The 70,991-nt window shown below is 44.8% G+C and overlaps 3 protein-coding genes and 1 long non-coding RNA gene across 6 annotated transcripts in view; 3 read left to right on the top strand and 1 right to left on the bottom strand.

The window, feature by feature from the left end:
- Window positions 1–506, top strand: part of LOC308475843 (glutamine amidotransferase-like class 1 domain-containing protein 3, mitochondrial) — a 16,765-nt gene extending 16,259 nt beyond the window's left edge. The window contains exon 4 of the mRNA XM_081003305.1: window positions 219–506. Coding sequence (XP_080859431.1) covers window positions 219–411 — 193 coding nt within the window. The 3' untranslated portion in view covers window positions 412–506. The remainder of the gene's footprint in view (window positions 1–218) is intronic.
- A 5,445-nt stretch (window positions 507–5,951) lies between these two features.
- Window positions 5,952–14,395, top strand: LOC308475539 (uncharacterized protein). 3 transcript variants are annotated; one of them, XR_013985292.1, is made up of 7 exons: window positions 5,952–12,743; window positions 12,878–12,994; window positions 13,123–13,202; window positions 13,356–13,449; window positions 13,553–13,829; window positions 13,961–14,012; window positions 14,233–14,395. XR_013985292.1 is itself a non-coding variant. In XM_081002583.1 (7 exons), the coding sequence occupies exons 2-5, from the start codon at window positions 12,560–12,562 to the stop codon at window positions 13,697–13,699; spliced, it is 756 nt and encodes a 251-aa protein (XP_080858709.1). In that variant the 5' UTR covers window positions 5,952–6,501; window positions 8,313–12,559; the 3' UTR covers window positions 13,700–13,829; window positions 13,961–14,012; window positions 14,233–14,395. The 3 variants fall into 3 exon arrangements, 2 of the variants coding, with proteins under 2 accessions (XP_080858709.1, XP_080858708.1); XM_081002583.1 differs by having other exon boundaries at window positions 5,952–6,501; window positions 8,313–12,994; XM_081002582.1 differs by having other exon boundaries at window positions 5,952–12,994.
- Window positions 14,396–18,723: 4,328 nt separating this feature from the next.
- On the bottom strand, window positions 18,724–20,808 carry LOC308475540. The gene is made up of 2 exons (XR_013985293.1): window positions 19,734–20,808; window positions 18,724–18,883 (listed from the first exon to the last, which is right to left on the bottom strand). It is a non-coding gene; the product is annotated as an uncharacterized lncRNA (long non-coding RNA).
- A 13,312-nt stretch (window positions 20,809–34,120) lies between these two features.
- Window positions 34,121–38,819, top strand: KCTD12 (potassium channel tetramerization domain containing 12). Its single transcript, XM_081003718.1, has one exon. It carries the CDS (start codon window positions 34,239–34,241, stop codon window positions 35,253–35,255), a length of 1,017 nt encoding a protein of 338 aa, XP_080859844.1. The 5' UTR covers window positions 34,121–34,238; the 3' UTR covers window positions 35,256–38,819.
- Window positions 38,820–70,991: the final 32,172 nt, after the last annotated feature.

The raw sequence follows: 70,991 nt of genomic DNA on the forward strand, positions 1-70,991 counted from the left end.
ACGATATAGACTTCAAACTGGTTTGGGGCTGCAGTCCACTTGGGTGAGATCCATGCAGAAGGGTCTCTGATGAAGACCACAGGGTCTGGTCTGGTTCATACGGGGAGGGCCGGTCCTTGATGTATTGTGGTCCTGAGCCTTCCAGGGCATTAAAGGTCAAAGCCAGCACTTCAGCAGTGAGGGAAAGGCAGTTCTTGTTTAACTTCCTTCCCTTGCAGGTTTCCTGATGCTGAAACAGCTGCGGCCATCGAAGAACTTGGCTGCAAGCACATCTGCAAAGACGTGAGCGAGGCCCACGTGGATTCCGCAAACAAAATAGTCACCACTTGCGCGTTCATGTGCAAAGCCCCTTTGCATCAAATTTTTGATGGGGTTGGAACCATGGTTAACGAAGTCTTGAAACTGGCATGAAGTGGGAAAGCCAGGCTTGGTGGCAGCTGGTAAATGCGTTAACAAATGATGCTTTGGTTAAACATGGTAGAATCAATAAAAATAATTAAGCCACCCGAGATCAAGAGTCTTTATTCAGGGAAGAACTTTGTTTTGCTCAGGGCATGCAAACAATACCTATTTTAGTGACACTTATCAATTGCACCAGCTTTTATAGGGTGAAATCCAAGCTTGCTCTTCTGTCTTGAGTTCCAGCTGAGGGTTCCTGCCAGGGGAAGGCATTTTTTGCTAACTTCTCCCTCCAGCTCCTATTCTGCCTCCTCTACTGTTGCACAGGTCACCTAAACCCTCCGGAACAGCCATTTACCTGCCCCCTACTTTCCACTCCACCTTGCCTGGCACAAGTGGATGCAGCAGTTGCCCCCCTGCTGCCCAACCAGGGTTGGGATTGTCCTGCCAGTGCTATTGTAAAATAGATGTTGGACCACAAGCCAGAAGAAGTGATTGGTAAGCCCCGTCAATTTAATTTAAATTTAAATAGGTATTTAAATAGGAATGCCAGAGTCTTTTAAGTAGTTAGGTGCATTGACAAGTGCAAGAATGCCCGCAGTTGGGCTCAGGCCAAATGTTGGTCCCTAAAGCAATTGTCTCGTGACTGCTCTCTCAGATGGGTTTCCCCCCCAGATTCTGCAAAGCAAAGAGAAAGAGAAACTGAGGCTTCGCATGACACAAAGATCTAACTTTCTACTGACAGCTGCACGTTGGGTGACAGCGTATTTTTGGAAATTCCAAGCTGAGCTGGCCCTTGAGGTTTGGTTCAAGAATATCTGGAACGTGGCTATTTCAGAGCAACTAACTGGGCTTAGAAGGGTCGCGAAAGGTGTTATAAAGAGAGGTATCCCTTCTTTTCATATGTAAGGGACATAGACAGCAAATTTCCCACACTAATTCCACAAACGTATCTGTGGAGATCCTATACGGACCATTAAAGCCCTAAGACTATAAAATGGTGCTATAATCTTAATACTATGTTTATTATTTTTGTGTGTGGAGACTATTAGGTAAAGGTAAAGGACCATTAGGTCCAGTCGTGACTGGCTCTGGGGTTGCGGTGCTCATCTCACTTTATCGGCCAAGGGAGCCGGCATACAGCTTCCGGGTCATGTGGCCAGCATGACTAAGCCACTTTTGGCAAACCAGAGCAGCACACGGAAACGCCGTTTACCTTCCCGCCGGAGCGGTACCTATTTATCTACTTGCACTTTGACGTGCTTTCGAACTGCTAGGTTGGCAGGAGCAGGGACCGAGCGATGGGAGCTCACCCCATCGCGGGGATTCGAACCGCCAACCTTCTGATCGGCAAGTCCTAGGCTCTGGTTTAACCCACAGCGCCACCCGCGTCCCTTGTGGAGACTATTAAATTTGATTTAATAAAAAGTTTAAAAAGAAATTTGAGGGGAAAGCTGCATGCGCTTAATAACAGGGGAGCGTTAAGGATGCCAAAGAAGGCCTGCGCAACTAGCTAACTTGCATCATGCTGGCTCCATCCCATTCAAAGTAGAGCTGCTTGCTTGCGTCTGTTACATCTGCAAGGCAATCATTCTAAAGTTATGCAGACCACCTACGCATGGCTGTTTGATCAGAAGTGTACTGTGAGTTCTAGTGAATTCAGTAAGGCTTCCTCTCAGGTATCGGCAGTGCTTCCCTCCCACCCCAGAAAATTAGGTGCCGGTATTCACCATAAAATCGGGAAGCGGGAGGTGCTGTGGTCTAAACCACAGAGCCTAGGGCTTGCTGATCAGAAGGTCGGCAGTTCGAATCCCCGCGACAGGGTGAGCTCCCGTTGCTCGGTCCCTGCTCCTGCCAACCTAGCAGTTCGAAAGCACGTCAAAGTGCAAGTAGATAAATGTTGGGTTTGGAACTTAACTGGTTAAGTTGTTCCCATGATGCCTCAACATTGGGGACCGTAATTGGGGACCGTAAATGTGTTGGGTTTGGAACTTAACTGGTTAAGTTGTTCCCATGATGCCTCAACATTCTGACGTCAGCTTTCGAAGCTGGGAGGAGTTACGTTCTGTTCCCCTCTGGTCTTCGAGGGAGGAAAGTCGCAGGTTTGTCATGGCTGCGGTGAGCCCAGGGATTTCCTGGGGAATGTCGGAATAAAGAACTGAAATGGACAAACCTGGACTCTGTGTGTGTTTGTCTGAAGCTAAGTGAAGCTACGTGACAGTTTTGACGCTGTGTTAACTCTGCTGAGGCGTGACTGAGAGCTCAGAGCGGAGGCGTGCCGGGCGGCCATAAAGAGCTAATTGAGGATCGCAAATCAATTAGCGGGGGTCACGTCAAACCAATAAATCAATTCCACAGGTTATGGACCCTTAATCACCGATCGTAAAACTGTCACAGGAACGCTTTGAAGTGCCGGAATGCGTTTGAAGTTGCGGCAGGAGGTGGCAGAGATTTTTGCCTGTTGCTAGGAGGCAAAGGAGTAGCTGCGGAGCTAAGAGAGCAGCTGGAAAATCGTTTCTCCACGGAGAAGGGAGAGCCGGAGAAGCTGAAACTGATTGTAAGTAAGCTTGGGCCCCTTGGGAGAACGGAAGACAATGGCAGGCAGCCAGGTCTTGGAGGACATTGCGTTTGGAAGGCTCACTCTAAGAAGTTGAGCAAGGGCTATCTGGGAATGTGCTGCTGCGTTTGCTGTGAAGCTTCAGCAGGAGGCCAGAGCCCTGGAGAAGTAATGAAAAGCCTAGAGATGGCTGGAGCCCCTGTTCCTGTTTTAGCCTCAAGGAGTGCTAGTGAGCAGATCGGGGGGGCGAAGGATTCCAAAGGCAAGTGTAAAGGCTTGTCCACTGTGCGTGCTGGAGTGGAATGTCAACAAAGCAGGTTCCCAGAAAGCCGCAGTGGGAGCCAGGCCAGAGGGGGCGGAGCTGGCAAGGAGTGCTTTTCCGGAAGAAGGAGGCCAGCTGGGAGGAGCCCCGGGCAGTGTTTTTCCACTGGAGTTCGTGGTTGCTACGTGTGTAATGCAACGGGACACTTGCGTCGTTGCTGCCCATGGAGAGCGGAGACAGCTGGGCAGGAAGGTCCCAAGGTCAACCAGCTGAGTTCTCATGGGAACCAGTCTCGGAGAGGAGGCCAGCGTGGGAACGCAAGGGAAAGACGTGGTTCAGACGCTGGGGAGGGTTGTTTTCTTATCACTGCTTCTATGGCAACTGTGAAGAACAACTCCAGCCAGGACACGGTGACACGCTGGGTTTTGAATACTGCTGTTGGTCAGCACCTGCTAAGCGAGCCTGCTGGCGAAATGCGGAACTGCAGGGCTGTTTCAACTGAAACAACTGTGATGTTAGCAGACGGAATGAGAAAGTCGGTTTCTGCTGTGGCTAACATGTTTTTTTCTCCTTTACAGGAGGAGCTAGAGGTCTACGTTGTGCCGGGTCTGAATTGTTGTTTGTTATCTGTATCAGCTCTAATGAAGCAGGGATACAAAATTTGCTTTGAAAATGACACCTGTTCCATTTTCAGAGGGGGGAAACAAGTGGCCAACGTGAAAAGGGGGCAGAACAATCTCTTTGTTCTGGAGTCACCTCTGGAGGGTGGTGGGAATGCTGGAAAAGCACAGGCGCAGTGTGCTAAGGTTCCCAGTCATGTGCAAAAGCTGCACAGGTGCACAAAAGGGTACAAACTCCGGAAATGTGGGAGGTCCCTAGGGTGCAGGGCATGCAAAGGTGCAAAGGTACATGGTTTTCCCGGGTTTGGGAAGGTAGCCAAAGAGCCCTTTGAGCTCTTTGAGGCAGGTGGTCCAAAGGTTCAGGAAATGATCTCCTGTGGATATGATCCTGCAACCAATGGGTGGAAGTTTGCATACCCAGAGGGTGATCAAACCAAGCTGCTGGTCAGTAAGCAGGCTGAGTTCTGTGAACAGGATGGGTGTTCAAGGCTCAGGGATGGTCCTGATTTTCTCTCAGAATGTCTGTCTGATTCTGAGGAGGAAGGGGAGCCAGAGGCTGATCCCGGTGATAGGGACCAGGTCCAGGATCAGGGTTCAGAACCCGGTGATGGGGACCAGGTCCAAGATCAGGGTTCAGGGCAGGTTTGGGCATCTCCAAAGGTTGTGAAAGGAGTGTCCAGGTGTGAGGCTTCATCTCCGGTTAGCGTAATGGAGAAAGCTCACAAACAGGGTGTCAAGTCAGAGGGGGAAGGATCTGACGGAGAAGACACAACTGCTGGCCCAAATGGGTCAGTAGGGTATCAGGTCACAAGTGCGTGGAAAAGTGTCGCACAGTGTGATTCTGGGAGTGTTGAAGGGGTTCAACAGGTGCCTGGGAAAGATGCCGGGAAGTGGCATAAGGCAAAGGGGAAGGTGTTGAACTCAAAAAAGGTCTTGTCAGAATTTTCGGCAAGAGGGGGTGTTGGGTTTGGAACTTAACTGGTTAAGTTGTTCCCATGATGCCTCAACATTCTGACGTCAGCTTTCGAAGCTGGGAGGAGCTGGGAGGAGTTACGTTCTGTTCCCCTCTGGTCTTCGAGGGAGGAAAGTCGCAGGTTTGTCATGGCTGCGGTGAGCCCAGGGATTTCCTGGGGAATGTCGGAATAAAGAACTGAAATGGACAAACCTGGACTCTGTGTGTGTTTGTCTGAAGCTAAGTGAAGCTACGTGACAGTTTTGACGCTGTGTTAACTCTGCTGAGGCGTGACTGAGAGCTCAGAGCGGAGGCGTGCCGGGCGGCCATAAAGAGCTAATTGAGGATCGCAAATCAATTAGCGGGGGTCACGTCAAACCAATAAATCAATTCCACAATAAATAGGGCTAGGATAGAGTGACGTGGAGGAGACAAATGCTAGCCACTATGTAGCAAAAGCCACACAAAATTTTAGCAAAAGCCCGAAACCTCAAACTTAACCCCCATCACAACACAGTGAAATTGTATTACAGCTGTGGGCAGGATTCCTGCATCACAGCGGTTGGACTAGATGGCCATGGGGGGTTTCCTTCTGAAAAAGAAAAACAGGAGTCCCCTAAGTCAATGATCAAGGGACGCAGGTGGCGCTGTAGGTTAAATCACAGAGCCTAGGACTTGCTGATCAGAAGGTCGGCGGTTCGAATCCCCGCGACGGGGTGAGCTCCCGTTGCTCGGTCCCTGCTCCTGCCAACCTAGCAGTTCGAAAGCACGTCAGAGTGCAAGTAGATAAATAGGTACCGCTCCTGTGGGAAGGTAAACAGCGTTTCCGTGTGCTGTTCTGGTTTCGCCACAAGCAGCTTAGTCATGCTGGCCACATGACCCGGAAGCTGTACGCTGGCTCCCTCGGCCACTAAAGCGAGATGAGCGCCGCAACCCCAGAGTTGTCCATGACTGGATCTAATGGTCAGGGGTCCCTTTACCTTTATTCACCATGAAGTTGTTAAAAAGCGTGGCACGTACTGTAACAACAAAAAAAGAGGTGAGGGTACTGGGTACCCCTGAGTACCCGTGGGGGGAAAAGCACTGGGGGAGGAATAGGGTTGCTGCTCAATTCCATGCATTCTCTCACAGGAGTAATGACACTCATTACGTAAGTATTTAGTTTCAGCGTCGTTTGTTCCCATAGTGTTTTACCAAATGCAGATGTGGAGACTGTAATCTCACCTGGAAGGGAAAGGGCTGCTTTCCTTTCCCTTCTCGTGGTTTTACTGATAATTTGTCCCTGGCTGACTGATTCATTCCACACTATTTGTTATTGTTGTTTAGTCGTTTAGTCGTGTCCAACTCTTCGTGACCCCATGGACCAGAACACGCCGGGCACTCCTGTCGTCCGCTGTCTTCTGCAGTTTGGTCAAACTCAAGCTGGTAGCTTCAAGAACACTATCCAACCATCTCGTCCTCTGTCTTCCCCTTCTCCTTGTGCCCTCAATCTTTCCCAGCATCAGGGTCTTTTCCAGGGCGTCTTCTCTTCTCATGAGGTGGCCAAAGTATTGGAGCCTCAGCTTCAGGATCTGTCCTTCCAGTGAGCACTCGGGGCTGATTTCCTTCAGAATGGATAGGTTTGATCTTCTTGCAGTCCATTAAGAGTCTCCTCCAGCACCATAATTCAAAAGCTTCATAATTCAACACATATCTCAAACTGGCAGCTATGGTAAGGGTTTTGGTAATACTTATATTTAAGGATAAGAGTCCATACAAGACAGAATACCGCAGAAAACCCACCGGCAGATTACAACCCAATTACTGCCGTTTGAGCAATACTGATAAAAGGGCAGCAAACTGCCAAAATGGAATTGGCGTCAGTTAATAAAAAAACATGCAAATTATTTTGATTCAGTCAAGACATTAATTGGCCAAAGCACAGATGATTACACAGCTGCAAATTCTTTAATACTTTGACAAGCCTGCTTTAAAGTTCCTGAGGCTCTCAATTGTTTTGCAGCCAGGGCTATGGTTCTGCCAAAGCAATTCGTTCCTAAATCCCATTCATTTTAGTTGGCGAGTGAAAAGTGCATGCCTAAACGTCCCATTCCTCATGGTATTAGCCCTCAAATACTTCTTACAAAACGGCAGGATTTCCTGAAATTCACACTTGCCGTTGTGCACACGGTATGGAATCAGCTTAGCAGGTCAGCCTTTTCCCCTTGCTTTGCTTTCGGAGAGTATTACATGATGCCATTTTTATGTTTCCATAAAGGAATCCTGAAAGTAGCAATTTTGAAAAGGTACATCTGAAAAGTGCTGGCCAATTTTGTATTGTTCAGCAAGGCAGAGCTCAAATGTGTGACCTAGCTGTAGAACATTTCTCCTCGTTTATGTTGCTGCTGCTATAGTCAATTTAAATTTAAAACGCTAGCTTGAAATCAGAACACAAAGGCAACCGTGGAGAAGAGGGTGGCGAAAACAGGTGAGATGATGTTCCAAAGGAGCTGCCTGCCTTCTTTACACACCAGGGGTGGGAAATCTGTGGCTTTCAAGCTTTTGCTGGAGCATAACTCCCACTAACCCTAAATTTGAGCCATTCAGATGGGCTGGTGTGAATTGTAGTACCAAAACATGCTTGGGGAAGGCTGACCTAGACAGCCACAGGTAATCCATCCCTGCTGTACATCATTATGGTGTACGGAAGAAAGATATTATTATTTGCTCGTAATTAAAATACTCCTGTTAAGCACTCACTCAACCCTCTCACTGGAGATAGTTAGCTTTGGCTAGATTATGATCAAGCATATTTTTTTTTAAAAAAAAACCCCTATCCTGGACCACTGTTCCTAATGTCTGGGAGTCGTGGATGGCAGCTGTTTTCCAACAACATCTGGAGTTGCCTACCCCTGCCATAACACTAGGTTTCCCCGTGTGAGGTGCGGGGAGGAATTTTAATTGGAAAATGGGATTACTTTCCCTCATCTGGTTCCCTTTCTTCCATCTCCATCCCAGCTTCTGTTTAAGCTAATGAGACATCCTGACTGCACACCTCCTATGTCAAAGATTCACATTAGGGATGTCCGATTTGCTGCTTCTACCACATCAAGGTGGCAAATCTGTTTTTTCGAATTTCTGGCACTGCCGTCTATTACCACCAGAGGGCACTCTAATGCTAGACAGCAAACTTAGCTCCCTCCCGTTTGAGGTCACAACGCTATAAAATGTAGATATATTATATACTGCAACATTATACATTATACATATTGTACATATCTGTTTGTCTGTCTGCCTAGGTTACATGTGGCCAGAGGAAGGGACTTTGGGCTTCTTTTCCTTGAACTTCCCCTGACAAATTGCTTCTGAGGTGGGGGGAGCTTTCAAAAGCGCTTTGTGTTGTGGCCCAAGGCTCAGCTATTAAGAAAGAAAGACAGAAAGAAAGAGAGAGAGAGAGAGAGAGAGAGAGAAAGCCATCCCTTTTGATGCTAGACTTTGTCTGCCTCACCTGCCTTTTTCCTTCTATTTGCTGTGTTTTAACAGAAATCTATAACATTCCCCATCCAGAGAATGGACTACGCCGCTCAGAAGAGCCCTGCTGAATCCCACCTGGAACAGAATCCTGTTCTCACAGTGGCCAGCTGGATGCCTATAGGAAACTCTCAAACATATACCTTCCAATACACATTTACCCACCAGCAGGATCTTGCACCTTTGCTAGCGCTATGTCAGTGGCGTAGCGTGGGTTGTCAGCACCCGGGGCAAGGCAAGTAATTTGCGCCCCCTAACCCGTGGATTTTAGTAGGGGCAGAGAGCTGCGAGTGTGAGCCCCCCTCCAGATGTTGCGCCCGGTGCGGCCGGCCCCCCCTGCACCCCCCACGCTACGCCACTGCGCTATGTACAAACATTTGAAATGCACAATATTGTTGCATCTTGCCCTATCTCCACCCCACTTGTGCGGCAACTGAAATGTCTAGTGGTGCTTCCAGCTGAGGGCTTAATACTGCAAACTGGCCATTCAGAAATTGCAAATGGGACATTGGCAGCAGGTGGTGGTGGTTGTTGTTTTTAACTTACCTGATTTTCTGGGAAAACTGTGACTCTGAATATAAAAGGAATGAAACACAGCCTAGCATTTTGATGCTGATGTCATGAGGGTGAATGCGAGAGCAGTGCCAATCCCACAATAAACACCTGTCTGGAAGCAACCGATAATACACCAGAACGCGACGAAATAGGGAAACATACCTTTTAACTCTTCAAAACTGCAGCAGCAGCAGCACATATCACCTTACCATACAGATGAGACTGTGACTGTTAGGATTCCTGCTCCTTGTTTGCAGTCCTGGGATTGTTGTCTATCACATGACGCTGTATGTTTTTATTCCACAGAGTGGGAAGCGACGGAGACAGGACTGACCAGGAAGGAGAGAACATGCCAGTCGGGCATGTATCTCTACCACGGTCCTACATGAGAGTAGGGCAATCCTAACAGTAACATGATAACATAAGACGATCCCTGCTGGATCAGGCCACCTAGTCCGGCATTCTGGGGCTTGTCCACACCTGAGCAATATGTGGCTTTGCACCTGCCTGACTCATTAATAGAGGGACGTCCACATTACGCTCTCCCCATCCCAGTGTTGTCCCAGATCTTTTCCTCACTAAAGGCAAAGATTTTCAAGCTTTGAAAAGTCAGAAATGGCCACCATGTGTAGTGCTCCCCCCCCCCGGGGGTATTCAATACCCACACCTTCCCCCCCTTCCCCATGTTAAAAGTGTGGCACTTATTGTAACAACTTCATGGTGATTACCAGCACCGTTTTTTTCCTTAAAAAACAAACAAACAAGCGACAACAACAACAACAATAATAATGAATTTTTATTTATACCCAGCCCTCCCCGGCCAGAGCCGGGCTCAGGGCGGTTAACACCAGTAAAATTACAATAGTAATAAAAAAACCCAATTTAAAATACAGGTTAAAATATAATTTAAAATGCAGCCTCATTTTAATAGTAGCCCATAGATCAAGACCATAAGGGGAGGGAAACATAAAGGTCAGACTGAGTCAAAACCAAAGGCCAGGCGGAACAGCTCTGTCTTGCAGGCCCTGCGGAAAGACGTCAAGTCCCGCAGGGCCCTAGTCTCTTCTGACAGAGCGTTCCACCAAGTCGGGGCCAGTACTGAAAAGGCCCTGGCCCTAGTTGAGACCAATCTCCCAAACACTGGGAGACCCACATGTGTTTCTTTTTTCATGCATTGCCTTTGGTAAAAATTACTTAGCATAAATTTACTCTAGAATTGGGCACCTCTGCCTCAGCTTTCTATATATGTTGGGGACTAACGCTGAACAGCCACACACACACACACACACACACACACAAATACTGAGGCGCCCTTGAGATTTGTGCACCTTCATTTTGCATGCAGAGACCACGAGCGCAGCTGGCAGGAGCCTCAGGAGCCTGGCCAGCAAACCCTGCTCCCCGCTTCCCCACATGCCGCCCGCGCACCCGCCTGCCCTCCAACAGGACACCCCGGCTATGCTCTGGTTACAACAACCCTGTAAAGTAGGCCGGTGCTATGCGCTCCCCAAACTGCAGCTGAACCCCTCGCAGATTACCACTGCTTAAAAGCCTCCAAGGAAGGAGAGTCCACCACTGTCCCAGAGAATCTTACCATCAGAAAGTTCTTCCTAATGTTTGGTCCGAATCTCCTCTCCTGCCCTCCCCTCTGGAGCAGCAGAAAACAAGCTTGCTCCCTCTTACAGCCCTCAGATGTTGGAAGATGGCTCTCCTCTCTCCTCTCAGTCTCCTCTTCTCCAGGCTAAACATACCCAGCTGCCTCAACCGTTCCTCATGAGGCTTGGTTTCCAACTGCCTCAACCATTCCTCATCAGGCTTGGTTTCCAGACCCTTCATCATCCTGGTCGCCCTCCTCTGCTCACCTTCCAGCTGCTCAATATCCTTCTTCAACTAGCCTGCACTGACTGGCAGTAGCTCTCCAGGGTTTCAGATGGAGGGGACATTCCCAGCCCCCCCCCCCCGGAGATGCTGCCCAGGACAGAAGACCTGCATGCAAAGCAGATGGTCCAATCCTGTGCTATGGAGACCCCTAGCCTGCCTTGAAGGATGTGGGGGTGGTCTCCCTTTGGAAAAGGGGCTGCAGCAAGAAGGATGTGAAATGCCGGCGTGAATCTGCCGAGAGAAGAGAGAGAAGATGCAGCCCAGCTGGAGGCGGAACAGAAGGTGCCTCCTAGTTCTGACAGAGGAGCATCACCTCTCAGGAGGGGCCTGGTCCAGGTGGAGGGGTTGCCATGGTGACCTGCCCTCCTTTTGACATCTCTTGCTCTTCCCTTAAAAGCCTCTGACTTGCAGGCGGCCATTGTGGGTTAGTGAGGAGAGGTCAGGAGAGAGAGGTAGTGGTGGTGGTGGTTGTAGAAGAGGAGAGGTTTGCTTGCTATTTTTCTTTTTCTTTTATTTATTACTTTTATTTGATTCATTTTATTTTATTCTATCTTATTTTTATTTTTTATTTTACCTTTTTATTTTTTATTTTTTAGTGCACATTTGTGTGCATTTGTGTGCATTTGTGCACATTTGTGCGGATTTGTGCATATTTGTGCGCATTTGTGCGCATTTTTGAATATATTTGTTTGTAGAGGAATAGTTAGGGGTAAGTGTAGGGTTAGGGTGGGGGTTAGGCTTGGGGTTAGGGCTGGGTTTGGGGTGGGATCAGAGTTTGGGATCAGGCTTGGGGTGGGAATTTTAGATAGGTAGTTAGCTTAGAAAGGCGGGGGGGGGGGATTTTTCGTAAAGAAGATATGCAGACTGTAAGTACCACTCCTTTGCTTTCTCTTGGTCTCCTGGGGGCGGGGTGTGAGTCCTGGGTCCCCTCCACAGCTTTAGCTCTCTGGTCCACCAGGGAGCTTCATGGCTGAGTGGAGATTTGAACCCTGCTCTCCCAGGTCCTCCCAGTCCAGCCCTCCAACCACTACACCTCTGCCTGGCTCCATTTTGCATCTCTCCAGCTGCCCTACAACATTGGCCTTCTCCCCCTTCCTGGGGGTCTCTCTGGCTCCAAGGAAGACTCCACCCCCTTCCTCATGTTCTGCTCCTCTTCTGGGACACCTTGATGCTTGGAGGACCCTCATAGGGGTCTCCTCCCTCTCCAGGAAGGGCAGGGCTATCCTAAGAAGACGAGGCAGAGCAGCTCTTTAACAGCTGGCAATGCTTGTCTTTCCTTTGGGCTGGAGTTCTTGAACCCATAGCACTAGGGACCTCCTTTCTCTCTCTGCCAGCCATTCGTGCTCTGGGCTGCCTCTTTCCAGCTCTGGCGATGACCTTGCAGGTCACAGAACTGCAGAGAGATGGCAGGAATTGGGCCTGACACCCCTCCTCACACACACACACACACACACACACACACACGAATTGGGGCTGCCAAATTCTGAGTCCCTCTACTCGTCTCTTCTAGGTTCAGGTGCTTAAGGCGCCTGATCAGCTGCAAGAAGGTGGCCCCCTTGGAAGTCCTGGAGCAGCCCGTGGTGTCAGGTGAGCAAGTGGCCCTCCTTTTGGGGACGGAGGAGGGCAGGAATGGGCTAGGGGTGCATCTAGTAAAAAGATGCACAGAGCCAGATGGCTGGATCCAACCTGCCTATCTGCGACAGCATCTGGAAACCCAATGCCCCCCCCCAGCGGTGGGGTCTGTTGGAGGAAGCAGGAGGCTGGGCTGTGGGGCAAGGCAGGGGGACAGTTGTCAGTGGGAGGGGCATCTTCCCTGGGGAGCCATGTTCTGGGGGCAGGAGGTCAGGATTGGCCCCCAAGGCCTGGGGTGTCCCTCTCCTGTAGTAGGACTTGGAATCCAGGAGAAAACTCTTGGAAAAGCCTTGCAAGGGGCTCAGGGAGGAACTCACCTGTCCCCATGTCCTTCTCTTTGCAAATGTGCTAGGAATCCACATCCCTTCCGTTGTGGTGAGTATTGGATAAAACGAGAGCAGGGAGGGGATCCCTCAGACCTGCCCCCCTCTTGCACTCCACTCTGCACTCTCAGATGTGGAGGAGCCCTCCCCCCACAAGGAACTGACAGCCTGACTTTTGCCTTTCAGCTGCTAGACAAAGATCAGCTTTATCTCCTGGGCATCATCCAGGACTGCCAGGCAGCTCGGCTCAGGGGGCTCCGAACTCTGAAGTACTCCAAGGAGGAGACTGCCAAAGCCATTCTGGTGAGTAATGGGTGGTGTGAGGGACCCCTATGGGGAGGGAGGGGCAGAGAGGGGCTGGCGTTTGGGGTTGGAGCCGTCCTCTGGAGACTCCCGGAAGGAGCTGACCTTCCTCCTCTGCTCTCTTCCAGGACATCCTCGGCCACTTGGAGTACTTCAGGGATTGCCCCCTGAGCCTGGCCCTGGCCTTCGAGGCCCTCCTGCAGTTGAGGCGAGCGGGGTCTTTGGGCTGGGCGGGGCTGCAGGGGGTGGGGGGGCAGAACTTCAGGGGGAACTTTGGGTGGGCAAGAGCAGGCAGCAGGGAAAGGGGGGCAAAAGAGACTTGGAGGAGGCAGCGTCTAACCCCTTCCCTTTCTCTCTCCAGTTTTATGAGACCCCACTTCAGTCCCTCTATGGTCAGTGCTATCCTCCATAGAACAACAGAGGCAGTTCTGGGGAGCGCAGAGGAGGACAAAGAGGTATGTCCTCTGCTTTAACTTCTCTTTGCACAGCTCTTTCTTTTTACACTCTTACAAAATTTAACCCAGCAGCACTCAACCTTTCTTCTCTCTTTTCCTACAGGAACTGAAGAAGCCATTCCAGAGCCTGCTGGGGGATCTCCTCCTAGAAGCCCCCAATACTGGCACCCTTCTCCAGTTGCTTACCGTAAGTATCCTGATAGCACCAGGAGTGGTTTTAGGGTTGCCCCCCTGTCCCTTATCCAACTAACTGTCCCATTTCTTTCATCCCGCAAGACCTCTGATATTACGCCCTTTTGGGGAGTGAAGACCAAAGGAAATTAGCGGCCAGCAGTGTATCCCTGCTGCTGGCCCTTTCACGAAGATTCCCGAACCTCAGAGTAAGTATTTTGCCTTCCTGTATTCAGTTCTTTGGTTGCTTCCATCCTTCCTGGGTGGGGCTGCTTCTCTTACACCCATCCAGGGTGGGGTTCATAGTGTCAACTGACTCATATTTGTCTTTCCTCTGCAGAACACAGTAAATCGGCCGGAGCTGGCTTGTTTCAGGAATAATCTGAAAGAAGGTAAGCCCCACACCTTGGGGACAGTGAACTCCCTTGTCCCTTGTTTGCCCAAGACACACCTCCCAGGTCTTCTTGGTGGGAGTCCTGCAGGACCTGCTTCCTGATTGGCAGGCCTTTCCCACCTGCCCTGGGAGGGCAGCACCTAGACTGACTCCAGCTACAAAAAGCAGAGAGGACTGAACGTATTTTTTTTCTCTCTTTTTCATTCTTTTCCATCCAGATGACATAATCATCGAAGAGTTATGATTTTCCTCCCTGAAGGAATTGCTGCTCTATTTGGACGTCTCAATTGGCCAAGACTGGCAGAAGAAGAGGCACTGAGAATCAGGAGGGGGACAGATGATTTAACCAGCCATGAAATATGGACTGAGATTGGGCAGAACAAGAAAGAAAGAAAGAATCGATGACGATGGTCATCTAATCTCTGCTTTAAAACCTGCAAGGAAGGAGAGTCCATCACCTTCCAGGGGAGTCCATTCCTCTGTTGAACAATGTTCAGTCGGAATCTCCTTTGTTGTATCCTGAAGCCATTGGTTCGAGTCCTACCTTCCAGAGCAGGAGAAAAAAAGCTCGCTGCATCTTCCAAGTGAAAATGGCTCTCTCTGGTGTCACTGGATCAAGCTGATCCATTTTCTTGCATTACATAAACTAAATAGTTTTTAATGGATTTTGAATAAACGTGCAATAAATTGTTACTGTTTTGAATTTCATTGTGTTATTGTCTTCCATTGATGTGGACACTTTTCTGTTGTTGCCGCCTAAAATAGCATGAGCATTGTTTGCTGCTGCATCACTCTCGGGTTGACTCATGTTAAGCTTGTGGTCCACTAAGACCCCTAGATCCGTTTCCCTAGCAAACCAGGTATCCTTCATCTTATATTGGTGCAGCTGGTTCTTCCTGCCAAAGTGCAGAACCTTAGATTAGTCCCTATTGAATTTCTTTTTGGTTTTGGTCATTTATGATTAAGTTATTAGGGGGGAAATGGAATTAGGAGTCATTTTCATCAAAGGAATTAAGGCAATTAATATATATCAAACTGCAAGCCTGATTGTAATTAATGCCATTACAGGAAAAATGTAGGATATAGAAGGGGACAAGGCAAGGATGCCCCCTTTCACTGCTTCAATCTATATCAGCCCTAGAGGTGTTCGCGTGGAGGATAAGAAATAATTCTGACATAAAGGGGATAAGGGTGGGCCAATGGAATTATAAGATAAAAGCCTTTGCAGGTGATGTGGTGTTTTCTGTAGAAGAACCATTGACAAGTGTACGTAAGTTACCGGAGGAAAGAAGGAAATATGGAGACATTGCAGGTCTTAAAACAACTAAAACTAAGGTTTTAGTGAAAAATATGGATGCACAGGCAAAAGAAGATTGGCAGATGGCCAGTGGGCTGACAACTGAGAAAAAGGTGAAGTATCTGGAAATATGGTTAACAGTGAAAAACTCCAATATATTTCAAGATAATTATGCAAAGGCATGTAAAGATATAAGAAAAAATCTTGAGTTATGGGGAAGCATGAAACTCCCTCTAATTGGAAGAATTTGGGTTATAAAAATGAATATTTTGCCTAAAACACTATTTTTATTTCAAACTGCTCCAACAGAAGGCAGAACAAGATGCTTCAAAGAATGGCAAAAATATATTTGTAGGTTTGTCTGGCAAGGGAAGAAACCGAGAATTAAATAAAAAAAATTAATAGATATATTTAATTTTTCTAAAAGTATTTTAAACAAGAAATGTGTTGTACCACTAATTCAAGGATGGGGTGGTTTCTTTTTTAAAAGGAAGTAGCACCAGCTGGTAAAGTAAAAGTTAAGATGGACTGAGGGGCAATAGGTCAATATGTCCTTGGATGCGTCATAACTAAATCCACTCACTCTTTTTTTAAAATAAAAAAATAAAAAATGGAAGAGTGGTTTTAAGGCTGCTTATGCCTGCAAAGAGTTTTGTCTGGGCAAGGAATGTCTTAGGCATGCCAGCACTCAAAAATTCAAGCTCCTCCTTGTTGTATAACACAATACAGCCCAATTCATTGATTTTTAGAGAAGATGGACTGCTCCTCTTGCCATTGCTATGTCTGGAACAGATGATCAGATTTGTTTCATAGAAGCATCTGCCCAGATAGTGAGAGCTGCAGAGATCTCAGAAGCTGATAAATCGTCTTGAATGGCAGTCTTCCGAAGTTACATTGAAGGAAGCAGGTGTGTTTAACCTGGAGATAAGAAGACTGAAGATCTCATGGAAGGTTCAAAAGGTTGACTGAAAGAACAGCAGATAAAGAAGTTGTCACGTTATCCCACCATGATAGACTGGACAGAATATGTTTAAATAGCAGTGTGGGGCAACCCTTTGGCTTTAAGGCACCTGAGGCAGAAAATCTAAAGATGCCACTTTGAAAAGCTATTGAATATGCAGGCACAGCCATCAGGAAATGCTTCAGCTCAAGTTAAAATGAATGGGGGCCGTGCAAGAGCCAATATATTTCTCCTCGTCTCCACTTTTAGCTTAACCTGCTTCAGGATGACTTGGACTGCAAGATTATGGGAGGTCATATACATTTCTCCACCAAAAGCCTTTTTCTTTTCCTAATCTGACCAGACAATAAGTAGGGGGTGGCTTAACAGAAAGGTTCCTGTTTAAACTTGTGAAACCCACTGCAGTTCCAAAAACCAGCATTTCCTCAGTTAGTTCTGTTATTTGCCAGGTTGCACGGTTGCACCACCAAAGCTTCCCCATTTATTTTTGACTTCTTCAAAACGAACGCTGATCATGAAAACCCAAGAGTCTGACAGGCTGGGGTCCTTCCAGCTCCAAAAATCTCTCCCTCCCCCACTTTTTGCAGCATTTATCTGAGTCAAAACAGAAAGTTCATTAATGTCCTTCCCCCTTTTAAAGCTATATACAGTGTGCAACTATTCAGAGTCCAAACTGTTCCTATTTTCTGGTGCCTGTCCCCTCTCAATTTTCTATACGTTTATTAGCTGCTGTTTAAAATCCAATATTTTCCCCAACGGCTTACAACATCTAAAACTATGAAGAACCATATAAAATATAAAGCAACTGCAACCACAACAGCAAGATATTTCAATTCTTTCTACAGCATTCATCCCTTTCATTGTTAGGAAAGCAATTCAACCGCCTCACTGAAAGCAATCCTGAATTTTTTTTTGTAAAAAAATATTTTTTGAGCCGACCTAAATGATAGCAAGGAGAAGGCTAATTCTTTACCAATTGTCTACCACTGAAAAGGTCATGCCCCTTATAATCGTCAGCCTGTCCTTCATCATTTCTAAAGCACTGCACACAGATAGGGAGATATCCCTGACTGCAAAAGGACATTCTGAGAGCACTCCCAGATTGTCACAATTTTGGGGTGGGATTCAATCACATGATGACACTTTCGCCTTGCCCCATAGCTGATTGGGAGGTTTTGCGCAACAAACCTGCTTCCCCAATAGACCAGACTTTTTTCTGATGTGGAAAATGTAGGATAATGCTTGCTTTGACACAATGGTATCTCTTCTTCTTCTTCTTTGGCGACCACTTGTAGCCGAGTAAGATTGTCTTCCATAAACACAGTTTTAACAGTGAGTACGTAAGTGACTGTGGAGGCCAGTTCTGGATCCACACGTCCTTCCACAGTGGAGACATAGGTTTCCGGGCAGAAGTTGATCACAGTGATGGTTTGCCAAACATGACTTCCTCTTAACATGTTTCTCCCTTTGTCCTGAGTGTCTTCAAAGCTTTTTGGTAAAAGCTGTTCTCCAATTGGAGTGCTCCCAGGCCAGTGTTTCCCAGTTGTCGGTGTTTATACTACATTTTTTAAAGATTTGCCTTGAGAGAGTCTTTCAACCTCTTTTGTTGACCACCGGCATTACGCTTTCTATTTTTAAGTTCCGAATAGAGTAGTTGCTTTGGAAGACAATAATCAGGCATCCGCACAACAAGACCAGTCCAATGAAATTGATGTTGAAGAATCATTGCTTCAACACTGGTGATCTTTGCTTCTTCCAGTACACTGGCATTAGTTCGCCTGTCTTCCCAAGTGATGTGTAAAATTTTTTGGAGACACCATTGATGGAAATTTCCCAATAGACCAGACTTTTTTCTGACACGGAAAATGTAGGATAATGCTTGCTTTGACACAATGGTATCTAATCTCCCTGCAAACAAATCAGGTTGTATGTTCAATAAAGAGATAATCTGGAAGGACCCTCAGTCGCTGTTTGCCTAACTATGCATTGGGAAGTAGCCCTTCAAGTCTGTACCTCTCCTTCCATAATTCAGGTGAATGAGAAGATGAGCCTGTTTGTTTGAAGAAAGATACAAATCCTCTTCATCTTTAATCCAGCTGCCACATTTCTTGCCCCAGTGTCATGTTCTGTTATTGTAAGAGTCATAATAAGGGATTATTTACATTTTTATTTCTCGGGTTAGAACACCAATTACTCATCTCTTTTCAAGGACAGGGATTTTCTATTAAGATGCAGAAAGAAAACTGCTGTTGAAAAAGTAATGTGGCACATCAAACCAGCCTTTTCTGAACATCACCACACTCCTCTGGTGCTGAGAATGTAGTCTTGCCACAGAGAGCCACAAGTTTCCTCTTCCTACAGACACATTGCAGACTTGAAAGCCCTTCCCTCTAAACTTAGTTTGTAAAAGTCCAGCCTGGTTTTGCAGCCACAAATGTCTTCACAACCAAATGAACTCGATTGTATTTATTACGCCAGTCTCTTTACCATCCTGGACTGTAAGGAGTTAATCTGTGCTCTGCTCTGTGCCAAAGTGAAAGAAGGTAAAGAAGCAAATTGTTCTATTTTCTAATCCCAACGCTGGCCTCTCTGTGTGTTTTTCCCATTTCAGCTGAAAAAGAAGACACCTGTTAGCTCTGTAAATATCAGCAGCCATCTAAGATTAGAGCTCCAGAAGCCCCCCCCCCCCCCAGTAAGTGCATGCTAAATATTTTGCTTCAAAATCATTTCAAGTGCACTTACAGGTGCTTGGTATTGATTAGAGTAATTTGAAGCAGCATAGCTAAACTCAACCCATCGCCACCTCTGAGACGTGCATTTCTGTTTACTCCGCCTCCAATTCACTCCTACCGCCAGTTAGAGAAGCGCTGTACACACAACATTAGCCACTTATCCTGTATCTCTCCTGCCTTTTCTTATGAAATCCTGACTTTTGATACGTCCCCCTCCCCCAAACCAGCTTTGATCTGAATCGAAAGAAACAACGACCTACCTATGTTTTAAGCCAATAATGTGTACAAAGCCATCAAAGTAGAATGAGCCAAATCGAACTGTCTATAAACAATAAATCATGGCTGTAGCCAGGATATTTTTTGGGGTGGGGGGAGCTAGGACTGAGCTACCTGGGACGTGATTGATCAGTTTGCAGAAGCCACGCCTATCGCTCAGGCAGGTTGCCAGTTGCGTCGCTAGAATGCACCATGCCATCATCCAAGTGACCTCAGCAAACATTTCAGTTTCAAATATTATGATTATTTCTACTTTAAGTTAAGTCTTTTTATTTATTTACTTGATTTGGGGGGCACCTGCCCCCCCCCGCCCTCTGGCTACATCCATGCAATGAATACCACCGGGGGGGAAATGGTGATGTGGCGTTTGCCTGTTCGTTTGAAAATGTCTGTACAGGGGGGAGAGGAAGAGTTAAAATGTAGACCAATAGGAAAGCCAGAGGCAGAGCCTACCTGTTTATAAAAGGGCTTAGCCCAAGGTTTGGGTGTGGGCAGTTGGTTGGTTTTAGTGGGTTGGCTGGCTGGTTGGGAAAGGCAGTTGGAAAAGCAGTTGGAAGGCAGTTGGAAATAGAGAGACAGTTAGTGCAGTTGGTTCTTGTGTGAGGGTGTTAACCCTTGCCCTCCTAGTAAGTGTATATTGGGTATGTGGCAGGCAGGCCTATCAAGGGGGAGGTAGAAGAGATAAAGACAGAATAAAATAAGACTAAGAAGGTAAAGAGTAACAACGTTTGGAATGCAGTTAAAGTTTGTTTTGTCTGCAATAAACTACACTCTTCTTTGTTAACTTGAGAATCTGACTGAGACTAAGTGATTTACTGGGGAGGACCTAGTTGGTGGCAGCGGATTAATGGTGTATGGGTCAATAGTCCGTGAGACGACCGGGGGCTCCATACGAATGCCACAGGTGCCAATCTATCCAAACCCACAAGCAGTATCTGGAGCCACAACTCTTGGCACCCCCAACTTTTATCAATGCATCTCTTAACATTTCATATATTTCCAAAACTGACTATGTAATATTGCTTCTCTTCTTCTTTAGACAGGCTTGCCAATGTTGCAGGCTACTTTCCTGTTTCTGATGATGGAGGGTCTATCCAGTGGTACCTAACTGGTTGACAATGGGTCAGAACAATTGTATTTGACTCCCAGTGGGCCTTACCTAATTTTAATCACCTTTCATCGACAAAGAGAATAAATTGTGCCCCCCCCCAAGGCATGCGTGTATGTGAGTCCATGTTTTAAAGTGACCTCTCTGTTTGAAATCTGTCTGCCGCACCCTGGCCTGAGAGAATAGGTTCCACAAGTGTGAACTCCTCTACCTAGATAGGGATGTCTTGATTATGGCGCTTGATCTCCAGCCATGAATGGCTTGGGTTATTCTCTGGCATAGATCATGGATGCAGCACCTGCGGGCCTCCAGATGTTGTTAGACCACAGTTCCTCTCACCTTTGGAGTCGAACAATATTTGGTTTCTCATCTCTGCTGTAAGATTTTCCAAACCTAGGCAGGGGCGTAGTGTGGGTTGCCAGGGCCACACAGAGGTGAGGAGGGGGGCGGGAAGGAAATGGATGTGGTATGCAGGCTAACAGTGTCAGTGTCACTCAGAGATCACAGCCACAAAGATAAGAAAAGAAAAGTCATTCTGTTTTCTAGAGAGGTCACTTCCTGGTTCACATTTTCAATGGAGCTCAGCAATGGAAGGGAGTACCGGGTGTTGAAATTCTGCACCCCTAACCATTTTGCACACTATGCCACTGAACCTAGGGAATGTGCATCTTAAAGAGCAGGAGGGATTGAGGCTGAAGTCGTCTGAGCTTGTTGGATGTGCATGGCACGATAACTGAACGAGGGTGCCCCAAACTCCTGCATGTTATCTTTTCTTGTTTTCATTCAGAGAGGGAAGAAGTCAGAAACAGCAATTGCAGTTTGCCTTTGCTTTAGCAACTTAAGATTCAAGCCGCTAGGGGCTCCCCTTTCCTTGTAAGAAAAACCCAACATCTTCCAAAACAAAGGGATTTAGGATGGGAGGGGCGGTAATCTTAAATCTGCAATGGGTGATACTTGAGCGCAAACAAGGAGGGGAGCACTGTGTTTGTGGGTAGGGTTTGTGAGGCCATGAAAAAAACTGATGGCATTTAAAAAACAACAACTGTGCATAGGAAACATGTGTCAGAATGTTTCATTTATCATGTTGCCCCTGAAACCTGTTGGAAGAAATAATGCTAAAATAAAAAAAGTGTGTGTGGAGAACTATACTCCATACTCACAAATGAATTGATTGCATTTATGGTTATGTTTTTAGTTTTATATTTAATTGATTGTATGTGGCCTAGGGTGTTTGTAACGAGACACCTAATAAATGTTAATAAATAACTATATATTGTCCTTCTTTTCTGAGAGTGATCTCGAAGGGATATTTGTGTGTTGGGGAGTGTGTGTGAGGTGGGGTGGCCTAATGACATTCAGCCTTTTCAAGTCTATGAAAAGAAATGGCAGGCAATACTTGGCTGTTTGCTTTCAGGTATTTGTTATTCATTCCGAAATGGCAAGCTGGAAGTTCACAGCAGTGTTTATATGAAGCTCCAAGCTGTCCGCTTGCACCATAAATAGGTTCTCCCATCAGGGGAGAGAGGGAGGCATCTATTTCCAGTGAAACCACTTAGTTCCAGAGGCAGCATCTCTAAACGCTGCATCTCGCTCTACTTAATAGTCTCTTACGTCAATAGAAATGACAGCAAAAGATGACAAAGAGATTAAGACTGTTTTATGTAACTGAATGGTTGAGGAAGCAGGGGCTGTAATCTATCTATACATGCACGCATGCAAACATACAGTACATACATAAATAACATGCACACAACCCACGATGTTAGCAGTGCATTTTTGGGAAACTGAATCACTTTGTTGCTCAGTCAAAACTTTTTCTGAATATTCTATTTAAACTTTATTTTTATTTTTACATGTATCTACAAAACTTCCATTCAACAGGACATACCAATAAAATACAGCAGCACGGAAGATTCTGGAAATTTGCAAAATGAAATTAATACGTAGAGAACAATATCCTTTTTTAAATTTTTCTTGAGGTAGCTGCCCCCCCCCAATCCCACTTCTCATAAAAGAATATTCAAGTAAAGATTTGGAGGTAAAAGTTGCAGTGCGTAGGTTTCTTAAAATTTCCTCTGATTCATCTTACCTTTCCCATGACCACTGCCTGTTTCCAAGTCCGGCAGGTGGTAACAGTATTCACACATACCCTCTTTGGGCTTTATATTTATAGTGTAAGAGAACATGCGCATTAGGAATGGTGCTGGCTGAGCTCTTCTCCCTTGCGCACAGATATCTGAAGGGAAGGATCCTTCCTGGCTACTGTCTTCCAGGCAGTCTAGAACCCTGAACCATTGAGGTTCCAGATCAGATGGAAGACTGTGCACATAAAGCTCAGTGCTCCCTTCAGACATGCACAGAACATCCATGGAGACCAGGGAAAAGGGGCTATTCAGCACAGCCTGAATTTTAAGTATAATGCAGAGGCTATAGGTTTACTAGGTTTGCTATAGGTTTACTACTAGTTGTGTGTCTAGAAACTTAAGGGCTCACCTAGCCAAAACAGAGCAGTTTAAATTTCAGTGATTTCAATGGAAGATATTTAAGCCCCCACTTCACTCCCTTATTGAAAGCAATGGGAGACTGCCTTGTTGCCTTAGAGCTCATTAATACATTACAATCAGCTGTCGGTTTGCAGATTTAGCATCAGGCACAAGCAGTCTGTGCATGTGAGGATTGGAAGGTAGGAATATAAGCGATATTGTGCAGGTTTTCTGTGGAAGCCGGTGTTGTAATATTTAGTTCCTGCAACTGAAGTGAGAGGCTTAATAGTTCAGCAGGTAGTACGTACTGCTAACAGCTCCTTCTGGGGCAAATGGCAGCCTGGGTAAGATCTTCAGCAAGTCAAAATGTGGAAGGGAAAAATCGGACATGGAATTATGAATAACATTGAGGATGATGAGAGGCAGGACTATGATGTTGAATGTGCTTCGAAATTCAGACCGTGGGAAGTCAAAACAAAATTATTACAATTTGGAAGACAATTGGACCTTTTTATTTTAGTTTTTTATTTTTATTGGATCTGATTTGATATGTTAATTGGATGTTTTTATTGGAAAATTAATAAATGCTTTTAAAAAAAAAAAGATCTTCAGCAAGAAACCAACATGGGGTCCTGATCCACAATGGGTATGCGATCCAGATGACTGATTTTCTTCAAACTAAAAGTGGCTAGCTTAAGTTCTTATTGTAACAAACAGTTTAGTGAGCTGTCCCAGTTGGAGTTGGCCTCACTGGAACTGCGTAATATACACGAAAAGAATAATGGGTGTGTTGAAATTGGGTGTGTGTGTGTGACATATTTCAACCATGAATACAATACAGTGGTACCTCGGGTTAAGTACTTAATTTGTTCCGGAGGTCCATTCTTAACCTGAAACTGTTCTTAACCTGAAGCACCACTTTAGCTAATGGGGCCTCCCGCTGCCACCGTGCCACCACAGCATGATTTCTGTTCTCATCCTGAAGCAAAGTTCTTAACCCGAGGTACTATTTCTGGGTTAGCGGGGTCTGTAACCTGAAGCGTATGTAACCTGAGGTACCACCGTATCTCTAAGTTTGACTTTGTGTTTTCCCAGCTGATCACGACAGGATCACCATGGAATGGGGTTAAAGTGAATGTGCTCTGTCTAGTGCCGAGTTCCAGCATAATCAGTGGGTACAGGAATCTCACCATTATTAACAAAAAGAAGAACTTCCACTCTGATCTCAGGCGGTTATGATGAAAGAAAACAGCACTTTTTTTAAAAAAAAGGAAAGTGCCGGGTCTTAGCCCTGCAGTGCCTCCTGTAAGGGAGACTTGGTCCTTATTTATGGAAAGGCACTTTGTACATGCTCATATCAGCTTTGTATCTCTCTTCCGTTCCATCTTTCTTTCTTGGCCAAAGTGGGCAGGGAGCTGTGCTAAATGGGTGTGGCCAAAGCAGAAGGGGTGGGGCTACAGGACCACAATCAATAATCCTCACAGCAGTGGCCGTTCATGCCTCTTTTAGATTCCAGCATTGGTTGAATGTCTTATTTTTCAGGAAAGCTTTGGGAGCCTGTTGTTGCTAATGTGCTGATTGTTCTTTGTTTTGATACCTGCCTTTTAGTTTTATGGGTTTTTACATTTTGCTATCGTATTGACTTTATGATTGGTGGCTTTTATTCTCTTTATGGATCGTATGCTATTTCGAGTGCCTTTTGGCAGAAAATGCAACTGAAAAGTCCGGTAATATAAATGAAAGCATGTTGTTTATGTGCAGTACTTGGTCTAGGAGAAGGTTGCAACCTGGAGCTCTTGTTTCTGCCTCTCTTGTGAGGTAGGATTCTTTAAAGACACCCTTGGTCTTGTCAGGTGCAGTTAATGCCCCAACCATGCGTGTTATTCTACCTTTATATGAACTCATGGACAATCCAAACTCATAATTATATAATGGGAAAGCGACTAACCTAGGTTAGGTCTCCTGCCTAGCAATTCAGTAGCATTGGACAAAATGGAAAAGACCCTTGTTGTTCAACTCCAGATTTATAATTGCAATTTTTGCTAAGGATCCAGTAATGGTGGATTGTATTGCAATACAAATAGAAAACAATATTCTATAGTGAATGCTTAGATCCTAAAACCATTGTTCCATAGGTTACAGACATGAATGCAGTTAGCTTCTCTGTGTACATGAGCGAGGGTTTAATTGGAGAACTTTTTCTGTTACTTCTCACAACACTTCAGTTTAACAACAAACTATGTCCAAAATCACTCTGTTTTTATGTAGTGACTCTCAGGGTGTGCGTGTGTGTCTGCAGACAAGGATCCGGTCAGATAAGATTCTGACAGTGTTATGGTTTGCGTGCACACACTGCTGGATCAGAGATAGCCAGAGATAGATGAGTCTTTTGTGCAATGCAGCAGAGACCTTCTTATGTTCTTATGAAATACTTAGAACATTGCTGAGTTTATGGAAGTAGCTCTTAAGAGGTGTAGAGATGGGGGGCTTCAATTCCTCTTCATCATTCTCCTGGATACTCTGTAGCCCTGTTCAGGTATTAGGATTCTGTATTGGAGACATCTGGCTGCAGACTCCAGTGTGGTGTGAAGGGGGCTTGCACATGCGTTGACTTGAACATGCTCATAAGCCTCTTCATGATCAGGAACCTTATGAAATCAAGGCTCCCTTTCAGAGGGAGGCTTATAAGTGAGACTGGAGGAGAAGTTTAATTCTGTTCACAATTAGAGGCGAATCTACCTAATCCACAGTTTCTGAAACAAAACTCGAACCAAAACACCGCCGTTCTTCAAAACTCACACTTCTCCAAGTTGAAGGCAGTTCTCCTGTGCTGACCTTTAAAGACATAAACGGCCCCGGTCCAGTATAGCTGAAGGAACATCTCCACCCCCATCGTTCACTGAGGACACTGAGGTCCTCCTCCGAGGGTCTTCTGCTGGTTCCCTCACTGTGAGAAGCAAAGTTATGGGGAAGCAGGCAGAGGGCCTTCTCGGTAGTGGTGCCCTCCCTGTGGAACACCCTCCCATTAGATGTCAATGGGATAAAGAACTACATAACTCTTAGAAGACATCTGAAGGCAGCCCTGTTTAGGGAAGTTTTAAATGTTTGATCATGTTTTTTAATATTCTGCTGGGAGCTGCCCAGAACGGTTGGAGAAACCCAGCCAGATGGGTGATGTATAAATAATAAAACTATTATTATTATTATTACAAAAATAAATATACTAGAGTAGGCTTGTCCAAATTCCAAGAGACTGCGATCTACGCCCACTATAAAAAAAGCAGTGATCTACCCACTGGATTGACCAGAGTTGTTGAGATTTTTTTAGGAAGTCAAAGTTGTTGAGCTTTTTGGGGGTGGGGGTGGGAGGAGTCCCATGATCTACCACAGGCACCCCACGATCTACCTGTTGGCCATCCCTGTACTAGAGTAAAGTGATCATCTTGGTTGCCCTCCTTCACACATTCCAGCTTGTTAATATCCTTCCTGAGTTGTCGTGCCCAGAATTGGAGACACACAACATCACCCAGTCATCCCCCTGAGCATTGCCTAGGATGCCATTGTCCTCGATGGTCACTTTTGGGAGAGTTCTTGTCTTCTCTCCCACCATTAAAGCATTTCAAATTGTTTAATCCATGCTACAATGTAGAGTACAGTACCCAGTGCAACTGCATACCCTAATCTAAAAATACCACCTCCCCACTCTAACCTTTGCGATTTTTTGGGGGGGGGGGCATAAAATAGAATCTGTATTGTTGGCCAATGATGATTTCTCTCTCCATATTCCATATTCTTTGGCTCCGTAAACGGGAACTGAGACTCTTGCTATGAGCTAGTGTGGTTCTTTAGTTCAGTTCTTTAATTTTTTAACTCTTTTTGCCACATTGGCCCTGATATGTGGGGGGCTCAATACCCCACTGAACAAGGTGCCTCCTAACTCTGTTAACATTTAAAAGTAACTCCAGTTAAATTGATGCAAACCAATGGCAACATAGCAGGCATTCAAAATGCAAAATAACTTGGTTTTCCTCCACCCCCTCCCACAAGATGTCTCTTCTGTGGAAACTTTATTGTACATAATGAATTTTACCAGAGTTACGTGTCCCTGTATATATCTCCTCCTCTGGGGAAAGGCTTGCTGGAAATATAAATTAGCTTTCTGAGTACAGAGGTGGGCCATTTGTGGTGCTCTGAAGGATATTCTGGGAATGTTCCGCCCAGGGAGCTGTACCTCATTGGAATGTGTGAATAATTTGACTTGATTAAGATAATTGGAATGAAAGTGGGAGATGCTGAGCCAGGGATGGGAAACTGGAAGCGACAATTGTTTGGAGGTGCCTATTGTGAGTCGAGGAAGGGATAGCACAACTGATCTTACAGGGCACAGCTCTTTAGATGGTGAAGTACGTATATCACATCAGATGGTCTTATGGGCTCCAGTTTTTAGATGACAGTATGCATTATTTCGTTCCCTTCAGAATGTGGTAAGCCAGGCAGACCTCACAGAACTCTAGCCCAATGGTTGCCATTAACCTGCTTTGAACTGATTTTATAATGAACTGATTTTAGAATGTTGTATCATTTACTGTTGTTAGCCGCTCTGAGCCCGGCTTCGGCTGGGGAGGGCTGGATATAAATGAAATATTATTATTATTATTATTATTATTATTATTATTATTATTAGGGGCCTCCTTCTGCTCACTCTGCTGTTGAGGTACTGGATTTTGCCCCCAAAGGCAATGGCAACCAATTTTATTTTGAGAGACTCTTAAACGTCATCTCACTAAATGTCTGTCTGTCTCTTCCTCCTAAAATTTGTCATGCCAACAATATCCATAAATAGGTTATCTTTCGGGTGTGCCATTTTTCTTTCTTTCTGCAAGCAAGTTTGAGCAAGGGGAATTGGAGTCTTGAAAATTCCACCCCTTTGGTTTCAGTTCTATGTGCAAGAATAAGCAGTGGAAGATTGCGGTCTGTGAAGAACCCACAAGACTGTGCAAAAAGAAAATGTGTTTGAGTCTCACTTTGCAATAGTGCTTAATTAGTATTTTTTTTAATGGAATACAAAGAAACAGTACCTTCTCTCTCTCTCTTTCTTTCTAAAAACCCCCAGTTGTTAACCCTGTGCAGAATCTCACCAGTTGTTAATCAATTGCCATTTCCCACTGTTCCCATTTTCACCTCAGATCAAAAGCCTGGGGCACAATTAGTTTATGTGCAAAGCACACTGGAACTCTGGATTTAAAACCACATTGTATCCTTTGTTGCCCCCCAGCATGAAAAATGTATTGCTATATTGGAACACTGATGTGTTAAAATTAAGGCTTACCACCACAACAAAGGACAGTTGATTGGTGAACTCTGTAAAAACTGTTAGCCTTAGAGAATTACACATTCTCTCCATCTCTTTCCTTTCCCCCCTGTATCCCATACAAAACATAATCTTGTATTGTCGTTTTTGCTACTCTATTTGCTTTCTGATTCAAAGTACCTATATTGACTGTGCCACTGAACCTCATAAAATGCCCAGTTCCCTGTGGTTATTTTTTCCCCTGCAGAGTCTCTGCATTAAATTTCTGCCTGTTTCCACACTTTCGCCATTTCCTCTCATACTTTATCCTAGCTCACTGTTCCCAAAGGCATAATTCGGCCATATTTAAGACCCACTGCAAGTGTCATAAATGCCTTGGAAATATCCTCCTTCATCTACTGCAGGCTTGGGAAAGTTCTGTGGGACTGCAGTGTTAGGAATCACAGAACTGTAGAGGTGGGAGGGACCTCAAGAGTTATCTAGTCCAACCCTCTGCAATGCCGGAAACACAGCTAAAAAATACCTGACAGATGGCCAATTAACCTCTGCTTAAAAACCTCCATAGAATGAGAGTCCACTACCTTCTGCTCCTGTTGGACTCTAATTCATGTCAACCACTGCCAGCTTGGTCAATGATTTGAGATGATGGAACATCTGAAGATCTCCAGGTCTACTATGATGTGATCTCTGAGGGCTGCCTTCACAAACCTTCAGAATGTGGCTGAGCAGTTGTTAACTATGACAAGCTCCATCTCTTCAAGAGCTGAATTCTGAATACAAATGGTGGCGATAGGGAGACTATGGGTTGGCCCTTGCCTTCATGCCTGGTTGATGAGCTTCTTGGAAGCACCTGGTGAGCAAGCCTTGGAACCTGCTGACCCTGAGAACTAGACTCTCATCTAATCTATTGGACCAATAAAAGAAGCAAGAGCTTTTCAGTAGTTGCATTCTCACTGCGCAAGTCCCAGAGAACCCATCTTGCTCCTTCCCCAATGGGCTTGAGGAGGCTTGTAAAAGTGTTTGCGCTTCATAGGGATCATGAACCATCATTTGGCTTTTGCTTCTTGAGTTTTGTTGCCATTTTAATGGTGTAATAGTAAAGGTAAAGGGACCCCTGACCATTAGGTCCAGTCGCGGACGACTTTGGGGTTGCGGCGCTCATCTCGCTTTATTGGCTGAGGGAGCCGGCATGACTAAGCCGCTTCTGGCGAACCAGAGCAGCGCACGGAAACGCCCTTTACCTTCCCGCTGGAGCGGTATCTATTTATCTACTTGCACTTTAATGTGCTTTTGAGCTGCTAGGTTGGCAGGAGCAGGGACCGAGCAACGGGAGCTCACCCCATCACGGGGATTCAAACCGCCGACCTTCTGATCGGCAAGCCCTAGGCTCTGTGGTTTAACTCACAGCGCCACCCACGTCCTCAATGGTGTAATAGTGGGCCTCTATTTGAGATTTGCTTCAGGAGTGTTTTTGGATCCGAAAAACCCAATACAGATTCAGTCTTTTAAATTTTATTGCAGTGGTTCAGCATACCTAATTAGAAGTATTTCCCATTAAATTCTACCTGCAATGCGTATAGGACTGAAGTTGTGTTTTATTTTGCTGCTTCTATGTGGTTTCAGTTTTTAATTTTTGTTGTTGTTAAATCGGAAAAGCGGCTCTTACATTCTAATCAATTGAATAAGCATCTATTAATTAATAGTTAGCTTATTTTCAATATCCTCCTTCCTGTGTTAGTTGCATAAATATAGCTCAATTAAATGTAATGCCCTTATTTTGACTCTTCCTCCACCCCATTAAAAGTCAGAAAACATCCTTTGTAGTATTTCATCTGCTACCTGCATAGAATGTTAATAGGGTAGCCAGTTGTTTGTTTTTCTCAAAGGGTTTTTGAACATCTCTATAAGAAATCTGTCAGTACAATCCTATACAGCACCACTGAATTCAATGTAGCTGACTCCCAGCTAATTATTACTATTCTTAATTGAATTTCTTACCTGCCATTCTTAAACTAGTAACAACAATAAAATACGGTATTAAAATCACTTAAAATCAAAATATAGGACTGCAGCTTAAGACTCAGAAATATGGCAAGTTATATTTTGTCCACTATTCCTATCAACACCAGGAAAAACTTCTGTTTCAGTATCACGCTGCTGCTGAAGGCACGGCAGCAGTTGGGGCCGGCCCTGCTATTAGGCAGGCTGAAGTCACTGCCTCAGGCCTCAGAGTCATTGCCCTTCATTATAAATGGGAGCTAGGTGTGCCCCAGGCCTGTCATATACCTCCTAAACTAGCCGGCTGCACTGGAGGACACTATTCCATTGACAGTGTTGAAAGACGATTAAACTGTCAGCCCAGGGGGGAAGACACCCCCAAAATAGCTATATGGCTATAGAGAAGTGAAACACTGAAAAGCTCTATAGCCATATGGCTATAGAGAAATGAAACACTGAAAAGCTTGGCCGGGAGAGGGGACATATGCAGGCGCATGGAGGAGGCAGCTGGCTGTAATCATGTGCACAGCACCAGCCAGTGTGGGATGGGTGTGTCAGCTGGGCATTTAAGGTGAAATTCTTGCCCCCTAAGAGGAGCAGTCCATTCTGCAACTCTTCGTTGCAGGTCCCACTTGCTTATATAGTCTGCTAGGCTGTTGTGGTATGGTACACACAGTTTGGGCTGGGTGTTAGGCTCATACACCTCCTCCCACTATGAACAATGCCTCTAATGATAATAATTAGGTCAATTCACCTAAGCACTTGTGGCCACAAGAAGGAGCTTGTGGGAAATGGCTCCTTTCCTAAGAACTGCCCATCTTTTTCTCACTGCAAATGGAGAACAGGACTTGGGCTAATTCAAAAAGGCCCCTACTTATTTAAGTTGCACTTTGCATTGTCGTTTATGTGGGCAGCAAGGAATTGTACTCATGCCCAAGACTTGCTCCTGTGCCACCTGTGTACAGCCTGGCTCTATGGCAGCATCCCATACTTGGGTCAGGCTCAGGTGTGCAGATACAAATCCATCCCATGCTACTTAAATAAAGAAGGATAAGGCCTGCAGAAACAATCCTATGAGCACATTTACAAACACTGGAAACGTTTATATTGGAAGTGAGACTACACCATAACTTCCTGTGTAGGAGAGGTGAAATATAAAGCTTAAGGCTGCAATCCAGTGTTTGAAATTAGCCAGGCACATTTTGCACCAGGCTACCAAACACTTGCGACCAAGTGAAGATTCCTGGGTGCCAGGATGGCACCTGACATCCCTGCCATCTGGAGGTGCATTCCTTGGCATCATTGGATCTTTACTGTTTTCACACAAACATACCCCATCTTGTAGAATTCTGTCAGTTATCGTTTATCTGCACAATCGGAATGAATTTCAGGAACCAAATGCTTTTTCTGTGCAGTCTGAGCAGGAGTTACAGTTATTTGTTGTAGCTTGTCTTCACTTACCCCAGTCTACTGCCCCACTCACAGTTGTGAAAAATATCCCTAGGTTATCAATGGTCCATGTCGCCATTAAGAAAACGAGGTCAGAATAGGCCAATATATATGTGGACTGTCCCTGGATCAAGTGATTTATAATAATCATAATTTATTGTTTATACCCCACCCATCTGGCTGGGTTTCCCCAGCCACGCTTCTTTCTTCTTCAAGTTCTCAAAGTTCTTAACCTAGCTCAAGGTTGTCATCAGAACTAGCTCAATGTTTAACTGATAATCGCAGTCAGACCATCATTTGAAAAATCAGACTTTAAAGCCGTCTTGTCCTGAAACGGCAACTAGACATTCCATTTTGGTGACTGTAACCTCGGATTAAGGAGTCATTTGTCTCCTAGATTATATATTTGAGTTTCTAACACTGTTGCAACATTCTATACACTGTTACCTAGGAGGAAGCCCTGCTGAACTGAATTGGGCTTACTTCTGAGGAGATGTGGATAGGATTGCATTATAATACTGCGGTCCTAAGGGGATGCAGGTAGCGCTGTGGTCTAAAACACATTTACTAGGAACTAAAATCTGCTGCTTTAATGGGGTTTGCTTCTGAGTAAACCTATTTAGGGTCAATCCTACAGGGACTTTATTTGTAAAACAGCTAGGGAAATGAATTAACACAAGTCATTAACCGTTTGAAGTCTCAGACCTTTTACAGATGTACATGTTTGTAAGTTGCATTTCACTGTTTCAGTGCCTGGCAGTGCTGCAGTACTGTGACTGCAGTCTTAAGCAAGCCCAGGGACAGTTCGTAAAGAATTACAGTATGGCAGCATTTTTGGAGATAAGCCCACAGTGAAGATAAATGCTGCAGAATTTAGTACGGGGAAACGACAATATGGTCTTTGAAGTCTAACAATATCTGTTCCACTCATTAAAACGGAGGGAGGGCCAGAGATTGTGGGTGCATGAAAAGCAGGGTAAGTAAAAAAAAAAATCTCTAGGACAATATTAGTCAAGGATCAATTGGAACCAGAAGCCTAGAAACCCATGAAAATGATTGGTATGTGTAAAATGAAATGTGGCTCTTCATTTCCCCCTTAGAAACTACGAAAAATCGATTTACTAGAAAAAGAGGAGCAGGGGAAAATAGGCATGGGGGATGTGTGCATTTTTATTTTTTGCTAAACCCACCATTTTTAAAAAGAGGAAGTCTGCCTAGAGGTCAGGAAGCCACAAGGCTCCTTTGCCTTCCCATCTGCAACGAGGCTGTTTGCAAAAAGCGCAGAGTTTGCAGTATGACATCTGTCACGTCAGAAGACCCGCTCCGTAGTGGACAGCTTGGAGGTGACGTTGCAGCAGTTTAGCGCCTCTGCACCAACACCGTTGCCCTGGGCTGGTTCTTACACTCTACCTGAGACAATCCATTTACTCTGCGGCAGCCCTGCTGACTTGCACTTTCTGAAGGACGGGAGTCTAAGGAGCCATTGCCCATCGCTGCTCCTCCTTTGCTCCCATCCAGCGCCTTAAATCTCCACCCCACTCATCCCTGTGGTAGTCGAGGGCGCGCCGAGGATTGGGGAGCTAGCCAGCCATACTCGGGGCGATTCATGCGAAGGCGCCGCTCCCTCTAAAAGTTGGTTTTTGATAGCAGCCTCTCAAATCCACTCCATCAGCCTCTGCACTAACCTCAACAGGACTAGAGCACGCACACACACATCCCAAAGTAAAAAAAAATGCAACTGCGTTTGCCAATCGCCAAGCACATTTCTCACGGAAGCCAATAGGAAAGAGGAGGCTACTCCAGACTAAATGGACAGCAAGAGCTGCGATCTATTCGCTTCTGGGGGGAGGGGGACGGGGCAGCCCGACTTTATGGCCTCGGAAGTCCCCCTAAACTCAACAGGGCTTAATCTCAAGTGTGTGCATGTGTAGGATTGCACCCTTAAAAATCGCTTGGAAAATCCTGCTGCTGCTGCTGCGGGTGTCAAGGGAAGCGCTCCAGAGAATGACATCCTCCTGTTTTTGCAAAGCGACGGCAAGCCGAGAAGGGAAGCGAGCCCAGCACAACATGGGGGCTGCTTGCGCGTCTCTCCGACGGGGGGGTCGGGCTGATTGTGATTTGGCCAGAGTTGGCATTCTCCGCCGAGCAAATAAATAAATATATCCCCGGCAGCACGGGAAAGGGGGTGGGCGCTCTGCGCTCGGGCTCCTTCGCAATTGGGGAAGGCGCAGCCCCACGTCAGTGTCGACACCCACCCGCCCGGCTCCCCTCCCCCTCCCCGTCCACGCCTTGCGCTCCCCTCGCCTTGCGCTCCCCTCCTGCGAGCTTGCAGCGCCGCTACATAAGCCGCGCTCGCCGCTCGCCGCCGGCGCATCGGAGTCGCGAGAGCGCGAGGACCGCGAAGCCCGGAGGAGAGAGAGAGAGAGAGAGAGAGAGAAAGAAAAAGAGGCTGGGGCGCCGAGCGGAGCCCGGGAAGCAGCAGCAGCAGCAGCAGCAGCAGCAGCAGCAGCGGGCGCGCTCCGGAGCTTGGCGGGGAAGGCAGCGCGCCAGCCTGGAGGAGGAGAAGCCGAGGGCGCGGCCGTAGAGGAAGGACTTGCTCCGGGCCGGCCATGGCCTTGGCGGACAGCGCGCGGGGGCTCCCCAACGGCGGCGGCGGCGGAGGCAGCAGCGCCTTGCGCAGCGCGGCGCGCCCCGCGCAGCCCGAGGCGGCGGCGTCGTCGGTGGGCGGCGAGGGCTTCCCGGAGATCGTGGAGCTGAACGTGGGCGGGCAGGTGTACGTGACCCGGCGCGGCACGGTGCTGTCGGTGCGCGGCTCTCTGCTGTGGCGCATGTTCTCGGAGCAGGCGGCGTCCGAGCTGCCGCGCGACTCCAAGGGCCGCTTCTTCTTGGACCGCGACGGCTTCCTCTTCCGCTACATCCTGGATTACCTGCGCGACCAGGAGCTGGTGCTGCCCGAGCGCTTCCCCGAGCGCAGCCGCCTGCAGAGGGAGGCCGAGTACTTCCAGCTGCCCGAGCTGGCGCGCCGTCTGGCGGCCGCCGGCCTCCCCTCCGCCGCCGCGCGCTTCTCGGGGCTCCTGCGCGACGCCTCCGTGTGCGCCGACGAGCCGCCGCCGGGCCTGGGCTACCTGGAGGCCGAGCTCCCCGAGGGCGGCGGCGGCGGGGCTCTGTCGGCCTCGCCCACGTCCAGCCGCAGCCCGTCGGGCGGGCCTTTGCTGGCGCCGTCGCTCTCGCTGGACGCCGGCGGGGCGGCGTCGGGGCGGCGCTCGGGCTACATCACCATCGGCTACCGCGGCTCCTACACCATCGGGCGGGACGCGCAGGCCGACGCCAAGTTCCGCCGCGTGGCGCGCATCACGGTGTGCGGCAAGACGGCGCTGGCCAAGGAGGTCTTCGGCGAGACGCTCAACGAGAGCCGCGACCCCGACCGGCCCCCGGAGCGCTACACGGCCCGCTACTACCTCAAGTTCAACTTCCTGGAGCAGGCCTTCGACCGGCTCAGCGAGGCCGGCTTCCGCATGGCCGCCTGCTCCTCCACCGGCACCTGCGCCTTCGCCCCCGAGCAGGGCGGCCCCGCCGACGACAAGATCTGGACCAGCTACACCGAGTATGTCTTCTGCAGGGAGTGAGGGGACCGAGATGCACAAGCGCAGCCTGGGCTGGCCACCAGCTCCACCACACCCCAGATTTTTTCTTTTTTCCAGGCACATGCCCTTCCTTTCCCTAACCTAGGATGACCCGGGCCTGACCTTGCCGAAAGAAACCTGCCTCTGCTTGACACATTCTTGGCTTGCGTGGGAGCTGCGCCTTGCAAAACTGTAGGAGAGTTTAGAAGGGGCTGTGCTGGGAGAGACAAAAGTGCCCCACTTGAATTCCTGTCCAGCATCCCAGATGGAGCCTTTGCCTAAGCAACAGGGTGGCAGCCTGAAGGCTCTTCCACGTTTTAGAACTGCATAGATAGGAAACCTCCCCATTGTGGTGTCTCCTCTTCTGTGTTGTTCTTAAAGGTGCAGAGAACTTCCTTCCCTTCCGCACGCTGAGTTCCTGGCCCCTTGTTGACATTTCTATGCACTTGCCCTGTGGTCATCCCTTCATAGCTTTGTGACACCTCATGCACCCCTCACTCGTACCTTTGAAGAACACCATCTGCACCTAGGTTCCTTATATAGACAGTCACTCAGCCCCTCGCCCATAAGGAACGCCTCTTGTTTTGTACAAGTTGGATCACTTCCTTCTACCCCTTGCACTTAACATGGGTCCAGAGCACTTCCATGGGCCTTTTCCATGTAATGTGCTGCCATTGCCCAACCCTTTAATATAATCACTGCCCACCTCAAATGCCAGCTGTGCAGAATTCACTGTCCCAGAATCAACCTACTATGTGATCTGTTCATATCGCTAGAGGTAAAACACAAATCTTGACACACGTACCTGTGTCCCCCTTTTAACATGCATGCTTCCAAAGATGTCTGTCTTGTTCACCCCAGAACATACGTGCTGTATATTTTATTCCTGCATCTCCACTCGTCCCCCATCCAGAGAATGGGTGGGCATCAAATGCTACTTCAATGATGTAAAGGACCCTTTCGCATTATTCTGAGTCTGCTTCCACCAGTCTCCCGTTTCCCAGCCTTTTGTTTCTTTCTGCATCATGGTGAAGGAACTGCTATGTGGCCGGTCCGCTGCCATCCTTCCTGCTTCCCAGAAAGTGTTGCCTTCTTGCCCTGGGATTGGAAGAGGAATCTGAAAGAAAGAGAGAGAGAACATTTTGCACTTCCCAGCCATGTTGGTGGTGAAGCAGAGAGAACCTTTCCTGATAATTATTTTCCCAGTGTTGCCTATCTCCTAAATTGGATGAAGTCAGTGGAATGGAACAGCTATTTCTGACAGGTTAGATTTTGTGGCTGCTTCTGTTCCCCAACCCCTACCCTGTTTGGGGGTGAAATACTAGACAACGCAATCAGGGACCTCCTTGTACCATTTTATTCCCTTTGCCTTCTCTGCCGCTTTCCAAAGGCTCTTTCTTCTTCAGCTCTTTGGAACTGCGTTACAATGGTGATGGGTCAGAAGAGCCAGTGCCAAAAGGGGCCGTCATCAAAGTGGCGACTTCTGGATTTTTACACCACTTGAACAGCTGGAACTTCCCTTCCCTTGATGGCATGAAGCAATGTCAGTTCTCTGAAAACTGAGTGTGTTTGAAAAATGTCATTCTGACACAGGGGACAATAGCAAGGAAGAGTCTTTGGTGAAAATTCTTGTATTATCACTCTTTATGTATGTGTGTGTGTATTATATATAAAAAACCCCATTGCACATTGTTTAAATGTTCTGAAAGTAGTCTACCAGACTGGCTAAGGGTGGAGGTGTGTCAGGTCTGGGCTTTGAGCAGCACCACAGATTGTCAGATGTGCTAAGCGTTTTTTTTGGAACTCTTTGGGCGTTAGCCAAGTCATACTAAGAGGGGTAGGCCCTTAGTGTGACTTGTCTGGGTAGCATCCTATATGTATTCTTGTTTGATGTCTTCAAGGCTCAGTTTAATGCTTCTTTGAAGTGTCCATTGGTACCCTTTCCTTCCCTGGGCAAAAGAGTGGTATTTCTACATTTGTTAAGACATGCTGCTGAGTAAAAGTTATGGGCATTCTGAGTGGGATGCGGTCTTTCTCTCCAAATACCTAAGGGCAAATTTGGCTCTGTTTCCATTGTTTTCTATTGGGAGGGGGGTTTGCGCCTACAACAATACAGAAACATAAAGTCCACGTATGTAGGAATTTTGGCTGGTGTCTTATCTATAGGGAAGGACCACCATGGTGATGTATAAGCACAAGTTTTTACTCTGAATGAAAGCTCTTACCCCCCCCCCCCGCGCATTAAACAGATCTATACATAAATGCACATTGCTCGACTTAAAAGTACTGTCCATTTACATTTGCGACCTAATGGGTGCTTTTTATGCGATCCAGTCATTTGGCCATTCCTCAAGCGGTGCACATTGAAACTTGACAATTTACTTAGGCAGAATTAGTTACAAGCAGTGTCTTGATGCTTGGATACAGAGTTATGGGCACTATAGTCTTAACCAAAGAATATTTCTATTACGTTTCCTCCTCCTCACTCCAAAGCTGTCATTTCAAAGAGTGGAATTTCCTTATTTGAGTAAAATATTATTTTAGGGTCAAGTGCTGGCCTGTTAGAATTGTTGAGAGAGAGACAGAGAGAAAGAGAGAGAGAGGCTTTCTTTATTTCCATCTTTTTAGCTAAATGTCTAGCTGCAGCTTAAACCATTCATTTTGAAATTCTTCTGGGGCTTTATAAATATCAATCAACAGTCCAGATTTCAAACATCTCCCATCCACAGAAATGTTTTCCCTTTTTCTCTGGGAGATGGTTTTAAAATGATGTATTTTTTCAAAGAAAGCAAGAAAAAGAAAGGGAGAGAGAGCATTTTTAAATAAGGACAAGCAATAAGAGAGCATTGGGAAGCCAGAGTGCGGCAGAAGAGAGAGTACCCTGGTTGTCCTTATGCCTTATTATAAAATAATTCCATTGTCATATTTTCGCTAAGTGAGAGGTTATTGATTGCAATTAAGTATTTAAAATGTCATTCTCGAGAGCTGATTACAGTCTTTTTCTAGTTTGTGTTGAGTAATTCTCTCTGAAGTATGTTTTCTAAAATTTTGTATACAATCGAGTTTTCAGTAAGTCCTGAAATGAGCTCTTGGCTAGTTTTCTTTTCTTTTTTCTGTTTAAAAAATATATCTTGTACTGTAGCTTACTAAGTCTATCATAAGAGTTATGAATGGGAGGTGGTTTTTAATTGAACTTGTGACTTAGTGTGTATATAAAGTGTATAAACATTTTACACGAATCATTTAGTTTTTTATTCATTTACTAGTGCTATACAGATTTTCATATGCTGTACCTGGACAGAGTACTTTCATATTAAGCTGTGTTTCTGCACCTATTTATATGGGGGGAGACTTGCGTACAAACATCAGCAAAATGATAGAACTATGTTTGTCGACACTTACTTGCTTGAATGTGAATTAACAGCGAAACCTCCTGTTGGCTAAAACGCATCCTTCTAATGAAAACTTGTATTTTGATTAGTGAATGTTTATTTGCTAGCAGACTACCCTAAAGCTCCTATTATTTTTTAAACCAGAATGGGTATAATAAAAAGAACTAACTAGTAATTTTGTAATTGTTGTGTTCTGCATCATTAAGGGTACTGGTGGGATATTGGGTTGTCATTAACAGCCGAGTGATCGAGGATACTTAGGTTTATAACATAGCTAAACCAAAAGAACTTCCTATCTGCCACCCCTATGTGGTTTGTGTGAGAACATATTGCGTCTACTTTCTAAGAAGTAAGTCCCATTGAACATATAAAGTTGCCACAAATAAAATGCCTGTAACTCAGAATTGTCTACTTTGACTGACAGCAGAGCTCCAGGGAAATAATGGAGTCCCCCCCCCCCAGCCCTGCAAACTCTGATTATTTTAACTGTAAATGGCAGGAATGTGCAAAGCAAGGCTTTGGTCCTTTGCTGTCAAAGTTAGCAAAACTGGGACCCTTTCCAAGTGGCGTGAATGGGCTTTCCAATACAAATGAGTTTAGGTGCAAAGCTCATATTGCAGTCCAAAATTTGGGAAACTCCGCATTTCTGTATTATTGAACAATTGCAAATTCAGGAATGTTGGGTTTAGTTCAACATGGTGCTGTCCAGATGTTGGAGTGCAACTTGCATAAGCTTCTGCCATCATGGCCAGCAGTCTGAGATTATAGGAGTTGGCCTGGAACATCTGGAAGATGACAAATGAGCTAACTCTGGGCCAGTTCTATCACCTTCATAAGCATTGTTACGTAATAGTTCTTAACTCTAAACACATCTGTTTTGGAAGTTGATTGTATTGAAATGGTTACACATATCTAGGATGCGAATATTAAAAGTGAAAGAGGAATGTATGTGAGAGGTCATGGAGATGAGTTTTAATCCCAGGTTGGAACAGGGTCGTTCTAATGTGTACAGTGGTACCTCAGGTTAAGTACTTAATTCGTTCCGGAGGTCCGTTCTTAACCTGAAGCACCACTTCAGCTAATGGGGCCTCCTGCTGCTGCCACGCCACCGGAACACAATTTCTGTTCTCATCCTGAAGCAAAGTTCTTAACCTGAGGTAATATTTCTGGGTTAGCGGAGGCTGTAACCTGAAGTGTATGTAACCTGAAGCGTATGTAACCCGAGGTACCACTGTATTGTCAAAGTGTACATCTGATAACGTTAAAATGGAACCTGTGTTTTAGTACAAACAAACTTTGTTTTTTAATACCTTGAGCAACTTAAGATAGCAAACCAGGCTGTGTAGTGGACATTCATTTACACTTGAACCAGAGAGGCCTGTTCTCTAAATCAGATGAGCCCTATACCTAAAAGGGTTGTTGTGAAGAGAGAATGTGAAAACTCCATGCAGACTGTGCTGAGCTCCTTGGTGCAAAGGTTGGGTATGAACATATTAACAATCCTCAGCATAATCACTTGACAAAGAATCTTAAGAAATTCAAGGGAATGACTTCTCAGTGAACATGCATTGGATTGGGCTGCAAAGCGCAAATGTTATCAAAGGTCTTGTCCTAAAAGCACATATGTAACAAACAGTTGATAAAACACTTCAGTGTTGTTGGGGGCGGGGTGAGAAAACCATTGGCCAGGATCCGAAGAAAAATGCTCACATCCTTTACCTTTACAAAGTATCTGAGCTGGTTTTTCTTAAACAGGAGCTTCTTCCTTCTCTGCATTCCATGCCAAACACTCCAAACTGGTTTTATCTGATGAAGCAGGTGTGGAGAATCTGTGTCCTGCAAGAGATTGTTGGACCCCCATCATCCCTGACCACTAACCATGCTGGCAGCTGCCAATGAGGAGTCCAGCCAGCTTGGGGGGCGGGGGGCGGCGGCGGAGGGGAGCAGGTTTTACCTCCCTCCGATAAAACATGTGGGTCTGTTATAGGTGCACACAAACTGTTGAGTACACCCAAAACAGACTTTTGGGTCCCAGGCATGATCTTTATACTGGGCTTCAGAGAAAACATACTAGGAAGGTGTTGTTTATCCAAGAGACAACCTGCTCTGGTTTTCCTGAAGGTCTGCTCTCATTATTTGCGTTGCATTCATCCCAGTGGGACGAGGATTTCTTAAGGTGAACTTCGGGCTTGATTCAAGTCCATGCTCTAGACCCTGGCGAAATTGAGAATGTGATAAGTCAGAATTGTAAAGCTAGAAATCACAGTGTACATTTCCCCGACCACATGCTCAAAGTTGCCTTTGCAATGCTTAGGGATAGATACTTAAAAGGGATGAGTTAGGGTTTAGTTTTCAGGGTTCCAACGAGAAGCTCCCAATTGGAAGCCCCAGGCACCCCACTGGCTCCTTTATTCCTTCACTGATACAGATAACAGCTGAATGGTAATGTTTGTTTTGTAAAGGGAATATGTGATTTTCCATGTATCCACACTATTATCTGACAGCAACCAGATTTGGAGATGCGTCTGCTAGTTTTTGAATCTATGTTGTGTGTTTCCAGAATACCCGCAATCACACTAATTTCTCATGTTGAAGTTGCTTAATTGTGGTCCACTTGAATTTCGAATGTGCTGGGATTATTTTTCTTTGTGAAAGTTTGCTCATGCAGCTGCCTGCCCCAACCGCTTTATCACGTGAACCTTTTTTTTTAGATTAAAAAAGAAAATCCAGCCCTGTGGCATCTAAAAGGCTGACAGATTTATTGTGTTAGGAATTTTCATCTCTGAAGTACAATATAACAGGGCTCTGTTTATGAAATGGTGGTACATGTGCAGGCTGCTGTTTTTCTAATTAATATTATGAAGACGCAGGGTTAGTGATTTGGAGAAGCAGTTTAAAAAGCTCTTAGCCATGTTTTCACCACTATAGAGTTATCCCACTTGGGTTTGAGATTTGATGAAAAAGGTTTAGATTTTTGCCTTTTGAAGTTGTGGGTTCTCTGTAAATGGATTCTATAAAAGCAGCATATTATTAGCACAACCTAAATTAAACTGACTTTCAAGTCAAGATGATTTAACAAAAGTCACAGATATATATTTAAGAATCCACATAGAGGCACACAAATAAACATAATTATTTTTCTTTCATTTTCATTATAAGGAAGCAGTCCGCTTCGATCTTACCAATGTTTTCTTTCTCCTAGGAGTTTCCTGAAAGAGGGTTTAAATTTATGTGAAAGGTTTGCACTAACGGAAGACTGAATTTGTATTAAAACTGCTGCTGAGAGCTCTGTACTATGCATTAAAAGCCTAATGGGATGATAGATTTGTTCTGATTCATGGAAGATTACTCATTAATTGCAAGTAAAATCTCTTTTCTTTCCCCCTTTTAATCAAGTGAAGTATTTATCTATTTAGGCTGACTTGAAGCCCTACTGAACTCAATGGGAATTACTCCTGAAAAGATATGTATAGGATTACATCCTTAATGGATATTTTTTGGGGGGTGTAAGGTAAAGGTAAAGGGACCCCTGACCATTAGGTCCAGTCGTGACCGACTCTGGGGTTGCGGTGCTCATCTCGCTTTATTGGCCGAGAGAGCCGGCATACAGCTTCTAGGTCATGTGGCCAGCATGACTAAGCCGCTTCTGGCAGCGCACGGAAACGCCGTTTACCTTCCCGCCAGAGCGGTACCTATTTATCTACTTGCACTTTGAAGTGCTTTTGAACTGCTAGGTTGGCAGGAGCAGGGACCGAGCAACGGGAGCTCACCCCGTTGCAGGGATTGGAACCGCTGACCTTCTGATCGGCAAGTCCTAGGCTCTGTGGTTTAACCCTCAGCGCCACCTGCGTCCCTCTTTTGGGGGGTGGGGGCTGGTCTATTAGGTAGTAAAGCAGTTTTTCAAAAAAGACATTTGATAAATGTAGCAAAGTACAGTGGTACCTTGGTTTACAAACTTAATCTGTTCCGGAAGTCCGTTCTTAAACCGAGGTGTGCTTCCCCTAACGAGGCCTCTCACCTCCGGTGCCCTTCCACCATTCGAATTCTGTTTGTAGACCTAGGTAAAGTTCGCAAACCGGGACACTACTTTCGGTTTTACGGAGTTCATAAACAGGGCTTTTCTTAAACTGAGGTACCACTGTAGTGTGGCATGACTTTTATTTCTTGGTAGTGTTTAGAAACTGTGTTTTTGTAACCACAGTAAGAATGGTACACAAAAACACAGTTTGTCAGTATACAACGTCTTTAACATCTTTTGGGAAGTTTTTTTTTTAAAAAATCTATTAAGTTCTAAAGATGAACAAATTACTTTGTGACATCTTTTCTGAAAAGTGAGACAAAGACACTTTATGACAGCTAATGTCACCTTTATGTAGACTCTGCATTTATTAAGAATGTTGCATAAATTAATACACAATTGCTTGCTCAATAGGGTTGTTGAGCCTGGAGCCTTGGAAAAGCTCTTTCTGCTTTTAGAGTTGACCAGAATATCCTGCGAATAATGTTGCTGGGATGAAAGAAGTAGCCCCTGGTAGAAATGTTTATTCTGTGTGATTCTTAAAAAATCAATAGCTCTTCTGTCATCTGGATGTAGCAACTCTGTCCTGTTGCAGATCAATTCCATAAATACTGAGGCTCAGACATCTGACGTATGCTGAGTTAGACCACTGGTCCATCTAACTCAATCCTGTAAACTGAATAACATCAGCCTTCCACACTTTCAGTCAGCGATTGAACCTGTAGTCCTTTGCATGCACAATATGTGATTTATCAATGATTTATGGCCTCCCACTTGCTCTCAGTCCTTGCAATAACAACAAAACGGAGCTCCCGCTCTCCCTTTGGCAAACTTTTTAAAAGAATCCATCACAAGTAGGCAAAAATGGCTCATTCAAGGTGAAGGCAGGGCAGATGTTGGAATCCATCCTTCCATGACCATGGATAATGATTGTGGGTGATGGAAATTGGAGTCCCAACAATTGAGGGCCATAAGTTGTCCGTTGCTGTTGTGCAGCCTGCCTTCCAGGAAGGACCAGAACCACCACAATGTGGTACTCTCCAGCCTTAACCCAGAGAGATGATCCAGAAAGATACCGCAGTCTCAAACGATGCTGATAACTTCAGAAGGATGGACTGTGTTAATTCAGTTTCTGAATAATTGAGGAGAGTAGGATAACAAAAGTAGTTTCACTCCAAACCAAAACCAGATTTGAGCACAATGAAACAATTCCAGATTTTTGCTATAGGAAAGTGCATCTGGATTTGTGCAGCCACTGCGCTCTGAAGCACCATATCCAATTAATGTAGATTGGAGGACAGTTTGAAGTTTGTGGCCCACTACTTTGCCAGCATGAAGATTTTCTTAAAGCACAATACAGAGCACTGAACAATAGCCTGCAAAGTTAGCTAATGCATTGTTCCTTTTCTCAGTGCGGAGCCAAGCAGTTCAATTAATTTGTACAATTATGCCCAGGGAATCACTAATAGGAACATTCCAAATGACTATAATTGTGGTTTTGCTTTTTTAGTAATGGGCAAGTTACGTGCCTCATAAAGAATTAAAGTATATTGTCTTTTGGAGCTTAATAATAGAAACAACAGCTGCTGCTGACCTATGTTGATTCCCCCCCCCAAAGGATAAAATAATTACCCTTGACTTTTCTGGTGAACAGCATATTGCTCAATTGTATTTTCTATAGGATGTCTCCAAGACACATTCCCTTGCAATTTCAAAACGAATCAAAGCTCTGTTTATGAGCCAGGTCTTAAACTGAACCAGCGCCATTTGCGATAGATTCCTGCCATGTGATCATACTAAATTGCAAACATTTTCTGCAGTGGAATGTCACCTAAGTAATAGGATTGGGGCCTAATTCAGAGGGGTTTGAATTTTGCATAGTTCTATGACATTAGTTAGTACATAAGCCAGCTGATCAGAAAAACAGTAACACACTCCAGCCTGCTTTTGTGCATTAACAGCAGCTTGGTGTGAGTAGGTGCAGCTTTCTAGAGTAAGATTACTGCCTTCTAATGCTTACACATCAAGCCACTCTTAAAGGCAGTGACTGCATTTGGATCCAGCCCTGCTCTCTGCTTACTTGGCCCTGCCCATAGGGGACATGAAACCCTGCAATATTCAATCGCAAAAAAGATTGTCAACCCCTGATAGACATATTGGTTAAAAACTATCCTGTAAGTTTGGGGGTTTATCTAGATGTCCTCTGAGAGGTCCCTAACAACACTCTGATTCTTGGTTGTAAGCCTGGGGTTTGGTCAGAAGAAGTTAATGGAACCAGCTGGAGCCCTAGGGAAATATGGCAACCATGTGTCCTCAAGTACCCTAAATTTGTAAAGGATCTGACTCTGGCCCCTCCAAGCTGCTGATGGTGGTTGTTCTTGTTCTTGTGCAATACCAGTGGTAAAATAAAGGTAAAAGGTAAAGGTACCCCTGCCCGTACGGGCCAGTCGTGTCCAACTCTAGGGTTGTGCGCCCATCTTAAGAGGCCGGGGGCCAGCGCTGTCCGGAAACACTTCCGGGTCACGTGGCCAGCGTGACGAAGCTGCTCTGGTGAGCCGGCACCAGCGCAGCACACAGAAACGCCATTTACCTTCCCACTAGAAAGCGGTCCCTATTTATCTACTTGCACTTAAGAGTGCTTTCGAACTGCTAGGTGGGCAGGAGCTGGGACCGAACGACAGGAGCTCACCCCGCCGCGGGGATTCGAACCGCCGAACATGCGATCGGCAAGCCCTAGGCACTGAGGTTTTACCCACAGTGCCACCCGCGTCCCTGGTAAAATAATAGTGTTCTAATGGCGGCTTTATACTGGACCATCCACACCACGTTCTATTTTATTAATTGCTCTGGGATGTTTCTCCAATGTTACTGCATTATTGCTTTCTGGAGGGTCGCTCTTGAACTGCAGTGCAGCAAAAGTGGGACAACCACCCACACCTAGAAATGTTTGTGGTATGAAAAGGGACAGGATTTCAGCAGGAAGCTGCCATGTGTGCACTGATTGAGCAAAACAGAAGTATGTTCAACCTGAAACTTCTGAGGATGCAAGGCATGTTGAAAGTAGGATCACGTATAGCTGCCCCAATACCATTGTAAGCACAAATACCTTGGACGCACAATACAAAGGGCATCTGAAAGACCCTGCTTTGAAGTGAGGCTTTCCTGGAACAATTGCTCTGGGCACAAAATTCTTAGGGGTGTCAGGTAATTGAATGTGCGGGTGCACTCCACCCGTTTCCCCCCCTGCCCACCCCCTCCATGTGGCTCCCATTTAAACAACACCATAGTGAAGGCAAAAGATGCGCAGGGAGGCCCTGAGGGAAGGAGGATGGATGGTGGTCATCCGGCCGCACCGCTATACCTGAGAGCGGTCCCGGGCACTAGCAACCCACGCTATGCCACTGGAAGGTGGAGTTGAATTTTGAAAGAATCCTTTGGAGATGTTGGTGTTCCTAGAACCCTAGGGTGGTATTCAACCGAGTTTTACTTAGAGCAGACTTATTGAAATTACTGAACATTCTTAAGTTAGATCCAAAAATTTTCGTGGATGTACTTTGAGTAAAGCTTCGTTAAGTACCACCTCTTGTTGTCCTTTCTATTATTTCTTTAGGTCTCAGGGTGGGTTATAACCAGCAACACTAGGCAACAGAGTGGGTTCTAAAAATGCCTATCTCAGGTGTCTATAGGTCAGGGTAAAATGGTGCATTTCAGCATACAGTGAAACTGTACAGTTCCACAACTTATGGGCTGCCGCAAAGAATGCCGTCTCTCAGGCCACCACCACCCTGAGCATCTGAGGATAGCAGAACTATCCACAGGGCCTTTTCTGGTGATATTAACATTGAGCGGGTCTGTAGGGAAGGAGGTAGTATATCTGATATTTGGGGCATAGGTCTCTTAGGGCTATAAACAGTCATGTGAGAATTTTGAATAGGGTCCAGAAACAAACGAGCAGCTAACGAATTTGGTGACTATGTGGGAGCGCTATGGTGTGTTAGCATTTGTGACCTTCTGCCCAATGCTCAACTTGCATATTAGTTAAATATATTACAAAATGTTGCAACCACCCCTCCAAAGGAATTCTGGGTAAGCACTGTAACCCTGAAATTTCTCATTGCTCAAAGTGTGATTGAAAGCACCCGCATAATGCTCTTTGCACACACTGCCACAAGCAGCAAGGCGCTGGGGCTTCTTTCCATATTTTATCAACGTCCAGCGGAACGATGGCTCCTGTTGTTTCACTTCAGCATCACATGTCGACAGCTATTAATCAAACTCAGTCATGTTTTAAATTATTTTTCTTAACCGGCTGTCTGGAGCCGTGGTTTTGTTTCAGCAACACAGTTTGTGAGTTAATAACAGCTGGTTTTCCATAAATTGTCATTTACATATGGTAACAGCTAAAGGTCAAATAATGACTTCTCTGGTGTGTTACGTACATTTAGCATAGTCGGCAAAAAAATCGCTCTGTTTAACCGCCATGACAAGCTGTCTTTCCTTGTAATTATTTGCATATACCTAGTGCTTGTTACCTGGTTGCTAAAACATTTGTCTGCATGTTGGGCCTTGGAACCTTGCTATCTTGCATCTCAATTTTTGCTGCATTTACAATATGCAATAAGGTCTTGTCGTGTTAGATTGAAGTGGGAACCATGTTAAGTTTTAAAGCTGGGGTGCCCACATGTCAGATTCAGCGCATGAGGACATTCAATTCCACCCATTGACTTTTCACCCTCAGCCCAGTCCTTTCTCCTCAGTACCATCCTTTCCCCAGTCCATGGAGCACTGCTTTGAACCATGGTGGTCAACACACCCTGCTTTTTTCTGAGGGTCCCCATTGCTTTGAACACCTCCTCTGGTCCCCCTCTCATTCTGAAGCTCCTGGGCAATCTCCACCATGTGCAGTAATCTTTAAGAGAGCTCAGACTCCCCTCAAGAGAAACTGCACGTGGTTTGCTATTTCTTAAGGCAGTAGTTGCAGGGGAATTTCTGGGGATTGGCTGCATATTACGGTCACAGCTGCCACTTCTTCAAAGATACCACATTCTAGGATAGTCACACAAAGAGCTTTATTGTGGTCCATAGACCCAAAAAAACCCCCCACAGTACAACAATAGTAAATATCAACAGTTCTTAAGGTGTAAAATTGGCCTTGCTAGGAGGATCTTTCTGATTTTTACTACAGTGGTACCTCTGGTTGTGAACGGGATCCGTTTGGGAGGCCTGTTTGCAACATGAAAGGAACACAACCCGCAACTGTGCATCTGCGCATGCGCGGGTTGTGATTCGCTGCTTCTGTGCATGCACATTATGTCATTTTGTGCGCATGCGCGAGCGGCGAAACCTGTAAGTAACCCTTTCCGGTACTTCCGGGTTGCCGTGGGACATAACCTGAAAGAATGTAACATGAAGCGGACGTAACACGAGGTATGACTGTACCTCTGAGAGGAATTTTGCTACAGCCAGTGTAATAGTATCAAAGTTTCCCTCAAGGAGAACCTTGACATGAGATGAGAACTCATGTCTTCTATCTCACAAAATGAGTGATGGCCACCAACTCAGATGGCTTTAAAAGACAAATCAGTGGAGGAAAAGGCTGCCAATGGCTACCTGGCTATTCTCTGCCTTCACACCTTAACAATAAGACGTAGTTGTTAATCTCTATCAGTTCTTTACTTCTCTCTCTCTTTGCGACAGTATATTTGTCTGGGAGGGAATATCAGCCAGCGATAAGAAGGGGTGGGGTTTGCTCTTCTTTTGATTGCATTATCGTTACTCAAACCGGGTCTATAGAGGCTCACATTTTGCTAAATTCGTCCAATCTTGGCCCAGTATGGCAGTTTGTGAAAATAACATTATTGTTTTCGATTCTCCTGATGGTGGTGTGATTGCCTCTTACATAATGGATATTGTTATATTCCTATATTTTCTTGCAGTTTACAGTACCGCTACAGTTATTGATTGCCCACCATCCAGTAGTCATCGCCCCCAGGGGGCAGGAAACAAAAGATTTAAAATCATTGTGAGTGAATGACACAGATCATCAGCAAGACATCCCCTATTGGGAAAAACCGTTTAACACAATAACAAATCCAGTCCTCTCCCTCATCCCTCCCTTTCTGTTCCTGTTGCAAAGCTGTGAATGGCCACTTGCAGAAGAAAATTTGGCAAAGGCAATAATTGCTAAAAGCACTTTTTCCACAGGAGAAATATTATCCACTTTGGCCATTACTGCCTGAATTAATACTATAGTGGAAGACATTAGAAAGATGATTGAAAGCACATGAAAGGGGGAATTAAATCAACAAATCATTTATTTCAAGCAATAACAAAAATATATTTTTACATTCAGATTTCTCATAAAAGCAATTTGCATGTAAAAACAAACTTTTTTAAAAAAATGTATTCAGTTTGAACTTTGTTATTAATATAAATTAGTAATGTTAAGAATTATTTTAGTAAGAGTCACATTTTAAACATTGCAGAACATCACCAGTGAGGGTGGGTTGGACTGGAATGACTTCTGTCCTTCACCACCAGAGACAAAAAAAGGGTTTGCATTGTTTCCTCTTCTGTATGAGAAATGCCGGACAGTGGTACCTCGGGTTACATACGCCTCAGGTTACAGACGCTTCAGGTTACAGACTCTGCTAACCCAGAAATAGTACCTCAGGTTAAGAACTTTGCTTCAGGATGAGAACAGAAATTGTGCCACAGCGGCACGGCAGCAGCGGGAGGCCCCATTAGCTAAAGTGGTGCTTCAGGTTAAGAACAGTTTCAGGTTAAGAACAGACCTCCAGAACGAATTAAGTACGCAACCAGAGGTACCACTGTATTTACTCGAATGTAATCTGCACCTTTTTGGGCCAAATTATGTCATGAAAATTAGGGTGCACATTAGATTTTCTGGTGCCTGTAAATCCTTTTTTTGGTTTCGAGGTTTTGAAAATTGAGGTGCGCACTGGATTCATGTAAATACAGTAAATGAAAAATGTAATGTTAATAAATGATGGATTGATGAGAGATGAGGCTGCAGAAAACCTGCGTCCTTCAAAAATACCTTATTTTTGGACAAGAATGTATGAAGCTGTCTCTGAAAAGATAATCATTCTTTGTTCTGAAATTTATTTGTTTTTGTATTTATAAAGCTACTAGTACACACAATTGTGTAACGGTGATCTATATAGGCAGGTAGACAGAAGGAGAAATGAAACAGTAAATGTTGATGGCAATTGTCACCTCAATAAAACACAGTTCAACAGAATACACATTTCGCCAAAGTAACTCCAAAACAATGACAACAAACAGAGTAACAATGGTATAAGAAATCATAGCTAAATATGTCATGGGTTTGCAAACAGTGTCATTAAATACAGCAGGCGCTGTAATTCTCTGATGGTTTGACTTCATCCCCGAAGGCACACACTTCCATTGATGGACGGATGCCCACAGCATTAAGTCTGCAATTTTCTTTAAATTTTAAAATGGTATCACTGAGGCTTGCCAGTGCTCCCACGGAAAGCAACTGGCTCACCAGGTCGTTGAATGAGCAAACAGCTGCAGAGCTCACGTTGTGAAATCCTCCACCATCCCTATCGATGAGTTTCCTACTCGCTCTCTGCTTTCCAAACAGGTACACAGAGGCAAACTCTGTCTCCAAGACATTTCCCTAGCTGAGTCAGCTGTCCCCAGGCAGTTGCTTGGTTCGCTTTTCTGATGGGACCGTCCTGTGCCCTGCCACGGGGCTGTGGCTCATCTCATCAAGTGGCGACAAAGCCAGAGTGGTAGCTGGGAATTGTCTAAAATGGCAGAATGAGAGCAACTTGGCATTTTCTTGGCAAGTGCTATTCTCTCAACCCATCAAAATGGTGCTCAATTTAGGTCTCTCAAGTAAGCAGGGACTTTTCTTTCTCTCTCAAAAGGTGCAGTGGGATGTGACAGTGTGGAAACGCAAACATCTCCTGCTGGCATTATCCACCTTCTCAACAACCCACTCAAAAATGTCAAGAAGATGCTTGATGAGCGACTCCTCTTCTTCATCCATAATTATCATTGATTAAAATTTTCCAAATCTGTGTTCCTTGCCTTTTGCTTCTCAGCACATTAATTTTTTATTTTTTTTTAGGATGGAGTTGTGGGGGGTTGCTTTTTTGTTTTTCAGATTGCACGCTGCAGCTGTCGCTCTGCTATGAGTCTGGCTGGCTGTGCCACCCTGGGTTCTTCCTCTGGGTTTTTCTCTTATTACACACAATTTTTAAAAAAGAAATAACTGAAAGTGTTAGGACAGAGCTATTGTTTATTGCCCATAGATGCTCACAGATTTCTTCAACCCTGCTGTTGTCTCTGGTCAAACAGGGTTTGTTGGCTTATGCAAAATCCTGTTTGATCAAAGGTGACAGTGGAACCAGAGTAAGAAACTTTGCATGCACAATGGGTTCTGTAATATACCAGTTTTAACTCAACCCTCCCAAAACCACCCTGTCTCCACCCTATTCAGGGATGTATAGGTGTCCTGTAGTTTATCTTCTGAAGCCATGTAAAATTAACAACTGTTGGGAAGACTAGATTCAGGTAGGTAGCCGTGTTGGTCTGACGCAGTCGAAATAAATTAAAAAATTAAAAAAATTGCCCAGTAGCACCTTAAGGTAAAGGTAAAGGGACCCCTGACCATTAGGTGCAGTCATGACCAACTCTGGGGTTGTGGCGCTCATCTCGCTTTATTGGCTGAGGGAGCCAGCGTACAGCTTCCAGGTCATATGGCCAGCATGACTAAGCCACTTCTGGCGAACCAGAGCAGTACACAGAAATGCCGTTTACCTTCCCGCTGCAGCGCTACCTATTTATCTACTTGCACTTTGACATGCTTTCGAACTACTAGGTTGGCAGGAGCAGGGACCGAGCAACGGGAGCTCACCCCATCGCGGGGATTTGAACCGCCAACCTTCTGATCGGCAAGCCCTAGGCTCTGTGGTTTAACCCACAGCGCCACCCACGTCCCTTAGTAGCACCTTAGAGACCAACTAAGTTTGTTCTGGGTATAAGCTTTCATGTGCATGCACACTTCTTCAGATACAGTGCATGCAGAAGTGTGTATGCACACGAAAGCTTATACCCAGAACAAACTTAGTTGGTATCTAAGGTGCTACTGGACAATTTTATTTTTTTTAATTTTTTTTTGTTGGGAAGACTGTTGGATTTCCAATATTTGGCAATCTGGATTCAAATAAGCCTTGAAAAGCGTAACTTCAAGGTAACCTGAATATTATGTTTTGCTGCTATTATCTCACCTCCGCTCCATATCCCTGTCTTCTGCCAAGCAGATGGCCTTGTTTAGAATAGCCTTCCCATCTAAATCAAGCTTCAGGTCTCTTCAAGTCCCTCATCATGATTCACGACATTAGCAAAGCCTGGCTTTATTGAACTTCCTGAACTTTGCCCTCTGACTTTACTGTTTCATTTTAAATTGTAGTGGCCCACACTAGGACCTCAGGGTGATTAAACAATGATGATGATGAGACAGCCAATTCTCATAAATAATTCTCTATTCATTGTCTTGAGAAATAGAGGATCATGAGAAATAGCAAACCATCCTCTGAAGGGCCCCCATCCTCACCTGGGCTGCCTGCCACCCATGCTGCTTGCTTGTTTGCATGTCTGCTGTTTTTTTTATCATGCTACTGTGGCCACCTATTGGCAGCCACATGAACTGCAGCATGATGACAGCCATACATTATTATTATATGGCAATATAAGTTCAAACCATTCTAAACATGAAAAGCAGTCCTGTGGTTGCATGTTTGCTAAAATTCTATAGCTTCAGTTCAAAAGTTAATCTATCTTTTAAAGAGAGGGTAGATTCAAAAATACACAGTAATAACAATAATATCCAATATTACACACTTTACTTTTTGTGTGTAGGTAATCCTCACAAGATTGTTATGTTATAATTGTAGCGGAGGGGAAACTGAGGCAAAGGGAGAGAAGAAGGAGAGAGGCTTGCTTAAAGCTGCTTATAATGCAATCCTATACATGTCTTCTCAGAAATAAGCCCCACTGAGTTCAGTAAGACTTACACTCAGAGAAACATGTACAGGATTGTCACCTCAGTTTGTGGCTGAGATGAGATCTGAACAGATAATCACCTCCATCACAACTCAATTACTTAGCCACTTAAATTTACCAACTCTTCATATATGCTTCTGGTGAATGTTCTGTTTTCCTGAATCCAATTCAACCCAGAGATATTTCCTCATTAGACACTTTAAACTTAGTTGCAATTACTGAATTGCCTTGCACCAAGGGATTTTATTTTCTAGCAGGCAAGCGTCTCCATATAACTCTATGAGCTAAATGCTGAAACATATTATATAGAGACTTAGTTGTGATTAAACTGGCTGCAGCTTAATCAAGAAAACTGTTTCCATGTCTGAGATAAAATCCACACAGCCAAAGTTAGTGGGATCCATTCTTAGGTATCCTTGTGTCAGCTGCTATGGATGAGGGAAGAAACTTAATAACCTAACCTTTCTGCTGGTTTCTCTAAAGATAAGAATCCAGATTGGAAAGCGGACTGAGATGTTTCCTGCAAAATCAATTCAGGATATGATTAGTTTTATCACACACAGAAAAGTGCAGGGAACATTTAACTTGTGTGGGGAACATTTGATTTTTGTTAGACCTTCAGACCAGAATACTTTCTACTGTAAAATAAAAAGAAACACAATTCACTGCGACATTTTTACTAACCTGTTGAAGGCACCATTTGCTTCAGTGGGGCATGCACAACAGGAAAACATCCATGCAGACTGTGCCCCAAAGCCTGTCTGTGATTTGGCTACAGTAATGCTAAGCACCTTGATGCTGTCCTTCGCAGCTGTGAAGGACGAGAGAAGGCCAATTTATATTGCATTTCACTGTGCACAAAAACCTAAGAGCGTAACAGTGGGGAAATGTTAGGGCACAAACAAACAATATAACTTAATTTTGCAATTGCAGAACTGTGTGCTTTGGTCTAATCCATGTGGCATCTGTAGAGCTGACGAAGGAATAACACTTATAATATGATTGTTCTTCTAGCAATGACGTTTTCTGGGAACTATCTGTAAAGGTGGATTCACTTGACTGTCAATCATGTGGCAGCCCCTGAAAAGCACTGTGGGGAGAGCCAGTGTGGTGTAGTGGTTAAGAGCGGTAGTCTCGTAATCTGGGGAACCGGGTTCGCTTCCCCAATCCTCCACATGCAGCTGCTGGGTGACCTTGGGCCAGTCACACTTCTTTGAAGTCTCTCAGCCCCACTCACCTCACAGAGTGTTTGTTGTGCGGGAGGAAGGGAAAAGGAGAATGTTAGCCGCTTTGAGACTCCTGAAGGGGAGTGAAAGGCGGGATATCAAATCCAAACTCCTCCTCCTCCTCCTCCTCCTCCTCCTCCTCCTCCTCCTCCTCCTCCTCTTCTTCTTCTTCCTTGCTGTGCTAGTCTTACCAGTGTGGCCTTATGCTTCATGAAACTAGAGTCCACTTCCAGATTTTGTTCCTCAAGAAAGCTGTGTAAGAGAGAACATGTCAGGCTCTTGTGTTTCAAAGGCTCTTGTGTTTCCAACTTAAAAGAAAACCATCTTTTCACCACTGTGGCACAGTGTTTGCTTTATGAAAAAAAATGAGAGAATAGAGTTCTTTAGAAACATTGTCTCCTCTGTTAAGCTGCATTTTCACCTTTGTGTGTGACCTGATCTCCTGCAGATTCCTTGGGAGGAAATGCCTTTGACTGCAATGGAATCCACTTCCACGTCATGTGTTTGGGACTCAGGCGCAAGGCCAGGAATACTATTCTGGCTGCCAAATGGCTCCATCTTGTTTTCTTTTTTCAAGTTGGAGGAGATATCCTTACCTGACACTTTGTTTAACCAAGATGAATGGACAGGAATTTCTGCCAAGCTGGATTTCCTTTTTTACATTAAACAAGCAAGTTTAGAAATGAATATGTGCTAACTAACCAAACACAGATTGATTGTGAGAGAGTCGATCTTTATTTTGTCTAAACGCTTTAAGATATCAAGGCATATTTTAAATGAAAGTTATTTTGTCCTTAAATGAACCAGCAGGAACATGAATTGGCACTCATTAGGATTCATGTCCAAGGCTTTCAAAACTAAGGACACACCACACATGACATAGGTGATGGGAACATAAGAAGAGGAAAACCAAAGAGACCCCAGACTTGTCTCATATATCAGGCACTGGCAGGAGACCCCATCTTTCTACTTACAGCAGACTTTAGCTTTGGTCTCAGAAATTAGCTAGAAGCAAGCAAGGCATAATTTTGGCCTCCCTAATAACCTTTTCACCCAGCTCAAACGAGGAAGAGCATAAACTTATTAGCCCCCCTGACTCATCCCTCATGAACCTTAACAAAAAAATGCAATGTTCAGCAAAAGCTACCACAAGGCTACCAGCACCCAACTGCCATAACTTGTGCCTTTGTCCTTTTTTTACTTTCCTAAGCATTGTATTGATCAAATTAATAATCAGCAGAATAAGTTAGAAGCACCCCCACCCCACAACCAAAAAACCCACAGACATTCCAGTACCTGATTTACCCTGGTGACCAAGTTGTAACTGCTGGCTTTGCAAGATGAGGTAAGGAAAAGTAGAAAGTAGGGATCATTTATGCTAATTGCCTGATAGTCAATAGAAACATAGTAAAGTGGCTAACCAATGTATTTCAAATACAGTGGTACCTCAGGTTAAGAACTTAATTCATTCTGGAGGTCCGTTCTTAACCTGAAACTGTTCTTAACCTGAAGCACCACTTTAGCTAATGCGGCCTCCTGCTGCCGCTGCACTACCACTGCACGATTTCTGTTCTCATCCTGAAGCAAAGTTCTTAACCCGAGGTACTATTTCTAGGTTAGTGGAGTCTGTAACCTGAAGTGTCTGTAACCTGAAGCATCTGTAACCCAAGGTGCCACTGTATAGAAATCTGTAGTGAAGAGCACCACTTTTTCCACCACTGATGTGATATTATTTGGCTGGTCACCCCAGTTGGATGGTTTGTCTTTAACATAGAGATGATGTGAAAATGGAATCCCTGTTGAGATCTCCCCACCTGTACCCTGCAGGTAAGGTATAGGATCATTTTTTGCTTTCATCATAGCCATCCTGGAGTTCTCGCCTGCTTCTGTCATTGGCTGCTGTTGGGCAGAGGTGGAGAGATTTCCAGCTTGAAATTGGGGAGGATTCAACACTACAGTTGTGCTCTGGCCTGGTGGAACGCTCTGTCTCATGAGACCAGGGCACTGTGGGATCTGATTTCTTTCCCCAGGGCCTGTAAGACAGAGTTGTTCCACCTGCCCTTTGGCTTGGAACCAGCCTGATCCCCTCCCCTTCTTTCCTTTTCCTTCTGTGATGGAACCCCTATTTGGGGACTTTCCTGGCTTTTCTGGCCCACGTAGGACCAGTCTGGATAGTTGGCCTTGGTGAAGATTTGACATTTTCTCCCCCCAAACAGTTTTTGATCTGGGTTTCCACTGAAATGAGGCTGCATTTTAAGTAGTATTTTAATCTTGTTTTTAAGTTGTATTTTAATCAATTGTTTTTATATCTGATGTTAGCCGCCCTGAGCCCGGTCTTGGCCAGGGAGGATGGGGTATACTGTAAAAATAAATAAACAAGAGCAAAGGTGTTGATGGGTTATCTGAGAGGAATCCTTTGGCCTGGAGAGATGGATGTTGCCAAGGTGATGGGGTGTGTTTTTGAAGTGATAGGAAAAGAGAGTTTTTGAGCAAGGTGTTCTGGGAAGAAGGAGAAGGAAGACTGGGATCCATATTGGGCAGGCTGGCTGAAGGCAGGCTGGGAGAGATGGCTTGGACTCCTTGGCTGCACTGCTGTGGGGAGCAAGCCCTTCTTGAAATGACCATGGTGTAAGATCTGGACTCCCTCCATGTAAACTGATGGTGCAGATAGGTGAATGAACTATATTTCTTCAAGCTACAACAGTCTCCACCATGTCTCAATCCTCCAAAGGAACTCAGGCCCTGGGTGAGTGTCTAGAATCCCATGGGCTCTTGCCACTGCTCAGCAGAGAGAGGGGGGGACACCCAACTTTTGCAGCAATATAATTACCATACCATACCGTAGCAGGCAAAGACAAGGTAGAAGCTCTTATACCACCAAGGTTCAAAAGCTCCCGCTCTTTCTCATTGTAGCTTTCAGTCCTGTCTGAAAGCTAAATGAATCGGGGATGTTTTATTGCACTTCAGTAATATACTTGGGCTTTGATGGGCCTCCATTGGCAAAGAGTACAATTAGAAAGCTAGAAAAAAAGGGAGGAACATCCCAACAGAAGTAAGAATGCAGCAGGTAAAGCTTATTAGGTGCAGTTCTAGTTTAATGAATAATCCCAGTGGATTTCAAATAACTTATTCAGGGAAAACTGTAGGACATAGTACAAAATCCAGCATCACCAGCATTAAAAGTGTGAATTACTAATCACACTCAAATGCTGCTATTACAGTACATTATTGTAACGGCAGCATTTGGATATTATCAAGTTTTGTTATTGTTAGGAGTGTTTGATACTAACTTCATTCGCATGTTGCTGTTCGAGGAATATATTGCAACTGAGGTCAGTGGTTTTATTGATGGAGAGGGAACCTGAACATTGAAGAGGAGGTCAGTTTAGGAAATAAAACAGACACCTGAAGAGTCTTCTTAGAAAGTTGTCCACCCCCAATACAAACAAATCACAAGAGTATGTCATACTGTTGGTTAACAGTTTCTTAGGTACATCAGAGTTTCCTCAGGGGTACATCTAAAAACGGTAACTTCTTGAAAAATTAGGTTGTATCCTAAAGCTACAGATAGTTTATAGCGGATATTGCCTTATTTTTCCACTCCCTGTTTTTATATATTATTTTTCTTATCTACCCCAAACATGCCAAAAGCTGTCTATGTAAGTTCACGGCTAAGCAATGCAAATATTTGGCAAGACGTCGGCATCTTAAGGAAGCAAAGCAACCCCGATGTTCTAATTTGTTAATAACTGACAAAATTATCATTAAAACCCTAAATACTTTTGCCGCTTTGGGAAGTCAGCCAAATGAAAACAAAAGCTGCTTGTGGGGGAGAACTGGAAGACATTTTTTAAAATTAAGCTGATGCTTTATGCAAGAACAGAATGCTGTGTTTCACATTCTTGTTTCTCCCTTTTAGTGTGCATCCCTGTCTATTCCTAGCTCTCTTGGAAACCTCTCTTTGTGGATGTGTAGATCAATTTTGACTTGTCACTTTTGACTCCGGCACTTGCTTGTAATAGATCAATTTTGACTCGACGTGGCATTGCTATAGCACAAATGGTTTCATTCCATAGTTCCCACTGCTCTGATGGACCCATCATGTGAAAAACGTTTCTTGAATTTGCTATACTGGATAGTTGCATAGTATCCAAGCAACACGTTCTCATTTTAGTTGCTCTATTAATAAGAAATAGTTATGAGCAGAATCTAGTGAGGCGAATGCAACACAAGCCTAGTGTCGGAACTGCCTCCTAGCATTTCTTTGGTTTTGGAAAGGACGGACAACTATGACTCTTTTTTTATTATTCTTGCCAAATGCTTCAGATGAAGATAATTGTGAAAATTACAGTTTTGCACTCTACAAAAGAAAACATTTGCTGTGTGGATAAATAAGTGCTCTCCCTCTGGTGTTGCTCTTCATCAAAATGGTGGTAAGATAATCATTTCAAAAAAAGAGAAAGAAGCTAAGATCTGAGATCCAGCATAGATAAATGTGGGCGAATAAGCACCCTCCCTCTGAAATTACTATTTATTAAAATAGCAAAATATAACTTGTGAAAGAATGCTGAGATGGGAGGAATAGCAAGGAAGTAGAATTGGCGCTGTGGTCTAAACCACAGAGCCTAGGGCTTGCCAATCGGAAGGTTGGTGGTTCGAATCCCCGCCACGGGGTGAGCTTCCTTTGCTCGGTCCCAGCTCCTGCCCACCTAGCAGTTCGAAAGCACGTCAAGTGCAAGTAGATAAATAGGTACCGCTCCTGTGGGAAGGTGAATGGCGTTTCCGTGCGCTGCTCTGGTTCTCCAGAAGCAGCTTAGTCATGCTGGCCGCATGACCTGGAAAAACTGTCTGCGGACAAATGCCGGCTCCCTCGGCCAGTAAAGCGAGATGAGTGATGACCCAAGATCCTGGATATTTTAAGGTAGCAATGATAGTCATCTGGCCACCAAGGCTAGAAGACCCCAAAACACATTTTGTGGGGAAGTTTTCCTGTACAGTGGTACCTCGGGTTACAGACGCTTCAGGTTACAGACTCCGCTAACCCAGAAATAGTACCTTGGGTTAAGAACTTTGCTTCAGGATGAGAACAGAAATCGCACAGCGGCAGTGTGGCAGCAGGGAGAGGCCCCATTAGCTAAAGTGGTACCTCAGGTTAAGAACAGTTTCAGGTTAAGAACGGACCTCCAGAAAGAATTAAATTCTTAACCCGAGGTACCACTGTAGGGCATCCCCCCCTCTCTTTTTTTGCTACAGAAGCTCTTCACAGGTGTACCACTGTACAAGCTTAATTGAGAAGGGTGTGCAAGAGCACCATCATTTCAATGCGGAGACTTTCCGTCATCACCAACATTATTAAAACACATTTACATATTTAAAAGACCTTCCTAGCACATTGTGCTCTTCGCTGATAAATACGTGCTTCACTAATGGCTCAGTGGTCCCCCCTGCTAGTCCTTTCTCTTCACTCATTTTATATGTACGAATACGCAGGGCAAGGCGTTCAGTTAGAGCAAAGCATCTTATATTTCAGCCCTAAGCATATGTGGGAATCCCACCAATGTAAGTAGAAAATCCTTTTCAAGTAAGCACGATGAGGATGACAGTTTTGGTGACTGACGCTTTATCGAAGGCAATTGTAAACCAATTTGTTTGAAGTAGATGTTGCTGCCTCTTGTTATTTATCCGCTATTTTGCAGTTTTCTAAATAAGGCGCAGAGAGCTCTTGAAGGTAGTTACTCCTCTGCAAATGACAGCCGCATATCAACAAATTCCAGGAATTGCTCCTGCGATAATATCTTCAGCGTGATGTGACATCCTTAGTGTTCAGTAAAATGGTAAAGTTTAGATGAGGTTTATCTACTTAAAAGCCCACTGAGTTTTTCCTGTCTTTCTTTGACTACTGGTTGCCACATGCAGCTTTGGAAACCATCTGGCTGGAAACAGACATTTGTCTATTGGGGAAATGACCTTTTGGGACTCAAATTCTCATTATCCCCAGCCGGCATAGCCAGGGATGCTAGCTGAGTCCACAACATCTGGAGGGCTGCAGGTTCCCCACCAATGTATTAAAAATAAAGGCCAATTATCAGTGATGAGTTAGGGCAGGCTCCACAATGTGCAGTGCACAACAGATTTTGTAGCATTTGAGGGCCTGGAATGGCCGGAACCCTACTGATAATACCTCCTCTTCCCTCCTTAGGACTGATCTGACACATGTCAAACACATGTTTAATTTATAGCATCTTCACAGAATATATTGGAACAGAGGCACCCGCAGTGCAGTTTGAAATGGCTGATTAAGCAATATTTTCAAGTTTAAGTCCTCCCTCCCCAGCAGAGCTATTTGTAGCTATTGCAGAAGTTCTGTTGCTGCGAAATGTGAGGAAATGTCATGGGTTCCTCTGCAATTTGTCTGAATTCTTGTGTGTGGGAGAAGTTATATGGTGATTACTGTACTTTCAGTTGGATTTATAGTCATAAGAAGGGGGGGGGGTAAGGAAGAATCTTTCCCCCTCTTCTGCAGTCTCCATATAATAGCTCCACATCTTCGGCCTGGGAAATTACCACTGCTGTGGGCTCCTGAGTTATACTTAGGGTTGCAAGTGATTAATATTTTTCGAGTCACTGGGTTCCCTACAGAGGCAATTAATGATGAGGATAATAATAATAAACATCTGTGCAGTGTGTTGTTCTGTTGTGGTCATGTGGACCAACATAGTTCAGGCCTTCAAGAACCTCCTATTCAGCTCTTGATTCAGGAACCATCCGAATCCAATGCACACCCCTAGTTTCCATATACAGTGGTACCTCGGGTTAAGTACTTAATTCATTCTGGAGGTCCGTTCTTAACCTGAAACTGTTCTTAACCTGAAGCACCACTTTAGCTAATGCGGCCTCCTGCTGCCGCTGCACTACCACTGCACGATTTCTGTTCTCATCCTGAAGCAAAGTTCTTAACCCGAGGTAATATTTCTGGGTTAGCGGAGTCTGTAACCTGAAGCATATGTAACCTGAAGCGTATGTAACCCAAGGTACCACTGTACTTTCCTCAACGCTTGCTCCAAAGAATTCTTTTTCTTTACTTCTCCCCTAAAATGGAAGTCTTGCAGGATGGTTAACATCTTCTGCAAATGTTATTAGCCAGCTACTTCCCAGTCGGAGAAGCAGAGCTACTTCCTTCTGCTATTTTGCTATTCAGAGGACTGTTTTTGCTATTTGCTATTCAGAGGACTGTTTTGCAATCAGCTTTATGCCTGCATTTATGGTCAAAGAGTGCAGGAAGGCAGTCAGGAAATGTAAAATGAAGAATGCTAGTGAAACGAAATAGAAATAAATAAAAACTTGCAAGAGAGCTGGACTGAAAGGCCTCTTAAGCCACTTTCAAATGTCTGCACAATCTACCCACGCCTGCCAATGTTAAGTCAGAATCAAAGAGCCCAAACAATTTTTCAGCTTACAAAAAATGCCTTGCCTCTTCACCATGAAACTATTACTAGTCACTTATCTATCGCCCAGTGGTCAGCATTTCCTTCCTTAAATGCTCTTACAAGAGGGATATGAAAATATATTTTCATAGACCATTGTGGAGTTTTCATTAGCTTGAGAATACATTTCTAGGGCAATTTTTTCCCCATGCTTGAGCACATGACTTGATTGCAATGGATGTATATTTGCTTTCTGTTCCCTTTTACTCCCCTTTCTGCTTTTAAAACATATGTGAACTGATGAATACAATGATTCATTGCCCAACATGCTTGCTGCTCTTTAGAAAGCAACTGCTCAACAATGAAATCGGAGAGAAAATTTAGAGTGCTTGGAAGAACATAAACCTGTTTTAACTTACAGTAGTGGAGGTGAACATTTCTGCCACGTGGCTGACATTGGAAAGACCCATAGCTGTCAAGTGTCCCTTATTCCAGCACCATGTCCCGCTGCTGTCCCTTATTGATGGATGTCCCTTAAATGTCCCTTAAATGATGTCCCTTAAATTTCAAAGGAAGCAGCTCCTCTCCCTCCCGGCCAGAGAGGAGGGAGGCTCCAACTGTGTTGCTTGGCTGTGTTGCTCACCCAATAAGAAGTCTAAGAACGACTGGGGGGTGGAGCTTGCATGCCTTGTGTGTGGCTAGTTAATGCAAGCTGAGGAGGTTTTTGAATGTTGGACGCCATTTTGTTGCACGTGCTGCTGCAAACTTTGCAGTGCAAAGCCAGGCCGGGGAGCCAACTTAAGTTGAGGCTGCATAGGCCTTGTGGTGCATGTGATTCAGATTCTATTCAGTTGAAGCTCTGGTTACAAAGTTGGTTGGACAGTGTTCTCGAAGCTACCAGCATGAGTTTGACCAGACTGCAGAAGGACAGGAAGACTGGAGTGCCTGGAACAGGTGAGGCTGCAGGTCCCTTATTTTGGCTGCTGGTCCCTTATTTTCAAGGCTGCTGGTCCCTTATTTTCAAATCTGTAAGTTGACAGCTATGGAAAGACCTTCGTTGACTGCCTGTTCAGCAGTTTTAATGAAAATATTTGATCCCAAGAAAAACAATTTGTGGGCCCCAATTTAACTCTAGGACTGCCAACTTTTTAAACTTGCCTTTTCCCCGTGTCACGTAGATATTAAATGTGTCAGGTGAAGCTTTTCCCAGAGTGTTATCCCTATACCAGGATAAGCTAAAACTGCTTAATTTATTTTTCACCTAACTATTAGAGATTCAAGATTGGCACCTGGTCACCCTACTTTCCTGCCACCAAGTCCAACCTGCCCTCTCCATTAGGCTATCTCTATCTATCTATCTATCTATCTATCTATCTATCTATCTATCTATCATCTATCTATCTATCATCTATCTATCTATCTATCATCTATCTATCTATCTATCTATCTATCTATCTATCATCTATCTATCTATCTATCTATCTATCTATCTATCTATCTATCATCTCTATCTATCTATCTATCTATCTATCTATCTATCTATCTATCATCTATCTATCATCATCATCATCTCTATCTATCTATCTATCTATCTATCTATCTATCTATATCATATCTATCTATCTATCATCTATCTATCTATCTATCTATCTATCTATCTATCTATCTATCTCTATCTATCTATCTATCTCTATCTATCTATCTATCTATCTATCTATCTATCATCATCATCTATCTATCATCATCATCTCTATCTATCTATCTATCTATCATCTATCTATCTATATCATATCTATCTATCTATCTATCTATATCTCTATCATCTATCTATATCTATATCTATATCTATATCTATATCTATATCTATATCTATATCTATATCTATATCTATATCTATATCTATATCTATCTATCTATCATCTATCATCTATCATCTATCATCTATCATCTATATCTATCATCTATCTATATCTATATCTATATCTATCTACCTATCTATCATCTATCTATCATCTATCTATCTATCTATCTATCTATCTATCTATCTATCATCTATCTCTATCTATCTATGTATCATCTATCTATCTATCTATCTATCTATCATCATCTATCTATCATCATCATCATCATCTCTATCATCTATCTATCTATATCTATCTATCATCTATCTATCTATCTATCTATCTATCTATCTATCTATCTATATCTATCTATCATCTATCTATCTATCTATCTATCTATCTATCTATCTATCATCTATCTATCATCTATCTATCTATCTATCATCTATCTATCATCTATCTATCTATCATCTATCTATCTATCTATCTATCTATCTATCTATCATCTATCTATCTATCTATCATCTATCTATCATCTATCATCTATCTATCATCTATCATCTATCATCTATCATCTATCTATCTAGTATTATTTCAAAGGACTGGGATTTCAGGTGGATGACTTCCATAGTCTTCCAGCCCTGGGGCCTGCCCAACTGGTCAGACCAGCAGGACTGCCAGAGGTGGTTGTTGTGGTCTGACAGAGGGTTAAAAGACCTTTTCTTACCTTTTATAGAGATGGCTTTCTAGCAGGACCCTTCCCTGCCTTGTAGTCCCTCATAATGGGATGCATTAATCTCATTCTCCCTATATCCACTAAGGGAGCTTAATGGTTGGATAGCTTCACATGCTTCCTGTCTTCTGATCTGTAAAAGCCAGGATACAGAGAGCTTGCCAATGGACACGCAACATTACACATTGCCTTCACTTTACCTCCAACAGAGGTGGGTTTAAGGGAGCGTGACCGGTTTGGTCACACTGGGTGCAGAACCTGGGGGGGGGGGGGCGCCACAACTATGATGTAGAATGGAAGGTTAGAGGCAGGGGAGGAATCTTGATGTCACACATGGCGCTGCTAAAATATGAGACCCCAAGGTCCACCACTGCCACCAGTCACAAACATTAGAACAGCTGAGGCTCTTGCAGCCTTAGAAGTCTTACAACCTCGTCAGCGAGTAGAAGAAGCCTGCAGATCAGCATAAGCAATGGCCTGTCCCTCCTCATCTGTTCTGCCTTTCACCTGGACCCATTTTATAGCATTGAAGTTACACTCAGGCCAGGACCCTGCTATAGGGTTGCCAGGCACTGAAACTCCAGTCCCAAATACTGCTCTACTTCAAGCTGGAGGAGGGGGCCTTTCCAAAAGTTGTCTGACACAGGGCTTCCTCTACTTGGCTTTCTTAATGACCCATTACTTTACCTTTGCTCTTGGTTAATGGCTCATCTCCCAGGTGATTTACCTCACGAGGAAACTGGCCTGGCTTAGATTTTAACATAAGCTGAATCCAGGGGTTCAGTATCTGGTACCCAGTTGATCAAATTCTTTTTTTATATTAATATTTTTTAATTGAAAAAAGTTTCAATTATTAGATCCAGAAATTTAGGGAAGTCTGGTACCTGCAAACTCATAACAGTATGTATGGCCATTTCCAGCCTGTCAGTATTTTGTGGGAAGGAGTCAACTACAGGGCTGGTCTGAAGCACGTGGACCAAAACAGCTACCTTGTCAGTGAAATCCTGCAAGGTGGCACATCTACTCTAGCCCCGATTGCCCCTGGTGCCACCACCGGGAGTCTGTGTGGCAGCAGTGATGACTTCTGGCAAGATCTTTCACAGAACTCCCACAAGATCTCATTGGAAGCCGGCATCACCATGAACCCTGGCTTTGGCAGTGGGGCAGGAAACAGGCGGGAACCACCTTCCTGTTTGCCTCTGGTGGTGAAATGGGACGGGCTGCCCCTGTTCAAGCATATACGGGAAATGTTCGTTTTTGCAATTTAAGTGGATTAAAGTGTTGTGCTTGGTGCAACAAATTGACTTTTTTAAAACCCCATTTTTTGCTGTTAGGAAGTGATGGAAACACAGAGAAAAATGTGAGATGTATGAGCGATAAATGGGAGCTCCCGTTGCTCGGTCCCTGCTCCTGCCAACCTAGCAGTTCAAAAGCACGTCAAAGTGCAAGTAGATAAATATGTACCGCTCCGACGGGAAGGTAAACGGCGTTTCCGTGCGCTGCTCTGGTTTGCCAGAAGTGGCTTAGTCATGCTGGCCACATGACCCGGCCAGTAAAGCGAGATGAGCACCGCAACCCCCGAGTCGGCCACGACTGGACCTAATGGTCAGGGGTCCCTTTACCTTTACTCTAACCACCACATAAACAGATTAGGCTGAATGTTCATTATCATATTACTTCGCTGCAAACAACTGAGAATGAACACTCAGTAAAGACCTCTGTGTAAGCTTTGTGCAAGTAAATCAGGATGAATGCTCAATAAACAGGTTGTCAGGAGACTGATGGTGCTAGCGAGGCACGCTGACCTGACCGTATGTTTTTCTTGTCCAAAGCTCCTCTTTTAATTGTTGCATTTAAGCACAGGCCCTACAGATACAACTTTTCAAGGAGCTCTTATTATTTCCATGTGCTCTTATTTGAGTTTTTGTCTAGTGAAACAGAACTCACATTTGAGCAGTTTTGCCTCACATCTCAGTAATCCTAGTCAGGCAATTTGTGGTATGATTTTAATCTTCATTCTGTTGTTGTTGTTGTTTTTAAAGCGGTAGGATGCTTTCAAGGCTTTGTTACAGGGCTTTGTTTGTTTTCAATCTCAATTTCACCTGGAGCCTTAGGCCACTGCATCATTTTTAGAGGGCTTTAAGTCCTGGAATTCAGTTGTTGGTGATGTGCAAGTAAATTATGCTATGATTCCCCACCTCCCCCAAGGACATCAGCTGTCTTGAAACCTCTGTTTGTTATCCTTCTGTAATTGGATACGATCCCAGAATGCAGATCATGACAGATAAAAAAGTTCATGGTCGCTGTTATGTATTCAGTGGTCTGTGTTTGCCTGAGCTTGAGTCTGGACTAAGGATTCTGAGCCCCTGAGTTCTGATTCAAACATGATATCCAATCACAGAGCATTTCAGGACTTGGGTCTCTGCCATTGGCCCTTAAACTCTGGGTCATGATTCACAGCTTGGGAGTTTAGACAGCCAATCATGTTGGGAGTGGGAGTGGCCCAGGCCTTCAGAAATGTATATAAGCAGTTGCCTTGCCCCTGTTGTCCAGTTCTGTTAGTTCAATAAAGGTTCTTGATGTTATCACTGTGTCTTGCCTCGTGGGAACCCACCTACACTTCAGTCGCCAAATTTGGCACAAGGCTGGGAGGAATCACTCCATGTTTCATCTAAAGAGCTGCAGGCCAAATGCCACCCCTTTATCCAGGGGCCACTGAAGTGTACCTGCTACTGGTCTTTCTCCAAGGATGGGAAGTGAGTTAGAGAAGGGGAGAGAGGGACACCTAGAGCTGGTGGCAAACATTGGAGCAGAGTGCTTTCCACACCTTGGGGTGATCTCTCTGGATAGGAGCTGAGCAGGTGCTTGAGCAGGGTCAAGATCCAGACCCATGGGTGAGGAAGAAGGAAAGAGAGGTCCACCATTATTGGGCTAGGTGCTGATTTAGTGCAAGGTCATCCCAGTGCCAACTTCACAGTCCATGCTGTAGCTCTTGATCTCCTCTGGTGAGCCCTCCTCTTCTTGCTCCTGGGCAATTGCTAACTTTTCATAAATTGGTTTGCTCCTAACCACACAGTTACAGATACAATGTACCTTGGCGGTCAAATGGAATCCGTTTTGGAAGTCCATTTGACTTCCAGAATGTTCAAAAACCAAAGTGTGGCTTCTGATTGGCTGCAGGAAGCTCCTGCAGCTAATTGGAAGCTGCGGAAGTCCTGTTGGATGTTTGGCTTCCAAAAATAGTTCACAAACCGGAACAGTCACTTCTGGGTTTGTGGTATTTGGGAGCTAAAACACTCGGGAAGTAAGCTGTTCGAAAACCAAGGTATGGCTGTACTTATGATCTGTTCTGGAGGAGAAATGGCACTGGGGGTCATTTAAGCCACCACAGTGCCAAAGGCAACTCATAGTAACATCCATTCTTGAAATTACACCCCCACATTGCGATTCTAATGGATTTCTCTCAATTCAGTGTTCAGGGAGGAAAAATCCATTTTAACAATTCACTGGGGTACATGTGCATGCACAGGAGAGCTGTGGCTAGTTTGTGGCCAAGATTAAGATTAAATTGTCAGTTAGTTTTAGGGGAATTCTGCAAAAGTAATAGGAAAAGTTTTAATTCATGCTACATGTTGTCATGTTGGTTCACAGGAGAGGGGGATACAGTGCCGGATTTATGTATAAGCTAAACAAGCTGTAGAATAGGGCTGCACTCTCTTGGGGCCCCCCAAAAAAATTAAAGGGAAAAAATCCCTGGGTGTACATTTCCAAAATATAAGATAAAAAACAAATAAAATAATACCTACATGCAGCAAGTGTTTTGTGTTGTGTAGGCTCCTATGATGTAAGTAAAGGGCCCTGCCTGCTAGCCTGTTCCCTAAAATATCACTGGTTTGGTCATTTCTGTATATAGGGTGCCTACATTTTGCATGGACTGGTTGCATGGCAACATGTGCAAATGGCTTTAGATACAGTAGCTGATTTTTCTTCAAAGTAAATGTAGTCAGTTTAAGCATGTGATTAAGTAATTTGGCCTGCAAATCTGTAAGAAGAAAGGCAAAATATCACTAAAAGTTATGCTTCTTGACATCTGGTTCGGGAAGGTTGCCTCAGGCTACTTCTCCCCTTCTGTACAATCATCATCTGCTCAGATTGAAACCGTAGCTTCCATCCGAATTCGGGCACAAATTTTCAGTCCTTCTGTATTCCTGATTTATCTTGAGAAGCACACCATCCTAAACTGCCTGTCTTCTATTTTCCAAGATGATATAAATGAGGAGCAACAAAGAGTAGATTCTTCTTTCTTTGTCAGGGCTCAAAATTCTCTCAATATGGACCCCTGACCATTAGGTCCAGTCATGACCGACTCTGGGGTTGCGGCGCTCATCTCGCTTTATTGGCTGAGGGAGCCGGCGTACAGCTTCCGGGTCATGTAGCCAGCATAACTAAGCCGCTTCTGGGGAACCAGAGCAGCGCACGGAAACGCTGTTTACCTTCCCGCCGGAGCGGTACCTATTTATCTACTTGCACTTTGATGTGTTTTCGAACTTCTAGGTTGGCAAGAGCAGGGACCGAACAACGGGAGCTCACCCAATCGTGGGGATTTGAACCGCTGACCTTTTGATTGGCAAGTCCTAGGCTCTGTGGTTTAACCCACAGTGCCACCCCAAAATAGAGAAACTAATCTGATTTCTGCAGTGACACTAGTAAATCATTCTGGTCCTCCTGTCTTACTCCAAAAATGAGTACGGAGGCAGGGAACTAATCTAGTTTTATGGCGCTGTTTGTGGGCATTTGTTTGACTAAAAGAAAATGTACATTAGTCACATTTTTAAAAACGAACCAGTATGTCAAAGTAATATCCTTACTCATATTTGAATCTGTTTGGACCATATGATCTACTTGGATTGAATTTATCTAAATGTACACAAAAAGCAATCATTAAACACTGGCTTTTAAGACTTGAATGGTAGATGTCTCTTTTGAACTTTGTATGTCAAAGCTAGACAGCTTTTGCTTAGTCTGCTGTAATGGAGCTAAAGTCTTACAAAACCTTAGATCTGAGTTATCCAGCAGCTCAGGTCAGCCACAGCTACATCAGTTATTTCAGTGTTTCCCATCTGTTCACCTGTAAAGCGTGAATGGGTAACCCTGTGCATTCCTAAATCCTCGTGTACATGTGCCAGGAGGTCCTGATTGGCTCAAGGTCCCCATGTGACCGCTGTTGCACACCCCACTCACAGTGACTCCCTGCCCCAGGGACAAAAGGCCTAGACAATGTTGTGTGCAACATACCTCACAAGACAATTTTCTGGGATTAAAAATTGGCCACAACTTTTATTGATTACAGCTTTAAGTTGGCTTTGGCCCAGTCATTGGGTGTATATCCATTGAACAGGGTCGTGCCAGGGGTTATGAGACCTCCTCAAGACATGGGTCTACTTTGGTGGCTCTCCAAGGCCACTGCTCTATGGCCTGTCTGCCCCCACGTTTGGCTTCTGGACAGAGTCTTCCGACTAGACCAGTGGTGGTCAAACTTGGCCCTCCAGGTGTTTTTGGACTACAACTCCCATCATCCCTAGCACACAGAACCAGTGGTCAGGAATGATAGGAATTGTAGTCCCAAAACAGCTGGAGGGCCAAGTTTGGCCACCATTGCACTAGACCCCTCTAATACTGTGCCCTGCTTCACCCCAACCCAATATTAGACTAAAGGATTCCACACAACCCTGTGGATTCCACAACCACCCTGAAAGCCCCCTAACACACCCCCTTTAAGGGAACACATGCCTGATGTTTAAACTCTGCAAATAGCAATGGAACAACAACAACAACAACTTATTTATACCCCGCCCATCTGGCTGGGTCTCCCCAGCCACTCTGGGCAGCTTCCAACAGATTAAAAACAGAATAAAACATCAAACATTAAAAACTTCCCTAAACAGGGCTGCCTTCAGATGTCTTCTAAAAGTCAGATAGTTGTTTATTTCCTTGACATCTGATGGGAGGGTGTTCCACAGGGCAGGTGCCACCACCGAGAAGGCCCTCTGTCTCGTTGCTGTGGCCAACACATTTGCTGAGTAATGTGTATAGTGGCTTGTGCCTCTGCTCATCACTTCATCTTCACTAGACTTCTGCTCCTGGTTTTCTCTCTTCTCTGCCCCCCCCCCAATCCTGTGCTTTGCAGTTACATACTTTCCAGTTATGCCCAAGTGGGCTGGCAGGGACCCCATCTGTCCCAATCACTTAGCTGGCTTTGCGTCTTCTCGCTTTGCGTAATCTTCACTCGCCTCGGCCTCTCTGCAACAGCCCTGGGGGTTCAAGAATGCTACTTCTACCACAGACCAAGAGTCGGGGAGGGCCTTAAGGCACAGTCTGGCATTCTTAGAGATGCTTTCTTAAATACTCCACTCCCAGGACACATATTGATAATTCCCTCAGAAAGAGCCCAGGTTGCATTCAGTGGTATTCTATTTGTACGGAGCAAATGGGAGCGAAAAAGCCAATATCTGGCATCTCCCCATCTCTCGGAGAGATACAGAGGTTGACAATGAGCCACTTTCTTGTCTATTCAGATAGCATCAGAGACGGAGAGAGGATGAGAACTTCTCCACCTCCCCGTGATTAAGATTATTTATTCTGCATGTCATGTTTGGTGCTAAACAATAGGCTGGGTACAGCCTGTACACCCTTTTAACAGTAACAAGTTTCTATTGTCCTTCTCTTTTTGTGCTGCGTTCTAAATAACCCATTAGAAATAATGACGGTAAAAGTGCTACAATTCAAGTTGCTTCAAGGGAGCAGTCAGTTTGTCAGGGGGAGGGAAGGAGGGGGGCAGGAGCAGACAGCCGGGGAGCAAAAAGTCTTCTGAGTTTGGATGGAAACAGCCATGGCACCCTCAGCGCTGACAGATCCATCTTTCCCAGGGACACAGCCACCCACCCTCCACTGGCCAGGCAGTCTGTTTCTGGGAATGACTTGTCAGCGCACCATTTATAGGGTTGCCATATTTCAAGAAGTAAAAATCCGGACACAAAAAGTTG

This window comes from Podarcis pityusensis, assembly GCF_964106645.2.
Source record: "Podarcis pityusensis genome assembly, chromosome: 4".
In the NCBI taxonomy this organism is placed as follows: domain Eukaryota; kingdom Metazoa; phylum Chordata; class Lepidosauria; order Squamata; family Lacertidae; genus Podarcis; species Podarcis pityusensis.

Bases quoted from the DNA above. Each gene is read 5' to 3' on its own strand.
- LOC308475539 (XM_081002582.1), top strand. From the start codon at position 12,560: ATGTTCTGGGGGCAGGAGGTCAGGATTGGCCCCCAAGGCCTGGGGTGT. The intron at 13,203-13,355 runs GCGAGCGGGGTC...TTCTCTCTCCAG, and splicing joins GAGGCCCTCCTGCAGTTGAG to TTTTATGAGACCCCACTTCA. The intron at 13,450-13,552 runs GTATGTCCTCTG...CTTTTCCTACAG, and splicing joins GCGCAGAGGAGGACAAAGAG to GAACTGAAGAAGCCATTCCA.
- KCTD12 (XM_081003718.1), top strand. From the start codon at position 34,239: ATGGCCTTGGCGGACAGCGCGCGGGGGCTCCCCAACGGCGGCGGCGGC.